General features: G+C 44.9%; 2 protein-coding genes across 3 annotated transcripts; one reads left to right on the top strand and one right to left on the bottom strand.

Moving 5' to 3' along the window:
• Positions 1-14,112: 14,112 nt before the first annotated feature.
• Positions 14,113-44,470, bottom strand: CEBPZ (CCAAT enhancer binding protein zeta). Its single transcript, XM_066605292.1, has 15 exons — positions 44,207-44,470; positions 40,064-41,562; positions 37,785-38,016; positions 35,559-35,691; positions 33,104-33,192; positions 31,285-31,338; positions 29,551-29,653; positions 26,138-26,200; positions 23,762-23,828; positions 23,026-23,120; positions 22,537-22,594; positions 19,623-19,816; positions 18,118-18,179; positions 16,030-16,111; positions 14,113-14,403 (listed from the first exon to the last, which is right to left on the bottom strand). Exons 1-15 carry the CDS (start codon positions 44,291-44,293, stop codon positions 14,276-14,278), a joined length of 2,946 nt encoding a protein of 981 aa, XP_066461389.1. The 5' UTR covers positions 44,294-44,470; the 3' UTR covers positions 14,113-14,275.
• Positions 44,471-44,518: 48 nt separating this feature from the next.
• On the top strand, positions 44,519-67,212 carry NDUFAF7 (NADH:ubiquinone oxidoreductase complex assembly factor 7). 2 transcript variants are annotated; one of them, XM_066605304.1, is made up of 10 exons: positions 44,519-44,637; positions 47,200-47,357; positions 48,522-48,602; positions 50,821-50,931; positions 51,997-52,210; positions 53,958-54,016; positions 57,371-57,481; positions 59,833-59,976; positions 61,496-61,669; positions 66,951-67,212. In XM_066605304.1, the coding sequence occupies exons 1-10, from the start codon at positions 44,580-44,582 to the stop codon at positions 67,134-67,136; spliced, it is 1,296 nt and encodes a 431-aa protein (XP_066461401.1). In that variant the 5' UTR covers positions 44,519-44,579; the 3' UTR covers positions 67,137-67,212. The 2 variants fall into 2 exon arrangements, with proteins under 2 accessions (XP_066461401.1, XP_066461409.1); XM_066605312.1 differs by lacking the exon at positions 44,519-44,637 and adding an exon at positions 46,875-47,018.
• Positions 67,213-71,705: the final 4,493 nt, after the last annotated feature.

The raw sequence follows: 71,705 nt of genomic DNA, 5'->3' as shown, positions 1-71,705 counted from the left end.
GGGTGAATTTAGTGGAGGCTGGGACAGAGTCAGAGCCTGGGACCGCTCACGTCCTACCCACCCCCAGAATTGCGGGCCCCAGCTCGGTGGTGGTATCTGCAGCGGTGTATGCTTCCTCCACTAAACCACCCTCCTCCTCCTCCTCCTCCTCCTCCTACGCAACCTCTGTCTCGCAATCAAGATGTGTCAGCAGCAGCACGTCGCCAGCAGTCGGTGTCACGCGGCACGGCAGCACAGCGGTGGGCAAGCGTCAGCAGGCCGTGCTGAAACTACTCAGCTTAGGAGAGAAGAGGCACACGGCCCACGAACTGCTGCAGGGTCTGACAGAACAGACCGACCGCTGGCTTGCGCCGCTGAGCCTCCAACCGGGCATGGTCGTGTGTGACAACGGCCGTAACCTGGTGGCGGCTCTGCAGCTCGGCAGCCACACGCACGTGCCATGCCAGGCCCACGTCTTTAATTTGGTGGTTCAGCGCTTTCTGAAAAGCTACCCACGCTTGTCAGACCTGCTCGGAAAGGTGCGCCGGCTCTGCGCACATTTCCGCAAGTCCCAAACGGACGCTGCCACCCTGCGCACCCTGCAACATCGGTTTCATCTGCCAGTGCACCGACTGCTGTGCGACGTGCCCACACGGTGGAACTCTACGCTCCACATGTTGGCCAGGCTCTATGAGCAGCGTAGAGCTATAGTGAAATACCAACTCCAACATGGGCGGCGCAGTGGGAGTCAGCCTCCTCAATTCTTTACAGAAGGGTGGGCCTGGTTGGCAGACATCTGCCAGGTCCTTGGAAACTTTGAGGAGTCTACCCAGATGGTGAGCGGCGATGCTGCAATCATTAGCGTCACCATTCCTCTGCTATGCCTCTTGAGAAGTTCCCTGCAAAGCATAAAGGCAGACGCTTTGCGCTCGGAAACAGAGGCGGGGGAAGACAGTATGTCGCTGGATAGTCAGAACACCCTCCTGTCTATATCTCAGCGCGTTGAGGAGGAGGAGGAGCATGAGGAGGAGGGGGAAGAGACAGCTTGGCCCACTGCTGAGGGTACCCATGCTGCTTGCCTGTCATCCTTTCAACGTGTATGGCCTGAGGAGGAGGAGGAGGATCCTGAAAGTGATCTTCCTAGTGAGGACAGCCATGTGTTGCGTACAGGTACCCTGGCACACATGGCTGACTTCATGTTAGGATGCCTTTCTCGTGACCCTCGCGTTACACGCATTCTGGCCACTACGGATTACTGGGTGTACACACTGCTCGACCCACGGTATAAGGAGAACCTTTCCACTCTCATACCCGAAGAGGAAAGGGGTTCGAGAGTGATGCTATACCACAGTACCCTGGCAGACAAACTGATGGTAAAATTCCCATCCGACAGCGCTAGTGGCCGAAGGCGCAGTTCTGAGGGCCAGGTAGCAGGGGAGGCGCAGAGATCAGGCAGCATGTACAGCACAGGCAGAGGAACACTCTCTAAGGCCTTTGACAGCTTTCTGGCTCCCCAGCAAGACTGTGTCACCGCTCCCCAGTCAAGGCTGAGTCGGCGGGAGCACTGTAAAAGGATGGTGAGGGAGTATGTAGCCGATCGCACGACCGTCCTCCGTGACGCCTCTGCCCCCTACAACTACTGGGTGTCGAAGCTGGACTCGTGGCCTGAACTCGCGCTGTATGCCCTGGAGGTGCTTGCTTGTCCTGCGGCTAGCCTCTTGTCAGAGAGGGTGTTTAGTGCGGCTGGGGGAATCATCACAGATAAGCGTACCCGCCTGTCAACCGACAGTGCCGACAGGCTTACACTCATCAAGATGAACAAAGCCTGGATTTCCCCAGACTTCTCTTCTCCACCAGCGGACAGCAGCGATACCTAAACAATACGTAGGCTGCACCCGCGGATGGAAGCATTGTTCTCTATCACCATCAAAAACGTGGACCTTTTAGCTTCATCAATCTGTGTATAATATTCATCCTCCTCCTCCTGCTCCTCCTCCTGAAACCTGACGTAATCATGCCGAACGGGCAATTTTTCTTAGGCCCACAAGGCTCAGTCATATAATTTTTGTAAACAATTTTTATACGTTTCAATGCTCATTGAAGCGTTGAAACTTTCACCTGAACCAATTTTTATTTTAACTGGGCTGCCTCCAGGCCTAGTTACAAATTAAGCCACATTAACCAAAGCGATTAATGGGTTTCGCCTGCCCTCTTGGTTGGGCATGGGCAATTTTTCTGACGTACATTAGTACTGTTGGTACACCAATTTTTTGGGGCCCTCGCCTACAGTGTAATCCAATTAATTTTTTGCCCACCTGCATTAAAGCTGACGTTACATCAGCTGTGCTGGGCACTGCAATGGGATATATTTATGTACCGCCGGTGGGTTCCAGGGAGCCACCCATGCTGTGGGTCCACAGGGAGTTGTAACTACATGTGTCCACTTCTAAAGAACCCCAGTCTGACTGGAGCATGCAGTGTGGGCCGAAGACCACCTGCTTTAAACATGACATTACCTCAGCTATCACAGCTATCACGGGCAATGCAATGGGATATATTTATGTACCGCCGGTGGCTTCCTGGCACCCACCCATGCTGTGGGTCCACACGGACTTCCCAATAGGGAGTTGTACCTGCCTGTGTCTATGAATTAAAAACTCCGGTCAGGTTGGGGCATGCAGTGTGGGCCGAAGCCCACCTGCATTTATTTGGACGTTAGCTCTGCTGTGATGGGCACTGCAATGGGATACATTAATGTACAGCTGGTGGGTTCCAGGGAGCCACCCATGCTGTGGGTGCACACGGAATTCCCATTGCGGAGTTGTACCTGCCTGTGACTATTTATAAAAAAACGCGGTCTGACTGGGGCATGCAGACACCTTGACAGAATGAATAGTGTGTGGCACATAGGTTCCCCATTGCTATGCCCACGTGTACAGCTCCTGATAGCAGTGGCACAGGATTATATTTCTCATTGCTTCTGTACAACATTGTGGGCTATCGCCCCGCCCCTTTTAAAGAGGGTCGCTGCCTAGCCGTGCCAACCCTCTGCAGTGTGTGCCTGCGGTTCCTCCTCATGGCAGACGCACTTATAAATAGACATGAGGGTGGTGTGGCATGAGTGCAGCTGAAGGCTGCGCAGGGACACTTTGGTGTGCGCTGGGGGGGGGGGCGGTTGGGCAGCATGTAACCCAGGAGAAGTGGCAGTGGAGTGTCATGCAGGCAGTGATTGTGCTTTGTTGGAGGTAGTGTGGTGCTCAGCTAAGGTATGCATTGCTAATGAGGGCTTTTCAGAAGTAAAAATTGTTGGGAGGGGGGGCACTCTTGCCGCTATTGTGGCTTAATAGTGGGACCTGTGAACTTGAGATGCAGCCCAACATGTAGCCCCTCGCCTGCCCTATCTGTTGCTGTGTCGTTCCCATCACTTTCTTGAATTGCCCAGATTTTCACAAATGGAAACCTTAGCGAGCATCGGCGATATACAAAAATGCTCGAGTCGCCCATTGACTTCAATGGGGTTCGTTACTCAAAACGAACCCTCGAGCATCGCGATAATTTTGTCCCGAGTAACGAGCACCCGAGCATTTTGGTGCTCGCTCATCTCTAGCCCTGACTTCATTTGTTCACTTCCAAAAAAATCAATAATTTTGGTGGTGTATTAAAAATTAATGATCCGTAGTATAAATACTCACACGTACACATTCTTACACACAGGCGTGCGTTTACATAAATCAGACTCACATATATAGTATCATGCATTCATACTTGTCTGCCCATACCGCTGGTGGAGTGTTCAGAGTTAAGGACCGCAAGAGAAGGAATCTGAAGGAAAAGAGGAGGACATTTCAAGCAGCTCAGTCACTAAATCTTTGTAATGGCTCACACCCACTGGTGTTTTTTTTCTTGCGCTGCGAGATGGAAAATACTGTAATAGTGAAACTACTCGCCTCGCATGAAAAACGCTGCAATATCGCCAGTGTTTTCAATGGGGCCAGCGGCAGCAACGCTAGCCCCATTGAAAACATGGAGTATATCGAGGACTTCTGCCACAGCTGTGGCAGGAGTCCAGGATGTTATCCCATTGTTTTCAATGGGGTCAGTGCTGCTGCCAGCCCCATTGAAAGCAGTGGTTTTGGGGCAACCCCTGCAGCATGATTTGCGGGGAAGGGCTTGAAATATGAGCCTTTCCTTGAAAATCATCCCTAGCTGGGAAAAAAAAAAAACTTTACTCACCTCTCTGCCGCTATGTATAGGCACAGCTGCCCTGTGACAGCAGTAGCAGAGGATTCCTTCATTCCCGCGGGGATGAAATAAACTCCTGCCACAGCTGTGGCAGAAGTCCACAATATTTTCCCTATGTCTACCATGGGGCTAGCGCTGCTGCCGCTGGCCCCATTGAGAACACTAAGTGATATCACAAATTTCTTCTCTGTGATGCGAAGGTCTGCTGAAACATCGCAAATGAGTATGAAACCATTGAAAATCATTGGTTTCATAATCAGCGCTGTCGCATCGTAGGGATTAAAAAAAAATCGCACATGGGTGTCCACCCTATGAGTGGAGGAGCCACTGCTGGGAATGGTATTTTCCTATCTGGTAGGTTTTGAATAGCCAGTTGCAACTGCAGCTACTGATAACAGAACAACTGTTAGTTTGGGAGGCCATGGGCCCCCAAGAGCCTTTAGAGCCCAAGGAAATGTGGCATTTTTCCTAGTGCATTTTTTGGGTCCATGGCATCTTTTCTAAACACATCATTTTTTATGAAGTGGTACTTTTTCAGACATAATATGCACATGTATATAAAACGCCACAAAAGTAAGCTTCTAAAAGAAGTTATTACAAGCTAGAAAAAATGCCGCAAAAACATCCTCCAGTATCAATTGCAAAATTGCATTAAATGCGCGTGTTTTTGTAACAGTTTTATGGAAACACTTGTGCGGATAATTACAGCTGCACAACACGACAAAACGAAACCATTGATTTTAATAAGATAAAGCCAATAGGCTGGGGAACATGGCTTCAGCATGGCAGTGTAAGATAGCACTCTACCTACAGCCCCACAAACCAGGATATACCTTGTTCAGACCTGGTTCCACCGACATGGCTAAAGGGACCATAAACAACAACAAACCGGTAGCATCTGCGGAAACACTGCTGATGTGTTTACTACATGCTTGGCCTGCACAAACCACTCGGCAACTCATTCCCAACATGGTGCCAACAGGCTTTAAAGACTATACAACTCAATTGTGTATGCCTTGGGAGAATCCATCTTTTTTGCAGGATGCGCTTTTGGCTCCTAGCAAGGCTCTTCAACTTCAGAGCACTGCCTGTTACCTCCAGTTACATCACAAGGTGGGCAGACTGCAGCACAGTCACTCAGCATCCTTCTCAGCATTTACAGAGGGGGCCTCTTTCCAAGCCATATACACTACAGTACCGAAATCTCACAACACAGAGTCCTCTACAGTGGGGCATCCTCCCCAATCCACATGGAAGAGGCATTCTCCTAGGCCCTAATCACTCCAACGAGCCCGACAGATTCTCCTACACCCTCACAGGCAGGGATGCACCTCCTTTCAACCTGTCATTTCTTTTAACATAAGTCACACCCTGACATAACTTTGGGAGAAGGTGCACACTCTCCCCACAAGCGGCTGGTCTTGAAAACGGGTGTTCCTTCGTATGGAAAAGGTAGGATTATACCTACCCGATAATCAGGTTTCCAGGAGTCTCCACGACAGCACCACCTGAGAGATCGCCTCCTCCTGATAGGACAGGAACACACCGAGAGGTTAAAGTTCCCCCCCCCGTCCTCCCCTCCTCAGTGTATTATAACGAAACTGCCGGGGTAGGAGCTAACTTAAATTTTTTCCTATCTGGTATATTTTTTATTTTATTATCTTTTATTTATTTAATTATTTTTATATACATATATACATTATTCTTTCTTTGGGAGGGAATGTACGGGTGCTGTCGTGGAGACTCCTGGAAACCTGATTATCGGGTAGGTATAATCCTACCTTTCCCAGGGAGTCTCCACGACAGCACCACCTGAGACGTATCAACTAAAGTAATTCTAGGGTGGGATTGCCGCTGAGAGGACCTTACGACCGAAGGACATGTCCTCATCTAGCTGCACCTTTACCCTGTAGTGTTTGACGAAAGTATGGGGCTTTTTCCATACTGCTGCCTTAGATATTTGCTCTACTGATGCCGAGCCATGCTCGGCCCATGAGGTCGCTACTGCCCTTGTGGAATGGGCTTTAAGAGCCGAGGGGGCCTCCTTCCCCAAGGCCTTATATGACTCGCTAATGGCCAGGCGAATCCACCTGGCTATAGAGCTTTTGGCTGCTTTCTTTCCCTTATTAGGGCCTGAATATTGGATGAACAGGTTGTCGTCCTGCCTCCATGGGCCTGTGGCCTCGATGTACGTCAAGACTGCTCTTCTGACGTCCAAACAGCTTAGGGTTCGCTCGCTCTCATCTTTTGGGTGATTATAGAACGAGGGTATTATTATGTCATGGGCCCTATGGAATGGGGATACCACCTTAGGCAAAAAAGTCGGGTCTGTTTTAAAGACTAACTTGGTATCTGTAATCTTGAGGAGCGGGTGGTGTATGGATAGGGCCTGTAGCTCGCTGACCCGCCTGGCTGAGGAAATTGCCACTAGGAAGATAGTTTTTACTGTGAGCATTTTTAATGAGAGCCCCTCCATTGGTTCGAAGGGTTCCCCTGTCATGGCCCTCAAGACTAAATTAAGGTTCCAGTCTGGGCATATATTGGTGGACCTGGGTCGTAGCCTATCTGCCGCTGCCAGGAATCTATTGATCCACCTGTCCCCGGATAACTTAGTGTCAAACAGGGCGCTAAGGGCTGCCGTTTGAACTCTTAGGGTGCTTGGGGCGAGGCCCATATCCAGGCCGTCCTGTAGAAAGTCCAGGATCAGAGGGACGTCCGCACTGCTGCCTGAGGAGCCTCTCTCTTGTCTCCAAGAGGTAAACCTCCTCCAGATTCTCTGGTATATGCGGTTGGTAGTCTCTTTCCTGCTTGCCATTAGCGTTCTGACTACCTTGCTTGAGAATCCCCTGCCCCTCAGTATGGATTCTTCAGTAACCAAGCTGTTAGATGAAGTCTGCTTACGTCGGGGTAGTTCAGGGGTCCCTGCGTTAGGAGATTCTCTTGAGCCGGAAGGGTAACTGGCTCCTGGATGCTCAAGTCTCTCAGGAGGCTGAACCAGCTCCTTCTTGGCCAAAAGGGAGCCACCAGGATCAGGGTGCACGGTTGTGACCTGAAGTGCTGTAGTACCCTTGGGATTAGTGGGATCGGGGGAAATGCGTACGCCAGTTCTCCTCCCCAGTCCTGGCTCAGGGCGTCCACCGCTGTCGGTTGGTCTTCCCGTCTGAGGGAGAAGAAGTTCGTCACCTTGGCGTTTTGTTTTGACGCGAATAGGTCTAGTTGCGGGAGACCCCATTTGTCCGTCACTATCCGGAATGCCTCCTGGGATAAGGACCATTCCCCTGGGTCTAAGCGCCCCCGGCTGAGGAAGTCTGCTCTTTGATTTAGAGATCCCTTTAAGTGTACCGCTGACAGTGAGATGATGCGGCCCTCCGCCCAGCGAAATATCCTTTGCGCGATACTCTGCAGAGCTGGTGACCTCGTGCCCCCCTGGTGTCGGATATGGGCCACTGCCGTGGTGTTGTCCGACAGTACTCGTATATGTTGGTTTCTTACCGTCTCCCCCAGGTGCTGCAGGGCCTTCCAGATTGCTTGTAGCTCCCTGTAGTTTGAGGATTGACGCTTCGTCTGCGGTGGCCATGGGCCTTGTAGGAGCTGGTCTCCGACGTGCGCCCCCCACCCCCAGGAGCTTGCATCTGTCGTGATCTGTACTGCCGGGTGCAATATCCAGTGGACTCCTTCCCTTAGATTTCTTGGGGACGTCCACCAGCGTAAGGATACCTTTACCGAGTTCCTGATCTGTATTCTGTTTTCTAACGAGGCCTGCCTGCCGTCCCATGCTGCGAGGACTGCTGCTTGCAGGGGTCTGGTATGTGCCTGTGCCCATGCTACCCCCAGGATGCATGATGTTAGACTTCCTAGGAGGGACATAGCCTCCCGGATTGTGCATGACCGTCTCTGCATAAAGGACTCTACCATGTGCCGAATTTTCTGCCCCTTTGCCTCGGGGAGGAAGGAGCATTGGGCCTCTGAGTCGAGTGTTATGCCCAAAAACACCTTCTCCGTGCTGGGGTTTAGGCTGGACTTCTCCCAATTTATGATCCAACCTAGGAACTGTAACAGGCTGAGCACTGTTGCCAAGTTCTCTACTAGGCGTTCCCTGGACTCGGCTATGATTAGTATGTCGTCCAGGTATGGGATTATTAGGATCGACCTCTGCCTTAGGTAGGCTGCGACCTCCGCCATGATCTTCGTGAAGATGCGGGGTGCTGAGGAGATTCCAAAGGGAAGGCATCTGAATTGAAGATGCCTTGTCTTCCTGCCCATTTCCAACGCGAACCTTAGGTACTTCCTTGAGTCCCTGTGGATCGGTACATGCAGATAGGCGTCTTTCAGGTCGATCGAGGCCATGTAGGCCCCCCTGGGGATCAACTTTACCGCTGATGTGATGGACTCCATCCTGAATTTTCGATATTTTATGAAAACGTTCAGGGGTTTTAGATTTATTATCAGGCGTGAACCTCCCCCGGGTTTTTTTACTAGAAAGAGTCTGGAGTAATGCCCCCAGGTCTCCTCTTCCTGTGGCACGAGGGACACTGCCTTTAGACGTCTTAGGTCCTGTACCGCCTGCTGAAGCGGGTACAGTTGTTGTACTGGACCTCGCGTGATAATATATTTTCTCCTGGGGGGGGATACTAACTCGATTCTGTATCCCTGCTGCAGGATCTCCGGGATCCACGGGCTCCTGCAAATCGAGGCCCACCGATCCGCAAAGCCCTGCAGCCTCGCCCCCACTGGGATGGCGTCAGGGCTTCTGCTTGGCTGGGTCCCCCTGGTGCGGGTTGAAGAGGAAGCTTCTCCCTCTGCCTCCCTTGGGGTAACTCCATCGGCCCATCTTGCCTTTGCCTTTATAGGGTTCTGATTGTTGTGCTGGGGTTCGGAAGAAGGTTCTCCCCTTACGTTGTTTTTCCTCCGGGAATCCCTTCTTCTTATCCGACACTTTCTCTAGTATTTTATCTAGATCCGGACCAAAGAGGAATTGGCCGTGAAAGGGTAGCGAGCACAGTTTATTCTTGGATGTTAGGTCGCCCGACCATGACTTCAGCCAGAGGACCCTCCTGGCCGAGTTGGTTAGGGCCGTTGCTTTTGCCGAAAGCTTCACTGACTCCGCTGCTGCGTCTGCCAGGAAGTTAGTGGCCATCTTTAACATAGGGAGGGAATCTATGATCTGCTCCCTTGGTGTTTTGCTCGAGATGTGCAGCTCCAGTTGTTCGAGCCACACACCCAGGGTTCTGGCGACGCACGTGGCTGCCACCCCTGGCCTGAGCGTACTGGCCGCTGCCTCCCAGGATCTTCTTAGTAGGCCCTCCGCCTTGCGATCCATTGGGTCTCTAAGCTGTGTGGCGTCTTCGAAGGGCAATGTTGTCCTCCTAGCCACCGGGACGTCTACCCTGGGTATTTCCTCCCAATTTGCACATACCCCCTCCTCAAACGGGTAGCGCCTCTTCACCCCCTTAGACGAGAAGGATCCCGTGTCGGGCTTCTCCCACTCCTTACGTATTAATCTTGTTACGTTGCTATGGACCGGGAAGGTATGTTTCTTCCTCTCTCCTAAACCCCCAAAGACCTCGTCCTGCATTGAACGGGGTTCCTTGGGTTCCTCCATTTTCAGTGTAGCTCTAACGGATTTAATCAGCTCCGTTAAATCTTCTCTATGGAAGAGGTACTTTTGGTATTCCTCTTCCTCTGAGGACTCCTCAAGCATCAGCTCTTCCGGTTCAGATCCCGAACTCTCTGAGTCTGAGAGTTCCTGCGGGGTATGCGCCTTTCTTCGGCGCTTTGTCCCCGATGCCCCTCTGGGTGGAGTTTTTGGGGTCGACAGCGCTGACCGCACTTCCTCTTGGACGAGTTTTCTGACGTCCTCGAGGAATCCCCCCGATTCCTCCTTGACCAACTTGGCTATGCATGCTTTGCATAATGGCCTGGCATGCGAAGCCGATAGTCTTGCGCCGCATTCTGCACACTTTTTAGCTTTGGCTCTGGGAGGGGCAATTCTTCTATCCCCCTGGCAGACAACAAAATTTACGTGTAAGGATGAAAAATTCATTAACAACATATATGAATATGCATGCCTTGTTTGCCCCACTGGCTACTTACGGTTGCCGCCGCGGTGGAGCATTCCGCGGCCTCTGGTGCTGGAGCACTCATTGCTTTATTACTGGTGCTGCAGACACTCTTGGGGCGTTTTAAGCCAATACTCACTGAGTGGCTTCCTTGCTCGGCGCCATCTTCTCTCAGGTTCCTTTTGAATCCTTTATTTTTTTTCTCTTTTTGAATTTTGGCGCCTTTAAATTTTAGCCCCGCCCTCTCCGAGCGCCGGCAGTGCTGCGCGATGACGTCATCACGCTCGCCGCGGCGCCCCGCCCCCTCTCCTGCTCGTTAAGGGGAAGCCGGAGGCGCCGCGCACGTTCCTAAGCCGGCGCGTGGGAGAGCTGGAGCCCCGCATTGCACCCCCCATGGGCCACCGCGGGAGGAACCTGGCCCGGGGGGACCACCCCATGTGGCGTCCCGGGAGTCGCTCTGCAAGAAGGGAGGACAGGCTGGACCACTGCCCTCCGATCTGCCGGTATGCTTCTTCCTTCCGGGCTGGCGTCTCCACCAGCCCCTCTCGGTGACCCTGCCTCCTGGCAGGACAGGAAAACACTGAGGAGGGGAGGACGGGGGGGGAACTTTAACCTCTCGGTGTGTTCCTGTCCTATCAGGAGGCGGCGATCTCTCAGGTGGTGCTGTCGTGGAGACTCCCTGGGAAAAACCATTAAAGCCATAGAAAAGGTAATACAAACAGTCTAGACACTGACTGAAAGAATGGTGATACTGGACCAACAGGCTATGACCAACTCTGCTGAATCAGTCCAGATGTCAAAAACACTAGATAATCAGAGTACTCAGATTAGACAATTCTTGTTACATCTCAACGATGTTGAGAACAGGGGGCTACATACTAATTTGAAACTGAGAGGCTTACCTGTGGACATTCCCTTTAAAGGATCTTTATGATACAGTTGTTTCTATCTTTAACAAAATACTGATTTGACCAAAAAAACATGGGCATTGCATTGGATAGGGTACATAAGACATCAGGCCCAAAAGTCAGATGCTAACCACCCCTGTGATGTCATCTGTAGAGTGCACTTCTACAAACTTAAAGAAGACATTTTACGAAAGACTTGGGAGCTGGGTGCCATTTCTCACATGGATGCATGTCAGCAGGTAGTGGTCTCTGGAAAGTTAGTGAAGAAATTCACTTGAGGCCCATAAGCGATGAGCCCATTTTCTAGCTACCAAAACATTTTAGTGGTTATAGTGATTCGTATATTGCCCACAGTTAGGAAAAAATACTTGAGGAAGTTTGTAGATGTAAAGTGTGTGACCTGTCTAAGGCCACAGAGTAGTGCTCCCCTGTGCAAACTATACAGACTAAAGAACCCCTAGAAATCCTAAAGATAAGTCATCGGTCAGTCACCAGTACAGTTTAGTAATGACAGATCATTCTTCAATATTAGAACCAAACAGTTGAGTTAGCTACATATGAGTATAAAGGTGCCCAAAGCGTATATACTCAGATCAGGGAGCTTGCTTCAAGGAAAAGGTCATGGAAGAGTTACCCAAGCTGTTTGAAATTGAGAGGTTCAGGACCACCCCATACCACCTCCAGGGTAATTGAGCTTATGAGCGTTTTAATAGAACCCTATTGCAGAGGCTCCATACGCGAAATAGTGAAAAGACACCGTGGTAGCCTGAATATTTACCCAAGTTAGACTGGGCCTATAACATTAGAGTCCATGCCACCATAGGTTACACCCCCTTTATGATGCTTTTTGGGTGGGCTGGTAGGGAAGTTATAGAGTTGAATCTAAATTAAGCTGAAGATGTAACTGAGCGATCTGTCACCTCCTGATTATTACAGTAGTAAGGGAAAAGAGACCAAGAGGAAAACTAAGTGAGTGGTGAGAAACAGAATCCTATAAAATTGAGAAGCAATTCCTTCCCTATGGGCCTGTGTATAAGGTGCAGTGAGAAAGTCTAGGTGCATGTCCCTGAATCATGTACCAGAATTTGTTGAGGCACTGTAAGTTTGAGAACCCAACTCTTTTCCAAGAGTCACCCCAGCCTAGCACCACACTGATGCTTGATATGATCTATGAAAAATGGTGGGTGGTGCTGGAGGCTTTGTAAGTTCCAGACATATGAACTCAGAAACCCTAGGTGCTAAACCAGCCCTACCTAAAACTCGGGTATCTGAACCCACAACTGCCCCGGCCCAAACAGGCGAAAGTAGTCAGACTCTCCGACAAACTACAAGGCCCAATTCAGGGGTTCTCTGGAGATTTCATTTGGTAAATTCATGTGAAATATAGATTGTATTTTAATTTTGCCTGTTAAATAATGAGTCTCCTGCTGGCCAAGCATAAGTGAGGCTGGCCTCCGCAGAGATCTTGGGTGTGCACACCATTAGGACTAGAAATATAGTTAGCCAACAAGCCTGCAGCATCGATACTGTGGGAGAAAGTCGAGTTATATGGGGATAAACTCTATTTACTCAAATAGAGACTGTATACTGCGTTCTAAAAGTCGTTTTTCTGTCGGACAGAATTGCTCAAAACCATGTTGTTGTTCAGCAAGATATTACTGAGTTATAGTTGATAGTACATTGTGTTTAGAGAGTCGAAGGAGAAAGAGCAATTGTTTTTTCATCAGTTTTTACTGTTATTTTTGTGCACTTAAAAAAATATTATACATTATTGTTATTCCATTCGCTGCAGCATAGCCTGACTCCTATGTCACCATCCTGCGACCCGGGACATTTCCATTTCTTCTGAGCAAAGATTGTTCTTAGCACTATTTGCAATGAGAGGAGGCGGAACGGGGGGTTGGGCTAAGTTCTGGGGAATTAGCTCCGCCCCATCCCACCTCTCCTCATTGAAAATAGTGCAGGGGGGTGGAGAGGAGGCAGAGAGGGGGCGAGAGCTCAGAGCACTGCTCCCAGCTCTTTCAGCCTCCTCCCCCTGCAGAGAGAGACACTGTATATTGGCTGGGCGTGAAAACCCAGCCGATATACGGTCGTCTGAATGCACCCTTACCTTCACTCTTTCTCCTTCACTTGTCTCTGGGAAGTCTAGGCTTCTACCCCCTTTATGGTTCTCAAAATGTTTTTTTTTTCCTGCCGTTTTGTGATTTATTACTATAATGCCAAGTGCTTGAGTACTTTAATCCATTTACATAGCACTTGGTATATTTGATTTGTATTCAGCCTGTGAAATGAGCCTTTCATAAGCAGATTTTTTTTATATTTGAAAATGAGAGAATTTATATAAAAAAAAAAAAAAAAAAAGTTTCACAGCTCTCAACCCATGACTCTTCTGATAATACTCCCCTCTGTTGGCAAGAAGAGGCTTTTCTTAGGTACGTCTCTTGACGCTGTCAATGTGTCAAATGGGTTGTCCCCAAATGTTCCCTTTTAATGGGTAACACTGACATAGTGACAGGAAAATACACTGGTAGTGTGGCACGAACCAATAGATTTTTGTCATGAACACGTGAAGACTTGTCAGTGGTACTTGAAGGAAAGGATACGTTTATTAAGAGCCAGCGTGTAACAGGTTTCAATGGATTGCCTTCTTCCTCAAACAGCTGGACAAACTAAATAAACGTGATTTTAAAGAACAATAGGATCAAAGATAAGAAAAAAAAACCAAAGGCACTTCACTTCATCTCCTCATAGTATATACTGCTTCTGACCTAAACAATTGATAAGAACATTTAAAAAATGTCTTACAAGACTGACAGTTGGAGGTGATGCATAGACATCGAGAACTGCCCTTGTGACACACTGACAGCGCTGGAAGTTGGACCTAAAAAGAGAATCCATCTGGACAAATGGAGTCAAGTACGGGGGAAGCTTAAGACGAGGACAGAGACAGTAGGGCTACAGTTGCAGAGCCATGCAGTCCTGCTCACTTTATTCCATCACAGGTTCTGTTAAATTGTTTTCATAAATGATTTAATGTACAAAATTGAGAGTATTTCAAATCTATAAGTTACACCAGAAACACAAAAATTATTTCTTATTTCTTCCTTTTTTATGAATTGCTTGCTTGAATTTTCTTTTTTTCTTGATGATCTGTTTGGCATCTCTATTGTGAACCCAGTTGTCCCGTCGTTCCTCCCACTTGAGCTGTTTGACACCTAGCGAGAATTAAAATGTTTGTCATTAACCTTTCAACAACAGCAGCAGTTCAGTTTCTTTAACTCATTAAAGGACCAAGCGCTGTAAGTTTACAGCGCTTGCTTTAATCCCAGCTTCTGCAATCAATCAATGAGAAGCAGGTCAGGTTGTCAGCTCTTAGTCACAGCTGAGAACCCGAGGGGTTTTTAACCCCTTCTGCCTTCTCCTTTTCTAAATACACAGCTACATGAGCACTATGTACTAAAAAGTGAAAGAGGAAGAGTTTCTTCCACTACACCAGCCGGTGATCATGTGACATCTGGGATCCCCTGGCACAACAGAGCTACAGGGTCTCAGCAGACCCCGATTATCTTCGCCAGTGACTATTGTCACTAAAGAGGATGTTTTCCCCTTAACTGGGGCTCCTATGGATGCCTCAGCTACAGTGGAAAGGTGTCAAATTTAAAAAACAAACCAAAAAATGCAACATGTGAATGTCCCCCAGAGGTCTTATATAATGTCATAGGGAACATGGATAGTAAAAAGAAATAAATCACATAAATAAGAAAAACAAAAATTACAGAATGAAATAAAAATATATACTAAAAAAGAAAATAACCCAAAGCTGACGCCAACCAAAACAGTCGCTGTATGCGCCCTGTAATCCAAAACTATACATATTATATATCAAGCATAAGAAACAAAATGAGGAACCCATTCACATAGTTTATGTTAGCGTAAACATACCAATTAAAAAAAAAAACCCAAAGAAAACTGTAAATGTTTCAAAAAAAATAAAAATAATAATTTTAAATCTTTTTTATTTTCCTCTTAACACCCTCCCCCCTTCCACCCACCCAATAAAACTAAAAAAAAAAAAAAAAAAAAGGAAAGGAAAAGTCAGTGAAGAACAATATTTTCTAAATTGTACTATATGTCATGGGGGAAAAAAACACAGCAAAACTAGTATTGGTAGCAGGAGGAAAAACCACCACATGGGTAAAATCCCTAAAAAGTTTCTGGTCCTTAAAGGGGTTGTCTCGCGAAATCAAGTGGGGTTATACACTTCTGTATGGCCATATTAATGCACTTTGTAATATACATCGTGCATTAAATATGAGCCATACAGAAGTTATTCACTTACCTGCTCCGTTGCTAGCTTCCTCGTCGCCATGGTTCCGTCTAATTTCGGGGTCTTCTTGCTTTTTTAGACGCGCTTGCGCTGTGCGGTCTTCTCCCTTCGGCTCTGCTCGGCAGCATCAGCGTTTTGGCTCCGCCCCCGTCACGTGCCGATTCCAGCCAATCAGGAGGCTGGAACCGGCACACGTCATGGGGCGGAGCCAAAACGCTGATGCTGCCGAGCAGAGCCGAAGGGAGAAGACCGCACAGCGCAAGCGCGGGGGGGGGGGGGGGGGGGGGGAGTCTTACGGCTATAGACAGGGAATGAAAATTATTCTAAAACAAACCCATTAAGTCTTTTCATATTCTACAGATTTCCACTAACACTTTTTAACATTAAAAATTGCATATATTCCCTTTCACACAATTGTCCAGCAGCAGACATACAGCCGCTTTGCACACAGTTAGTGAAGTATGAACATCTATCATCAAATTGCATGCTGGATATGAGGACACCATATACTTACTTGCATTTTCCTTATTTGACACAGCATTTATTCCAATGTTATCAAATTTAGAACCAGCGTTGTCATCCAGCATTTCACCAAACTGAAACAAATACACAACGTTAAGATGAAAACACTTCGCTTATAAAAGTATTACATTGATTGTTACTGAAAAATCTGGTTTGCTGAGATTAACTTAATTTAATTTGTAACCCTAATGTGGATTTATATACGGTAGTTTTTAAATTTGCACCATGATGAAATTCCCTACTTTTTCTGAGGGCCATCATGTGACCCACCTTCCTCCGCTTCCACGTGGCCTCTAGTCATGACCATACACTGATACAGATCATGCATGTGCTGCTGTGACATCCGATCCTGGCTGGCCTACCTCCCACAGCCGGATGTCACCAGCCCCACCGGGTTCTGCAGAGGTGCCAAAAATCGCATTATAGCAGGAGGAAGGGCAGTCATCTGATGAATCACCTTCATGTAACTAACGGTCCTTTTATACGGGACGATTGCAGGCACTTAAGCACCCAACAGTCATCCCTTAGAAGATTATCACTAAGTGAATACAGAATACAGGCGGAGTGGGCTGGAGATTACTGTGAATAGAGGTAAGCAAACAGGTAGTCTTCATAGATGAGCGACTACTCTTTACACCGGATGATTGTGGCAACCATATGTCTCAGTACCCCGAGTAATAAAAGCAATCATCATCAGTCTACGAATAGGGGGTTATTTATGGTCTGCGGTCTTATACAAAGGATTTTTCTATAACCTTGTGACCGGCAGCTATCGTAATCACTATACGGCTACAAAGTCATGTTTTGTTTTTAATCATTATAAGAATAAAGAAAAAAATATCAGAGGGCTTAGTAGGATTCTTAGAAAGACATTCTACAACTTATCTATCCATCTAAGCAAGATGACTAGAAAAAGACAATGCTTGAAACATACATACATGAGATGGAGTTACGCGTATTATGGTTTTTATACTCCAATGTCTATATTCATATTCAAACACCCACAGTAGCAAAACTCAATCCGTTATGGCACAGGCTTGAAAATGCTGTGATGAAAATATACACCTGACTCTGCCCATACAGAACCAGGGGGGCATTCGCACATATGGGGTACGTACAACTGAAAGGCTGGACCAAGCAATACAGCCACGGTCACTTCCCAAAAAAATAAATAAATAAAAAAATAAATAAAAAAAGAGAGATCCCCCAGCTATAACGGGATCAATAGATCACATTCATATGCTAGCTAGATAAACAAAAGCCAGTGAAAAAAGCTAGCAAAATAATGTGTTAAAGGGTTAATTAGGGTACTGATAGGGTTATGCTGGAATGCTTTTAATTATTTCCAGTCTAAAATCCCATACACAATACAACCCCATATCAAGTTAGCAGGCAAAAACTGGCTATATGATCCCATACGTGACCCAAAAGCCCAGCTGCCTGCCATGATCATTGCTGGAATAGGTTGTATTACTGATCAGATACACATCGGTCTACTTGCTGACTGTCCCTATATAAAAACCCAGTCTAAGGGCTCTTTCACAGTCGCGTTTTCACAGTCGCCCACCGGCAACATAAAAATGCATGAACGGGTGCACAAATCTAACGTTTGTTCACCCGTTCAGATTGCCCGAGCCCGGCGCATATAAGCAGAGCCCGCAATGCTCTGCTAAACTGTCTCCCCCTTGCTGTCTCTCTGCAAGCGGAGGAGGTGGGACGGGGCGGGAGCTACTGTTGCCAGCTCCAATCCCCTCTCTGCTCCTTGTTGGCAGCCAGTAATGGGAGGGGGCAGGAGCCAGTTCTTTAACCTCTAAGCTATAAAAATAATAAATAACAGCCTGCCATTATGGCTGACAGCCAGCTTAGATGATCATGCTGGGTGCTTCAGCTCTTGTTGAAAAACTGACGTAAGACCAAAATCAAAGCTCTATCTGCAATATAGTACAAGCTAGAGTCATTTGTAGCAAGGACATCTCATACGCCCTTGGCTAATGATAGGGGCCTCTCTGCAAGTACTTACGAGTTAATGGTTAAACGCAATTTAAAATATATATAAAGTAAACACAAAAAGGCGTCAAACCTCCTCTGCAGCAACCGACATGTCGTTTTCCTTTAAACGTCTTTTCTTTCCTTTTTTAACTTCTGTGTAATGAAGAAAAAAATATATTAAATAAGGGTGAACTTTTGTTATACTAAAAATTATGTTCCGTTCTACAGAAGAGGGCAGCTTTAAGGCTTGTTCACACCTGTGTTTGCCGTTTGTTTGAAGTCTCCTTTTCTGCTTCAAAAACTGAGCAGCCAGATAGAATTCAAACAGAAATAAGCTAGCTTTGTGCTTAAATCCATTCCATCGCGGTTCCATTTAGACTGCGCTATTTGTTCAGTTTAAGAAAAACAGAATGGAACCATAACTGAACGGATTTAAACGGAAAGCATTCAGTTTTTTTTTAAAACTAATTGAAATCAACGGGGAGAAAAAAGGAAAACATTTATTTCCACTTGAATTCCATTTTGCTGTTCCAAAAACTTAACAGGCACTTGAAATTCAAAATGGAAATAGCAAATGAAAGTGTGAATGAGCCAAATGAGAAAACTGAATTTCTCTGAAACATCGATTGTCTGACAGTTGCTAAATGTGTATGGGTAGCTTAAGTTACATGGATATTAGAAAAATGCAAATCTCAGCATACAGCCCACCAAAGAGTAAGCAGCATATTTTTTTCTTTCACTCTGGGCATCATCAAGAAGGTAAATTATATAACTCATACAAGGAAGAAAAAAGAAAAGCGGGGGAAAAAAAAAATAGTCAAGACATGCCTTCAAAAGCTATGGAACAGGAATTAATATTGTGTAGGCCTCCTCTAGCCCGGCAAAGTGAAGTGACTCGACATGAGATCGATTTCAGAAGTGGATGAAAGACATCTGTTGGAATGAAGAGCCATGCCATCTGGATAGGTATGCACTGCTCTGTGACAATTGTAGATGCAGGATCCTGGATGTGAATGGACTTTTCCACCGCATCCCATAAATGCTAGACTGGGCTTATGTCGGGCGAAAGTGTAGGTCACACCATTTGTAGGAACTCTCCAGAATGCTCATTGAACCAGTTCTAAATAACTTTGGCGCAATGACAGGGTGCAGTATCCTGCTGGAATATCCACAAGCCCATGAAGGACTGCAAATTGTCACTAGGCAGTAGTCAATCATGTGTTTAGGAGGACCAGTGGACCAAACCCATGCCATCAGAACACACCCCACAGAATGGAACCATCATCAGCCCTGCATAGTGTCTTGTTGACAGCTGAGGTCAATGGCTTCATGCGGTCAGTGGTGTGAGGAATCACAGGTAAAGAAATATCTGCAAGCTTTGCAAAGCAAGTTATAAAATTATGTTGCAAAATTACATGTTATGAAGCATATAACTTTCACTTTGGATTATCGGAATAGCCCTTTACCTCATCATTTTATACAGATCCTAACCATGAAATGTTTTTAAGTGGGGTTTTCTTGTAAGTACAATATGGCTGAAAAGGAGACAATGATGCAGTCACAAATAAGTGATTGTTAGTTCACAAACCAGGTTACCTTGTTCTGTTTCAGAGGTGTCTGAAGTGTCCATAAAAACTCCCCCAGTTTCATCACCTTCAAAGTCTTCTTCACACATACTACCCAATGAAATTTCTTCATCTTCATCACCTGCTTCCTCATCCCCCCAATCAGAATCAGAATCTTCAATATCGGATTTCTTCTTGGCAGATTTATCGTTTGGTCTTACGTTCCTAACATGTACAAGAAGAAAAGTCACTATAGCAGCAATCAAATAAAAAGAACACCAAAGTATGAGAGTTTTGTGTTGAAATCAATTTCAAGTAAATTCTAAGCCGAAATATGTTTATGTGTCACGGGTCTAAAGCAGACTTCACTGGCTGAAAGGGGATGGGAAAAAAATAAATAAATCAATCTTTTGTAATACCCTCTCTTTTCCTAAGGAGCCCATGTACCTCACAATTAGGTTCTAAAAGTTATCCTGCGCCAAAGGCAAAATTAGTAGAGAACAGTCACACCAATTTTTGAGCTGCAGAGCTAACCACACACCCTTTTTATTTGATAGACAGTTTGTCGAATCCCTGCTATGCTGGAAACCCTGCCCATTGAGTGAAAAGGGTGCAATTAGCTCAGCAGTACTAGAATCAGTGTGACTCTTCTCACCCAGTTGATCTTTTCTGACGATTTGCATGTGGAACAGAACAACTTTGGAACCTTATAAACTCATTACAATAGAAAGGGCATTAGCACTGGCTGAAGGCCAGTGAAGTAAAGGTGCATTTAGACACAAAGATGATCCTTTAAAAGATGGCTTTTGAGCGATCATTTTGCATAATCTACTAATTAGTACTAATGCCTATTAGTACCAATTAGCAGCGTGTGAGCCGCCGGGAGCTGAATTTATTCAGAGGACCACCCAATGTTCTCTAGATAAATGCTCCTTGTTCTGCCACAGGATTGACAGCTGAGAACAGCTCAGACAATGCAATCAGCTGTTGGCAGCGCTCCCCGGGCAGAGCACAGCGTGTGGTCCGTTTTATTAGCTGTTCTGCTGAACAACGGATTTCAAGCTGAACTGAAATCTATCGTTCGGCAGAAAACTGAAAGATGGGCACATTTAAACAACGATTATAGCTCAAAAGGTGGCTTTTGAGCAAATTTTAAGTGATAATTATTGTCTAAATGGGCCTTTGGTTTTAGGGGTGAAATAGAGGTGACAGGTTCCCTTTAAAGGGGTTGTCCCGCGGCAGCAAGTGGGTCTATACACTTCTGTATGGCCATAATAATGCACTTTGTAATGTACATTGTGCATTAATTATGAGCCATACAGAAGTTATAAAAAGTTTTATACTTACCTGCTCCGTTGCTAGCGTCCTCGTTCCCATGGAGCCGACTAATTTTCGCCCTCCGATGGCCAAATTAGCCGCGCTTGCGCAGTCCAGGTCTTCTCCTGTTCTCTATGGGGCTCCGTGTAGCTCCGCCCCGTCACGTGCCGATTCCAGCCAATCAGGAGGCTGGAATCGGCAATGGACCGCACAGAAGAGCTGCGGTCCACGGAGGAAGAGGTTCCCGGCGGCCATCTTCACCGGTAAGTATAGAAGTCACCGGAGCGCGGGGATTAAGGTAAGCGCTCCGGTAAGCTTTCTTTAGGTCCCTGCATCGGGGTTGTCTCGCGCCGAACGGGGGGGGGGGGTTGAAAAAAAAAAAAAAACCGTTTCGGCGCGGGACAACCCCTTTAAAGGCGTATTCTGGGACTGAAGTAAAATTTCTAAAACTGTCATAAATCAGCACATGTCCATCCAATACTATTCCTCTGGATTTTCTGCTCCTCATTTCAGGAAGAGGATTGGCCATCAGGGGCCAAAACTCAGGGTTTTCTAACAAGACGAAGCTAGATGATCAGCTGTAGCACTTAAAAGGACAGTGGGGGTAGAGGCTTGCAGACAGAAGGAAGGCGGCTGCTCTCAGGAGTGCTACAGAGAGCAGTGATGTGACAATGACAGCGTTCTTCAATCTATGCCCTTTGAGAGTTGTCTCAGAGCAGGCTGCAGCTGTCAAGGAGCTTAGATGCTACTGCGCATGCTCTGCACAGCTGCTCGATTCCTGCCCTGTCTGCTTATACATTACATCAATGGACAGGGACTGGAAGTAGGGGGCACAGCCAGCATCACAAGTCCTTGCCTTGGACATTACATCAATGGACAGGGACCGGAAATAGGGGGCACGGCCAGCATCGCAAGTCCTGGCCATGGACATTACATCAATAGACAGTGACTGGGAGTAGGGGGCACGGCCAGCATTGCAAGTCCTTGTCATGGGCATTACATCAATGGACAGGGACTGGAACTAGGGGGCACGGCCAGCATCACAAGTCCTTGCCATGGATATTACATCAAAAGAAGTACCTAAAATACTTAGAAAAGGAGAAATGACAGCTGTTATATAAATACATCTGTAGACACTTGCAGTGGGAAACAGGTACCCTATATATGTAACGCATCAGCCCTTTTGTTATTTTTGTAATTAAAAAAAAAACAAAAAAAACACTTCCAGAATATCTGTTTAAACATAAAAAGTCCTTGAAATCAATTTAAACTAAATTTTAACACAAAACTTCCATATTTTATAGCCCTTGGATTTGTAAATGTCCACATTTGAACACCAGTTTGATTCTACTCAACACCGGTCCAAAATTTGTACACCCCTGTACGAAAACAGCAGAACATCAGGTACAGTTGTCCTTGCTACTGCGTTTGTCCTAAGCCTTAGTGCATTTTTGCGATGGTCCTGTAATTTTCAAACAGGCTGCAGAACTAAAAACAGGCTTCTATTCTTAGTAGAAACAGCAGCTCTGGAGTGACAGGAATAAGCTGCAGGGGTATTGGAGACTGAATGAACATTCATTCCAAATTTGCTTCAGTACTCAGATTAAGAAATCATTCTCCAAACTTACCCAGCAAAATCAAGATTATCAGTTGTTCCGGTGTAGAAGCTGTCTCCTTCAAATGAATCTGTAACACAAGAATGAAATCATGTTATGCTAGATAACAATTGTAGGCAGCTTTCTTCCTCCTAAAAAGAATTAATGCTTCTGCGGTGTAAGGGTAAAGTCAGAGGTGGCAAATCTGTTGCATTAGTTTTACTAGTAAGCACATAGAAGTCTGCAGGCTCTACTCAGACGGACGCAAGAGTCGTAGAAGTCACCATAGAAGTAGATTACGGGAAAGCATTCTAGGTTTTCCATTTATATATTACCCTATATATATTAGCTAAAATCCTACAAAGAGGAGTCAGAAGCTACAAAATAGCAGGGAAGTTAAAAAGGCAACAAATGGATTGGTGACAAACTATATATTGAAATTCTAGAATATCAACATTTGTTGTTTGGTACCGAAGAGAACTAATCTTTTGGGTAAGTATTCTGCTCTATTTGTCCACTTACCAATAATTTTGTCAAACTCATCATCATCGACATCTTCTAAGCTCTCTTCATCATGCTTATACTTTGGTTTGTCTGTAGACAACTTCTTGAAGTATCTACGTTTTGGATGAAGAATGCATAATAAGAGTTAATGGAAACCCTAAAGAGTACATTGGGCAGGGTATGTACAAGGCACAGCAGGTATAGCAAACCAGAGTAGTATGTGTACTGTCAAGTGCAAATATCCAGAAGTTACAGTGTACAAGAATCTGATCCAATGCTGCAGGGTATTGCAGTATTTTCCCCAGCTGCATGTAGTCAGCCAGATGTTCCTTTGCACCTCTATTTAGACCTCATGCCCACGGTCGGGTCAGATTCCGACTGCGAGATTCATGCAGCCGGATGCGACCCGTGACCCGACATTGACCTCCTGCTTACCTGTCCGGCGTCTTCTCTCTGCGCTCTGCGATGTGCCGGCTGACGCACAGCCGCGCATGCGCAGAGCCGGAGCATCAGCGGTGACGTTTCTGTGCAAGCCTCTCCGAGGCCCACACAGAAATAGGGCATGCCGCAATTTTAATAACGTGCGAGTTTTCAAGTGGTCAAATCGGATCTATCAGCATAGGATTCCATAAACTAATGCAATCCTATGGCCGCGTGCAACGCCGGAAATTCCGTGCGGAATTTCGCTGCGGAATTTCCATCCGTGGGCATTGGGCCTAGGGCTATAAATGTTTTACAGTAAAGTAGATTTTACCTGTGGAAGAAAATTTCCTCTACTGGGATTTCGCTCTCTTCTTTTTGAAGGAAAGCAGCACTGTTCACTTAAAAGAAGAAAAAGTTTAAACAAAATTAGTTGCATCCATGCAGTAAAAGTCAGAATGTGTACAGACAGAGCAAAGTACATATGGAATTCAGACTACACTTGGGTCTAAAATATGGATATCATAGACTGAGACTTGCCGCACTGTATATTACATCGGCCTTCTGAGACGTGTTGATGGCCAATGTACAAGATCAATCTCAGAAAACCCCTTTAACTCTTTACTGTCAGGAACACATGAAAGACTGCGCTCAGATCTCACAATTGGCTTTGTCCAGTGGTCCCACCAGGGTTTCCGTTTAAAATCCTGATAACGACACTGCTGGACAGCAAAGTACCAATGGGTTCCCGTGGCAGTCCGAAAGCTTAACAAATGTCTCCATGTCTGCCATGTAACTCAGCCAATTGGACCCAGTCTCCAGCAGTCTAATTGACTACTTTCATAGGCTTAGTAGAATGCACTATATAGTAATGCAGTGTACTATCCTAGTGATCAAACAATTTAATCTTCAAAAAACAATTAAAAAAACGTAAAAAAAGCTCAGTTTTTTTTTTTTAATTAAAAAGGAAATTCCCACACTCTTTAAAATACATAAAATACCCCAAACTTTTTTTAAGGCAACACATAACAGGTAAAGCCAGAATTGTTTTTGTTTGCCTGCCAAAAAAAATAAAGAAAAAGCAATCCAAAAGTCCTATGTACCTCAAAACGTTAATAATAAAAACTACAATCCTTCCCACAAAAAAAACAAAAAAAAACAAAACCTCACATAATTCAGTCGCCAGAAAAATAAAAATGATCTTAGCATGCAGGGATGCAGATTCAATTTTTTTCTTAGAAAAAAAATTAATTCTGCAGGCTAGTACGTTTATGTCAATATCAAGTTTATACAACTTTTTTGTAAAAAAAAAAAAAAAATTTTTTTTTGTTTATCGATGCATTCAAGGACCCCTAACATTTTTCTTTTTTTTTTTTTTTTAACAACAGTGTTGTGCGAGTTTTTTTCTTCCGGCATGAGTCGTTTTTAAAAATGGTACCATTTGTTGATCCATGCGACATTTTGATCGCTTTCTATTTAGTTTTTTTTTCTGGGTCATTACGAACAAAGCGATACCATGTGTGACTTTTTTTTTTTTTTTTTTTACATCGTAAAAGGGAGAAAGATAGGGTTTTGACATTTTATTTTTTTAAAATCATTTCCTTTATACTTTACATTTCTATTTTTGTCCCACTAGGGGACTTGAACGTCGTCATATTTTATCATTCATCGAATACCCTGCTATACTTCAGTATATTAGAATGGCTATGAAGCTTAGCCAAAGGTTGCGCCTCATGAGGCCTTGTAGCTGGCAGACCTGGAGGCTATATTCAAGCCTCTGGGTGCCATAGCAATCCATCGAGAGATATGGGTAGTTGTTAAGGGGTATTTCAGGAAAGGGGATAACTAGCTAATTGGTGGAGGTCCAACCACTAGGATTCCCAATGTTCACGAGAACGGGGGCCTGGTTGGTGCCAGAATGAAGGGGGCAGGGGCACTGTGCTCCATTAGTTTATTGAGAGGGACCAACCGAGCCCATGTTCTCGTAATCAGTGGGGGTTTCACTGGCTAAACCCCCACAATCAGCTAGTTATCCCCCATCCAGTGGTTAGTGGATAACTTGTTGCAACCGGAATACCCTTCTAAGGGAAAAAAAAATAAAATAAAAATAGACAGGTCACTAAGGAGTTAGATGAAAACCTTGATGGGACCCCTTGAAGGAGCAATGAGGTCTTAACAGAACCTAAGGCTCCATTTACAGTTTGTGTGTTCCTCTCTAGCCTGTCTGGGGGTTTTGTTAAAAAATACCGAAAACAGCATTCAGATGGAACCTTGAATGGCTCCATAGGTGATCATTACTGAAACAAAAGCAGCGAGCTTTGGGCTTCAGTAGGTTTCCTCTCAGTACCAGTGATTTAGAACGGTGCAGCATAGTGCAGTCAACTACAATATTCTGCCCAGCTAATATGCCAGAAACAAATGGAAACCAAAACTTGCAGTCAACCTGTCAAAATGACGAAAACCGACGGCGCTTGATGGAACACATTGACTAATAATGGGTTCTGTCATTTCACTGGGATAAACAGAACACGCAATGCTGTTTTCTTCTAGCTTTTCTGACAGAACCATGATAGAAATACGAACAGAGCTTCAGCTTTGGTTTGTTTCAGATTTGAAACTGTACAGAAGAGATCTTGTGCAGTTTTATGAGGGCTAGACAGAGGCAACAAAAAGGAAACAATCAGACCATGCTACATATGCAAAAGTGTACCTGGTTGTCTTTCTTGGTTTGCGTAGAACTTCTTCCTTCGGTGCATTAAATAACCCCTGTTTTCTGTGCAGAAATAAAGGGTACATTTTACATGTCTTCTGACAACACGGAGATCACAGCCAAGGATACAGCTTAAAGAGTCATGAAAAATCTCCTAGGCCTCATGTCCACTTGAAAAATACAATCCGCACAGAATCTACCACGGTTTCCGCGCGGATTAGCTTTAAATTGTATTTTTTTTGCATGCAGTTATCTGCACACATTACTATCAATGTGATAGCAATGTTCCCGATCCACGCGGAATCCGCGGTAGAATGGAGCATGCCGCGTTTTTTCTCCCGCGCGTGAAAAATGCAATTCTTTTAAAATGCCATCCGCGGGTGCAAAAATCAATTTAATGGACTGTGGGTGGCCAATGATTCCCTATGGGCGAGATCCGCTGCGGAACCCGCAATTCCATTTAGCTAGTGGACATGAGACCTTACCGCTTCTTCTCACATGGGCAAAAGCAGCAGCAAAACAGAACTGAACTCTGCTTTCCTAACACATAAGCTTACACAACGGCACATGGCTCCTTAGACTGACATCTTATATACATGCCTGTATTTGAAAGTATCATTATTGGGGACACAGCAACCATGGGTACAGACTGCTGTCACTAGGAAGTTTGATACCAAGTACAAAAAAGCAGCTCCTCCTAAGAAGGCTAAACTGTAGGCCACAGGTATAGAGCTAAACAGTTTGTATCCAAACAGTAGGCAAAGCCAAGAAAAGAACTAAAGGTGTCAGAACACCAGCCAACAGTACATAAACTTAAACTCAATGCAGAGACCATCAAACTCAGAAGGGCAGGTGTGGTGTCCCACTCAATGAAGTCTACAAGAAAGATTTTATCGGTCACTTCTTTGGGGGACAAAGGAACCAGGGGACATCCTAAAGTAGTGCCTAGAGGTGAGAAACAAAAATGGACCTCAAGTGATAGGCTGCACCACTGCAGAGTGAAGCATCTTGCGGCTGAGACATGGATCTGCTGATGCAAAGGTGTGCATGGAAAAGGTGTGGATAGAAGAGAACGTATCTGCTTTGCAGAGCTGAAGCATAGTGACACACATCCCAGGAAGCACCCACCAAAAGGGTAGAGTGTGCTACAATGCCGAAAGGAGGACCCTGTCCCTTCATGCAGTACGCCTAGAGGATGGATGAGCGGTGTCTGTCTAATGTCTTGGGGGACAAAAAGAAAATTTGAGCACCTGGAAGAGGATGTGAGGGCCCCGAAAAAAGGCGACCCACACAATCTGGAAGGGGCCACAGAGTATCCACAAGTAAATTGACCACATCTACATATCACATTTTTGAACCAGTCAGGGGCTATAAGGATGACTGGAACGCCTCTTGCCTTGATTTTCCTGAGTATCCGCAGCAGGAGATAGAGCTATAGTAAGAGGTAGGGAACAGAGAATAGGGTCCACGGGATCACCAGAGCATCGGTTGCCACTGCAAGAGGATCGCAAGCTCTGGGTATGAATTGTGGAATTTTGTGCTTCAGATGAGAAGGCCAAAAGATCAATGTCCAGAAGTCCCCCAATGCAGGCAAATCATGGGGAAACTATTTTGTAGCCGATGGAGACCACTTTTCTGACCCAAGACTTTTCGACGACCGACAACAATACTGCCTGGTACATCAAGAGACGTCTTGTCACCCAAGCAGGAAACTCGGATGGGGGCATCCTTTCAGAACATTTACGATTCCCTGACTTGGAGGAGGAGTGGCTTGGTTGGGCTTGAGGTTGCCAGGAGTGGCGAGACTAGAAGGAAAGTCTCTTTTCTTCCTGGGGAGTGGAGGTCTTTCCTGTACAGGAGGAAAAGAGCTGGTGAAAGGAGACGACTGCCGACCTTTGGAAGAGCATTTGGGTCTGGATTGAGAGAGGAGGGAACTTTTGCTGCTTGTGGCTTCAGAGACGATTTTGTCAAGTCAGGGATCAAAAAGATGAGTCGACATAAAGGAAGACCCACTAAAGATCGCTTAGATGCTACGTTGGCATTCTGAGCTTTAAACCACAGGGTTCAGCGAATAGCTTACTGTATTGGCCAATGCCCGAAACGAGCACCTGGTCCAATCCAAGAAGGCTGTGCAGATTTTCCCATATGCATAATTAATTGGCAAGATCCAACAGCATCCCAGCACTTTAGCTGTTTTGGCCAGGTGGAAACGGTTTTATAGATCTATGTGGAGGGTAGGCCCAGCAGCTGGGACTTGTAGAATCGGAGGTTATGGGCCCAGCGTTGTAGGTATGCTGCAGAAGCCGGGAGCAAATTTGCGGCCCAGCACAGCATCAGTATAAGGCCATAAGCCCCAAAGAGTCAAAGTAGAGCAGGAAGGGCGACCCTATTGTTGGAAGCAGCTGCGGGGCCATGTGGTGGCCACAGAATGACCATTTTGGGTAGGCCTCAAAACCTAGTATGAGCTGCAGCCTGAATTGGCACCGGGGAAGGGCTGCAACCAGAGGAGGCTGGATGGGGCATAAGGCACTGGCGACAAAAGTAGCCCAGCGCTCATGGAGGTCATTGTCACCCAAGGAGGATGCAGAGCAGGCAGGAGGCTAGAATTGCACCCCCATCCCAGCAGAAGAAAGCTGCAGACACAGGGCTGTCTGTTCAGGGGATTGCCTAAGGTGGAGGAGGCTGTATAAACAGGCCAGAGGGTCACCCATAGGTGCTGGGGAACGAAGGGGTCCCAGAAAAAAAAAGGCGGAGGAGGGCTCATACCAGGAGCACCCCAAGGCGGCTACATTAAAAGATTATGGATGTGTGCGTGTGTAAGCCAGAAGATAGGAAACAAGAATGACAAAGCCAGGATATGCGACAGGGATATTACTTCCCTGACCCAAAGCCCAAAAATGTTTTCAATCGTCAAAGGAGCAATGGTGTGGCATCACTGCTTATTGCTAGCCCTGGTAGGCCAGCAGGAGCTGGTTGACACAGACCACTGAATGATCATTCAGTGGGGCTACAGAACCGTCTTTTTCCTTCAGTCTGTTTCCCCCTCGGTCCGGTTGTCGGCAAGCGACAGCCTCTCGCTTTTCTGTTGCCCAGCCTAAAGGGAAGAGAGGAAAGATACACAAGGTGGAACAGATCTAGAGAGCAAATTCTGTGTCTGCCTGCTACAGACACTAAGCTAAAATGGTTTAGCTCATAATGCCTGCAGGCGGGTATACCCTGCTTAGGAGGAGCTAATTTCTTGTTCTGTGTGTCCATGCCTCCTAGTGGCAGCAGCCTATATCCATAGTTCTTGTGTCCCTCAATAAAGCATCTGACAAAATAAACAAACAACCTTTTTAAAATCATTAGTTCTTCATAAAGGACAAATCTTAGATAACACATCTTTTCCAAAGCGCAGTTCACCAAAGCATTACCTTGCGTTTTTTGTTGTTTTGGATTACGATACACAAATCGGTCCAAGAACCTCATTAGTGTAAAATCTTGCAGAGGATCACCCGTGTACTGGACAGAATTGCCCTGAAGAGAAAGGGGAAGAAATGTAGATTAAAGCTATCCAGTGTTCTGGATGTTAGCCAATGTAACTGTCACATTATGCAGTGAACTAGCTTATGGTAATAACTGTTTCCTTGTATATTTAACCCAGTAACCACCCCTCTACTCAAAAAAAATAAAAACCAAGCTTGGCTAATAGGAGTGGTCCACATGCCCCTAGCCCATTAGTTTACATACGGGCTGCTTGGTATGTTTTGTGACAGGAGATATCAAAGCACAGCTACCCCTCTCTCACCTTATACTCTCATGCTGTAACCCCACTTTATATGTGGGTTTATCAGGAGAACAAAAAGACTACAATGATCCTACAACCTCCCAGATTATGAAATCACAGACCCATCGCTTGACAGAGGGAGCCCCCTCCCTCTGTCAGCCTTTTATATGCCGTGCTCGCAACGACTATGGCATGTAAAGGGTTAAACACCAAGTATCTAAAGTTTCTTCAGTCCCCGGTGATGGATGACAGCTGGGCACTAGCCCTGACAGCCAAACACCCACTCTACCTGGAGTGGGAGCCCCACGCCAGGCTTCTAATGCAGCGCTGTCAAAAGATAGTCCCCCAACAGCTGCAGTCAAGATGTATGGGCAGTCATTAAGGGGTTAAATAAGGAGGTTGATGATGCCTTGAGCACGACGATATAGAAATATACAATCACTGCTTCTTGAATGAAGTTGAGACAAATCCTGTGTTGGAAGTGAAGGGAGGGAGGAGGAAGAGGGACTACATAAGGAAACAAAAAGGGTAGCTTACTCCTGCCTATAGTGGTATCCAGGACAAGAGGCCGGAGAACTAGAGATTACAACTGTTTTGATTAAAAATCATACGAAGGAAACCTAGAAGTATAGAATCAATTGAGTAAATTACTCATACCAAAAAGGGAGCTTAACTCCAGCAGTTTTCTGCAATTTCATCATTGAAAGGATTCCCCAAAATTCTACCTCTGCAGAAACGAGAGGCCCGTTCGGCCTTTTTGGAAGTAGTGTCTGCAGCCCAGGATCTTAGCTAAATAGAGCAGAACAAACTGCCTTTCTGGCTGGTAAATATGGCTACTTCAGAGAAGCCTCCAAGTAGTACTTTGATGCGTGAAGAAGTTGGGATGAGAGAATTACAAAGTCTTCAGGCTGGGTGTCTGAAGACATGAGCTTTTCTAACAGTTTTACATAGACACTGCAGTCCCTACTGACCCCAGACAATCAGTTCCTGCAGCTCAGTCATACAGACTGTTCCCCACTAGGGACAAGAGAAGACTTATGGCCCCCCTAAGGCTCCTGGGCCCGGGTGCAACTGCATACCCTATAGTTATGCCAGTGCTCGCGCCCATTTGCCGGATCTTTCAACCAGTAACACGCCACAGCTTCGTATGGTCTATGGCATTATATGTGGAGTGTAGTTTAAAGTTTCAATGGCTCAAATATAGACCACGCTATATTAAATATATTGCAACCCGAGGCCATTGTAGCTTGAAGGATCAGTGTACAGTCAGTGGCTGACCAGAAGGCCTGCAAATTACATTTGATGCATCTGCCCAATGAGAGAACCCCAGGAAAGTGAAACACAAAATGTAAATTAAACCAGTAGTATACTTGTAACATACCTCCAGCATGGTCCTTGCAAATAATGCAACAGATGGATGAAAGTGTTCAGAGAGCTGTGTTAGGACACAAAGAGTTAAAAATAAACAAACGTCCAAATACATTGCGGGTGCTTCACCTGTCTATGAAGCCAAAGCTAGGAGCCGATGGCACTGAAGGCGGAAGTACTCTACATACAGAGATTTTACTTTTCCCTTCTCTTATTAATCCATTCCTAGCTTGGCTTCTCACACAGGACGTCCTGTGAAAGCAGCATTTATGGAAGCCTCAAGAGTTTTTTCGCCCAACACATTTTGCTACAAGTTTTTAAACAACTTGATGTTGACACACTTTTTTAGCAAGTAAAACTACCCAGACAACGAACATGTCTGCATGTCATTTCTCACTTCCTGCCTTGAAGTTACTGGTCCACATGAGTCAGACTTCTACCCCCCCACAGACTTCATCAAGTCTGCGGCGGTGCTGCAGCACAATCTGTATGCGCTATATGTGCTGGAGATCAACCTAGATTTCATCCCGAAAATTGATCCATGCAGGCCATCTTTTCTAAGGCCTGGGCCGTTATAACGGGTCAGCGGCTAACAATCGCACTGCAGATGGAACAAAGCAAACTGGTGACAAAGAGCTCGTCCCTCTGTCTAACTGCTTGGATGCTACAGCCAGTATTGATCTTTCATCTAAAGCGTTGAAAAGGGCCGTTGCAGGTGTGTCAGCTATATAATGTGATTGTTCTCAGCAAGAGAAACGACGTAACCTTATCCACAGCTATATAATGCAACAGAATCTGCAGGGGATGTCAGGAAAAGGTTAAAGCTATAAAGAGTTGTTTTTTTTTTAAATTTTTATTTCACATGATTATAGGGACAACCATCTGGCCTGGGCTGGACAGCACCAGATACTTGCTGTAAAGTAAGAAGCCTTTGTGAAGCCTTACTCACTCGGCAGTACTCTGGTCAGTACATACATGCTAAAACCAGGAGTGGAGCCTACAAAGATAGCCAAGTTTTCACATTGTGGATGATGTATGCTGTGGATTTGGCTTAGAAATCGCATGAAAATTAGCATTTGCTACAAGCTGATTTTGTCACAGATTTGGCCAAGAATTCACCACCGCCGTCACCATTCTGCATTGCAGCAGGTGAAATCTGCAGCTTTTCCCGCTTGAACGAGCATGCTGTAGATTTAAAGATCTCGACTTTTGAGCAGATCCTTCCCACTACATCAGGACTGAAAATCTCACCCACTTGTATAGTACAATAAAGTGCTGGCATATGAACGAGGCTTTAGGCAGACAGCAACTCGCTAACGTCTAAAGGCTGTTTTCACAAGTGTTGAACAGCAATATCTTGGTGCCACATGGCCACTTACTGTTGTTTTTGGCTGCACAGCTTACACAGCGGTTTTAACTTCTTTCACCTGCAGAAGCCGTGTGGCCAAAAGCCACATTGGAAACCATAGCAATTCATGGTAAAATGTGTGCCGTTTTGAGGCACGGTAATTGGACAGATGGTACAAGGAGGATGTCATACGGCACGCTGCTACCCCGTGATTATGTGAGGACTGGTAATAAGACATTTCTATAAACGCTGCTCAATGTGAAAACTGCAATGTCAGGATTTTGCTTTTCAGACAATTTTCACTAGAAAACAAAATTATGGATCATTTGATTAGGTATTCCAAAAAAATGTTACATTTATTCTCAGTGGAGAAAATCTGCATAAATCTCCAGCTGAAATCAAAATGTGTCAACTAACATAAAATAGCAAATAAAGCTCAACACTGCATTTTACTAAGTGAAAACTTAAATGTTATTTCCTTTACCTTTTTCAGCTCCCAAACACTTGTGTTATCAGCGCCACAAAATAAGGGATTTCTATTCACTGGATCATACTGGCCCGCATTTTTTAGACCTTTAAAATAAAAAAAATAAAAAAAGAAAGAATTCACAGTTAGAAACTTGGCTTCAACTTTGTTTTTATTATGGCAAACTTTATTTAAATTTGCATTTACAGACCTTAATTTGTGCTCTAGGGAAGCTGTCAGCGCTTTCAACCCTACTAAACTGACTACAGGAGCACTGAATTACAGCACTTTCCAAACAAGCATACGTGTATAAAGTGTCCTTTGCCATGCTAATGTTTGTGATGCAGACCAGTGGACAGGCCCGACCAGCTCTTCTGGCCATAGTTTTTAGCAAATCTTTGCCCAACTCTGCTGTTGTGTTGTACATTATGCATGGAGTGTTGTGAAGTCTAATACATGCGCAGGAAGCTTGCAGACCACCGCATGCGCAGATCACTTCGTGGTGCCATGTAGAGAATGCTGGAAGCAGCAGTGCAGTTCACTGCATGGAACCACCAGCAGCCTCTGGCACATCAAAATGCAGGGTCTTAGCAGACCCCCTGACCAGCTCTGACAGTGACCAATGTCAGAGCTGGCCACGGGATGCTCCAGTTATCGGCTGGATCGGTTTTCACGCCGAGCCGATATACATCATCCTCATCTGCATGGGTGGGGGTGGGGGGGGAATATGGAAGAGCCAGGAGCGCTCCCGCCCCCTCTCTGCCTCCTCTCCACTATTTGCAATGAAAGGAGGCGGGACGGGGGCAGGGCTAAGTTGTGATAATTAGCCCCGCCCCCGTCCTTCCTCTCCCCATTGCAAATAGTGCAGAGGGCCGGAGAGGAGGCAGAGAGGGGGCGGGAGCTCAGAGCACTGCTCCCGGCTCTTCCAGCCTCCCCCCTGCAGAGAGAGACTACGTATATCGGCTGGGCTTGATTCGTCCGAATCCAGCCAAAGGGTGTAGAAAAAGAAGAAAAAAAAGGAAATAAAATACTGTGAATCTCCCTCAACGGTCTATGACTTCATGGAGCACATAGATTTACTTTATTTTTAATTTTTTTAAACACAACACGTGTTACAAAAACAAGATAGATTAGATAGATATAAATTTTAGCTATCTATACACACACACACACAAAAGAAAAAGCAAATCACCCCTGACGCTAACATAAACCGTCACAATGTCAGCCCTGTAATCAGAGATAATACAAATCATATCTAAAAATGTCTGAAACAAAATGGTGATTACATTCCTGTTCTTTTATTTTTTTAAAATTATATTGACATTAAAGGGGTTGTCTCACGCCGAAACGGGTTTTTTTTTAAATTCAATAGGCCCCCCGTTCGGCGCGAGACAAACCCGATGCATGTGTTAAAAAAAAACAAAAACGGGTAGTACTTACCCGAATCCCCGCGCTGCGGCGACTTCTTCCTTCTTCTTACTTACCTTAGTAAGATGGCCGCCGGGATCTTCCCTGTGCAGTCCATTGCCGATTCCAGCCTCCTGATTGGCTGGAATCGGCACACGTGACGGGGCGGAGCTACGAGGAGCCGCCCTCCGGCACGAGCACCCCATTCAGAAGACAGAAGACCGCACAGCGCAAGCGCGTCTAAAATCGCCTCTTCTGGCGATTTTAGACGGATCCATGGAGACGGGGACGCCAGCAACAGAGCAGGTAAGTGAATAACTTCTGTATGGCTCATAATTAATGCACAATGTACATTACAAAGTGCATTAATATGGCCATACAGAAGTGTATACCCCACTTGCTGCCGCGGGACAACCCCTTTAAAATAAAGAACTACACATTATCACCAATTAAATTTTTAAAAAAAGCTGAAAAATTTTGGGGAAAAAAAAATAAAAATATAGACCCATATCTGACAAAATAAATAAATGAAAATATTGGGCCATAAAACCACCACACGAGATTAAAAAAAAAAGTTTGTCTGGTCCTTTTGGTCTGCAATAGAGATGAGCGAACCTACTCGGCCACGCCCCTTTTTCGCCTGAGCACCGCAATTTTCGAGTACTTCCGTACTCGGGCAACAAGATTCGGGGGGCGCCGTGGGTGAGTGGGGGGCTGCAGTGGGGACTGGGGGGGAAGAGAGGGAGAGAGAGAGAGTGCTCCCCCCTGTTCCCCGCTCCGCCACGCCTCCCCCCACCCCCCGAATCTTTTCACCCGAGTACTGAAGTACTCAAAAATCGCGGTGCTCGATCGAGTAATTACTCGAAACGAGTAGGTTCGCTCATCTCTAGTCTGCAACACTCTGGTCTTTAAGACGTTAAGAGAAAGTTAGAAAAATGTTTCCATTAATGTTCCCATTTAATAATAGTATTTGTCATAAAATAATACAGTTTCCATTATGTAAGAACCCATGTTTTCTATTGGTTTTCACCACTAAATAGAGAAATACAAGACACTGCTAATTTACCCTGCTGATGTATCCATGACCCAGATGACAGGTTCTTAGAGGTGTCCATATCAGCATTAGCCTTGTGGTTGTCAGTGGGGTCATCATCGTCCTCATCAGGCAGGTCATGAAAATGCTCCTCTTCACTAATTTCCTAAAATGAACAAATAAAAATCCAAAACTTAAGTAACAATGTTGGATAAGTCAACTAAAATGAGTATGACAAATATGGACAGATCTACTGGCATACGCACACCATGTTTTTCGGACTATAAGATCACATCCTGCTGACAAAGCACCTGCACCTTATTGTCCAGGTACAGGGGGTTCGGGGAGGGTCTCTGATGTCATGACCATGTGACCAGCAGGCAGCTAGAGGGGGTCATGTATTACTACACTTGTATGCGGGGATTTAGTGTAAAGAAAACAGGTATATAACATGCCATATGCCAATGCGCTCTCCATTTGGCTAGTGCTGATCATGAGCAGCTGTGCAGATAGAATGCATTGGTAGTCTAACACTAGCAACACACTGTGCAGATTAGGTAGTCTGAAAATTGCGCTGGTCATCTTGAATGACATGCCTGCGCATGTACTGTGTTTTTTTTTTTAACTCTGTCTCTGGCTTTTTTTTTCAATTTCCTTCTTATGTCTCCTAGCAACATGTTTAAAAAAACGCCACACGTAGACAATGTAATTGCATATGCACTACGTTTTAAACGCACCCAAAAAGAATAGGGCATGCAACATGCGGTAAAATAGAACATGCCGCGTTCTTTCTTATACACGCAACATACACAATAAATATTCACAAGTGTGAGTGGAACAATGAAAATCAATGTACTTTCTTATACGGGATTTACCGCGTATTGTGTGCACATACATTGTGTGCGTAATACGTAATGCAAATACATCTGTGTGAGCCAGACCTTAAGGTAGCAGGTCCCAGAGGACAGGAGAAATCCTGAAGAGGATTATGTAAGGAACAAACTTGGGGAGAGCGGAGAAGAAGGTCTTGTGAGGAAGGGAGATTATGTTTGGGGAGGTACTGCAGATGGTTGAGTAGCGAGTCAGTAGCTGGACAAAGAGGAAGAATCAGGAGATGACTTTTTGAAAATGGGTGTGATGGATACATTTTTAAAGGGACAAAGGGAAGAAAACAGTAGTTGGCGAAAGGTTGAAAAGCTGAGTTAGGGTTGAGAGGAACATGATGGTAGGGTTGGGGATGAGGCAGAATGGTACTGGGTCAAGTACACAGGTGGCGAGGTGCAAATTTGGAGAGTAGGGGGGTAAGCTTGCCCTCAATTATAGTGGGGAAACAAGTTACGGAGAAGAGTGGATGCAATAGCATTGCCAAGGCGTTGTAGAGACTGTCGGGTAATGCTTTCCTGAGGTTTTCGATCTTGTGCTTTAAGTGTGTAGCAAAGTCCTCAAAAGAGAGGAGAGATGGAGGCATTGGAAGCGAATAAGGGAGTTGATCACATTAAATAGTTGTCTGCGGTTGTGAGGATATGACAGTAGTGAAGAGTCAAGAAGGCAAATAGATAAAAAATTTACATAAGTGGGTCAATGATAGGTGGTGTTTTTATGGAGCAGTGGTCAAGTATGTGTGCTGCCGCTAAAAAGGGATGTCCAACGAAATATATTGTTCCATAAACATTTTTGTATTTACTTATGAAAAGAATGCTTCTATCCCCAGATAGATATTCCATGAATAATACAATAGCGCCACCTATTGAATAGCCTGTGTCCAGCTAAGCAAATGTTCCGAGATGGTCACACGCTCAGTCTGTCTTCTCTCTGCTCTAGTGGGTATGTGGAGGGATCCCTGGTGTGATGAGCAGCTGCTTTTGAAGCTGCAGCGTCTTCTCTCCTTGTCAGAAGAGATGCTGAACACTTGCAGTAACGCCGTCTTCCTCGCTCAGCATCATTTCTGACAAGCAGAAAAGCACCAGGGAACCTTCTGCACACCCAGTGGAGCAGAGAAAGACTCAACACGTGTGACCAACTCTAAACGTTTACACGTCAAACGTCAACTTCAAGAGTCGGTTCTCCACTTGCTGTCTAACATGCCCCACCCCCTTGACAGGTACAATTATGACAAGGTAATCATTACTACTTGACCCGTCAGTGGTTTAATGTTACACCTGATAGGTGTATAGATTTAAATTTTACTTTTTCGTTTTTCTAAATGTAGACAACTCAAAGGTGTGAAAAGCAAAAGGTTCTCATGCCTAAAATACATACCCCATTTTCATGCAACAAAACCTTTAATCCTGGCTTTAATCTAAAGATCTCCGATATTAGGTATAAGGCTCCACAGATAAACGATGGCTTCTGGCAACACGTGACTTGCAGCAACCTCTTCACAAACGCTTTCACCCGTCTCAGAACAACATCAGCCTTCATGGATTTGAAGAGAAGATTGAGGAACATGGTCTGCTTGGAGCCCTGTGATAATCCAGGATCCAGAAGCTTCCTGTTAAGGCAAGAACATAGGATGTTTGTTACCGTAAAATCCATTTCTCATCACGTTCACTTGGGAAAACAGAAGACCTTAGGTATAGCTGCTACCATTAGGAGGTAACAAACAAAAAACGTTAAGGCCCTTTGACACGCAACAATTATCGCCCAAAATTCAAATGGCCGAAAGTGAGCGATAATTGTTATATGTAAACACGGGCACCTTCACGTAAACACGCCCAGCTGAGCAAACAACTCGTGGAGGAAATACGGATGATTAATAGCCATTATCTGTATGTCTAATTTTATTCTAAAAGGTTATCAGATTGTTCGGTCGTGTGTTTGTTTTAGCGATAATCGATGCGAGTAAAAGGGCCTTTAGTTCTTTCCACCAGCTATGCCCCTTCTGCAGGCACTGAGCTAAATCAGTTTGTAAATAAGCAGGAGAAAAACACAAAAGACAGCAGGCATAAAAATCAGATGACGATACACCCATGTAAACAGGCAGGTCATCTATGGATGTCAGCCCATTTACTGTGAATGGAGGCGGGCGGCGAAAACGAGTCTCCATTCACTGAGCGATCCCTATTCCGGTATGAAAGCACAGGAGCGATTATTGCTGGGACAGCCGTCAGGCACTAAATTGCCAGACAGTCGTCCCGTTTAAAAGGGCAACATAGCTTGCAAAGACAAGAAACTTTGGTGGGTGCTGCGTTTCCCCAATGAATGTGACGAATAATGGATTTCAAAGTAACAAAAATCCTGTTTTCTGGTTAATGTCATTGGGAGACACAGCAAGACCATTAGACGTTCCAGAGCAGTCTCCAAAGGGGGCAAAGAAGAGAAAGAGAAAAAAAAAGTGAGCACACGCCAGGGAAGCAACCAGAAAGCTCGCTGAACTCTGGCCTCCCGACCTCAGCCTGAGAAACTGGAACCTAAACTTGGAGGAGGGGGAACAGCGACACTGGACCAAACCGTTGAATCAGAATTGCATCTGACATTAAAAGGGCGAAGGGAGAGGAAGGGGTATGGAGAGCAGAAATAGGTAAGGCTCAACCCCCCCCCAAAGCAGGCTGCACCAGAGCCTAGGTCTTGACCCCCACTAGCGACAGACACCAAATAAACCCATAACGCTGGGGAACTGGAAAAGTTCTGGGGAACGCCGAAGGCAGCTAGCGTTGGCGCCAACAGGGGAGACCAGAGACATCTGGAGGCGAGGAGAGCAAAGGCAGTGACAGAGGGTGGAAGGAAAAACACAGACCAGAAACTCCCAGGGGTCAGACCTCCCAAAGGGAAAGAAAAAGATGACTGAAGTTGGGCCAACAGAATCACCCCTTTAGCAACTGTCATTCAATGGTGAGAGGATGCTGGGTGGCTGGGGGAGCAGCATGATCCCATAGGTGGCACAGCAATTAGTGCCGCCCTATTCCACCGTTTTATCTTGGAGGCGGGAATAACAGTGCGTTTTATACAGCACAGTTTGCATTTTGGGACAATCAGGGAAGTTATATCTGGCCAGATTCCCACCAAGAGGGAAAATAACAGCAGAAAATACTTGGGTGGTAGGTCTGTTTCCTACAGAGCCCAAGCTAAAATGGATTGAGCTCAGTGCCAGCAGAAGGGGCGTAGCTGGTGGGAAGAAGAACTAACACTTCTGTACTTGGGTGATGACTTAGTGGCAGCACCTACACCCAGGGTTCAGCTGTGTCCCCCAATGACAAACTATAGTTAAAACCATTGTGTCCCACCTGCACATTTTTGAATGCTATATTTCATTCTATCATTTTCCACATGTGAGTGAATAAACTTAGTACTAGGAGAGTATACATTTTTCTTTATTTTAAGCCCATAGAATTTTTCTTTTTTACTGGCCCAGAAAACTTCTCTTTTGACATTTTTTTTGCTTAGTTTATTTTTTGCAAAAGAATTGGACTCTTTCCCAAAAAGTAAGCAGAGAGAATAGTTTATGTTCCCCCATACTGGGATCCAATGCATAGAATGCCCAACAACATAAAAGAATACAAGCCAAATATGAAGTTGCCACGTGGAGCAATGACGCTTACCTATACAATGCGGCAAAATAGCGGTTAGACACAGTCTGCTGAGAATCCATGACCTGGAACAGCAGCATTAGGATCTGCACCCCTGTATTGAAGTTTACAACATGCAGTATTTTGAATAGGGTGTCCAGCTGCTCCTTCACCTTTTCGCTGCCTATTTCAGCATAGGGATAAGCTCTGTTCACCCCAGTCAACAAAGCCCTTAAAATTTTGGTGTCAACTTCTTTTTTCTTTATGCAAGCCCGAAAGAAGCAAAAATAAGTTGTGATGAGTTGGTTTGCTAAATCCGATTCCTCGTGGGAGAAAATGATCTGATTCAAAAAGCAAATGGCATAGTACTGAGCTTTCTCGCTGATATTAGGCCGATGCAAAAGTCTTTCCACTTCTAGACACACGACTACCTGCATGTTCGGATGCTTGTTCAGTAACATCTCCAGTAAGTAGGAGGCTTTGGTGGCTACTCTATACTGAGGGTCCCCAATTTTATTGACCAACAAGACCAAAAGGGCCTTCTCCTCCTCAGGTTTATTACAGAGAAGGTCATAAATCACATTCAGAGATTTCATCTTCGTTGCGATCAGAGTGTCATGAGTTAAGGTTTCCAACACCTTAACAAACTCGGAAACATGCAGCTTCAGCTGATCTTCAAAATACCAGAGTATGAGGCGGCGGTCCCGGGCATCTCGGTTACCACTGGAGACCTCTTCAAGTTTATTAAAGGGGTGTTGGACAAATGTGTGAAGTTTACGGTTGTCAGGTAAAAGGTCAGACTGAAGTAAATCCTTAAAGGTATCCAATGCCATAATGTTTTGCCGTTTGCTACCCTTTTTCCTAACCAAATTGACCAGGTTTTCTACGAACTGTAAAGTATGAACAGGGGCATCCTGGATAAGAACTATCATGGCAGCCATTCTATCGGCCAATATGCCCGTTGACACAACAGTTTTCATCCATGTGGTGTTAGCCCCTTTTTGGAGCTCCTTCTTATTTTTATACAGGTTTATCTCGTGTTCATATAGTTGCTCGGCCAAAGCTTTGTATTTTTTAACTTCCTCTTCGTTTTGAGGTTGCGTTGTATACTCTCTAGTATATTCATGGTCATACCACTTTCCGCCAGGCTTAAGCAGCACCGCCGGTCGCCCAATGAATTCAAAGACAGGCTTCCCCTTGTGTTTTGATGCTGTGCTTTTTGTACTGGTATCTTTTTCTGGGACTTTAGATTTTTTCTTTTCCCCTTTGGCTTTCTCAGTTTTGGGTTCATTTTTCGTCTTTTTCACTTTATTGGTTTCGCTCTCATCCTTAGCGGTGATTTTGGCTTCCTTTTTCTCTTGTTTGGAGGAAACCTCTTCCTGTTTGGTGATTTCTTTGCTAATTTTTGAGATGCCCAGCTTTTCTATGAATGTCTTTAATTCACCTTCTTCTAAATCATCAATTTCGCCTTTCTTATCACCATCCAATACTTCATCTGTGTCTTTCAAGCCAGCAAGCATTACATAATCTTGCTAAATGGGGGATAACAAAAAAAGATTAATAATTGTAAGTATCAACGCAATTCACGTAAAAAAAACAAAACAACAAAAACGCAATATCGCGATCGCAAGTGTAAAGGCACCCTAAGAGTATCCTTACATAAAATAACCTCTCTCAAGTAGGAACAGGAGTAATGTGCATGCACGAGGAGGAGCACGGCATCTGGAGAGCAGCTGAAGCAACTATGGTGCTTCAGCTGTAGTGAAACCAAGTTTTGCCGCTTTCACATAACAGAGAAAAATCACACAAGACTTGTGTGTTGTGAGGCACACAACTACGAACCTCATTCTTTTGAATGGGGTCATATACATGAGCAGTTTTTCCTGCATCGCGGTGCAAAAAAAAAAAAATAAATAAATTGTGACATGTCCTATCTTTGGGCGTTCTATCGGAAGACCTCACCCACTGTTTTCAGTGGTGCCGGAAAACACATTGCATGGTGTACGATGTATACGTGAGTGCGATGTTTCCCAAATGTACTGAAGTGATGGGAGGCGTTTTGACACAAACGCCTTGCACCCCCACAGGTACGTCCCCGAGTGCGATATTGGGCCAAATTTCGAGGCCTGATATTGCACTTGGCTGTTTGAAACTAGCCTTAGAAAAATACGGAGAAGGCGAACAAAAAAATGGTCCTGTCCTACAAGACAATTATGAAGGGTTATCACTTGTGATGAGCGAGAACGCTCGGTAAGGTCAGTTACTAAAGCGAGCCTCGCTCATCTCGAGTAACTGCCTTCTCCTCCGAGCGTGCTCGCTAGGGGGAGGGGACACACACACACACACAAAGAGATCTCTCTTACTTTCCACCCTGCTCCCAAAACCCCCCGCCTGAGCACGCTCGGAGGAAAAGGCAGTTACTCGAGATGAGCGAGGCTCGCTCCAGTAACTGGCCTTACCGAGCATGCTCGGTCATCTCTAGTGATCACCCTTTGAGACGACTTGTGTTAGGGCTCATGTCCTCGGGCGTCTTTTCACCACATATTACAGACCATACAGCAGGGATGTCTATTACACATTTAAACCAATAAAAACAAAGAGTTTTATAAAATGGTTAGTTTTTATTGATTTCGACTTAATAAACCTGAAAACCAAACAGTGCACTCCTGCTTCCTGGACCCCACTTGGTCATCTGCATTCCTGGATTACCGGGAGTTGGCGGAGGTCTGACCGAGACTACGTACCTCCCTGGTAAAGTCCGATCCACTTCTTATTCCTCACCCCGCTGTGTGGTCTGTCACAGAGGATAGCCCCTGAGCGCTGTCTGCCTTTTTTTTTGTTCTCCACATCTGCTGACCCCGGATTGCAGGATCAGGCGGTTACAACTGGCGCTCTGTGGACAGCCGTGCTCAACGGGGACCCTCCTCCCCTCACTGAGGTGCATATACAAGGCCTGCCAGGCTGCTGGGTGTTGCGGTGCACCCACCATGCGAGTCTGTTCCTGTATACCCAATTGGGTTTCTTTTGCTGCAGATTGGGTGACCCACTCCGCGGGGTCTGCACCCAGCTGAACGGGGCACTCACTGAGCAGGTTGCTGTGATGGGAACACTTCCATGGCGTGTACACTTTCTCTGTAACGCCCCCTGTAATAGTCATACTGTCCCCCATACTAGAATAAGGTAACTTGCCTCTTATGTCAGGCACATCCTGCAGAACAATGCCGGTGACCCCAGTTCATTGCTGCGCCCCATACTAAGTGCCTATGCAGGGAGCGCAGCGTGACTCTTACTAGCATCTTAAAGACGTGGATACAATTAAAGGGGTTTTCCATAGAGAAGACTTCCGCTGCTTCCGTTCCGACCTCTGTGTATTTGCAGTGCTAACAGCAAGCGCCGTTCAGCTGATCAATCAGGGTCCCAAGTGTTGGCCCGCAGCCGATCAACTATTGATGGCCTATCATCAGGATGGGTCATCAGTAGTATTCTCCCTGGAAAACACCTTTAACTTTACATTCTGGCATAGCGCATCAGCGGGCGGCCTGCAGGGCACAGCCAACGGCATGCCAGCCCCCTGCCACAGGGAAGGGGCACCACCTGAGGCAGACTACTCGCCTCCAAGACATGGCGCCCCTGCAAACGATACAGGTAGACCCCTCTGCGCTGGCACTGAGACTCAACAGGCGCTCTCACATAGGACGGTTTACCGCAACTAACACTGCGTTTTGAGTACAACGCTCCTATTGATTTCAATGGGACCTCGAAGACTTGCATTAAAAATGCTGCCATTCTCTAGCGCTGTCTGCTCTCTTTTCGTGGGTTTTCAGGCTTTTTAACGCGCCCCATCACCCATCACAATGATGAGGTGCGTAAACTCAGCGTTTTACCGACGGTGTGTGTGAGCCCGACCTTACAGCGTACAATGGATCCAGCACCACCATTACTTCCATTATTCCGCACCTGCGACAAAGCAGGGCGACGGTCATGGCCAACGAAGCTCCTATTGGGGGGGGGGGGGGATCAAAGGACTATGAATGGGACTAAACTTCCAGCCAGCTAGCCGAGAGCAGGACGTCTGCAGACACGTGATCACACAGGTACCAGAGCTCGCGGTCACACACACCGTAGTCCCAGCAGACACGTGATCACACAGGTACCAGAGCTCGCGGCCATACACACCTTAGTGCCACCTAAATACAACACGTCCTCCAAGGTGAAGCCGTCCCCGGCCGTTTCTTCAGCCTGACGGTCGTCGTCGTCCTCCATGTCTGCTTGTGAGAAGCGTGGAGCTCTCAGCGCCGGAAGCCGCAGGTCCTGCCTGAGCGGTACAATATACCGGAGATATAAATGCTCGCTGTGCCAGCCTTATCCTGTAGGTCGTCGGACACCTACCAGCTTGTAGGTCTGTGAAGCACAGCACCACGATACCCGCGGATACGGTGCCAAGTGGCCGCTGGCAGGACGCGTTAGCCCTGTACCTGCCAGGACCTGCCGGAGAGGGAACCACGTGGTCTCCGCTACTTCCGGGCTGGGAGAGCCTTGCGCTATCGGCATGAGTGCTCTCGCCAGGCTGCGGCAGTGCGGAGGAAGAGCGCTCAGAGCGCGTGCTGGTAATGGTCACTCTGCATGCTGGGACTTGTAGTTCACAGAGGCTTGGACATTTTGGGGGGGGCGCCCATATGTTTGCTCGTTGGAGAACTCAGTTCTCTGTGGCTGCTGGTCACATTGTATGAAACCAAGATGTTACATGGAGTTGTGTCTTCAGATCACCGCAGCCCACTGCTCACACTAGCAGTCACATAGGAGCCAGAAAAGGGACATCTCCAGAGACGGCTAAACATGCAGCATTTGGGGGAGCATTGGAATGACATAGCATGTCTCATTCAGCCCCATCAAGCAAAAAGCCTCCAATATCACCTAAATCCTCCCTCACAGGCGTTTGCAGAAACACAGCGTTTTTCAACGCTGAGTCTGCATTTTCAGCACAGCTGAAAAAGCAGCTAAGAATGCTGAAGAAAAAAAATCAAGACCTAGCTGGCGCTGTCCAGGCTCCAGGCATTTGTCATCATCGACAGAGGATCTTTTGCTAGTGAGGGTGTTTGAAGACCCCGCCTCCAGCACGAGATTGAATGTCAGCAGGCTCAGCCAATCGCAGCCAGCACTGGATGCACCAATCACAGGCATTCAATGAATGCCTGTGATTGGTGCATCGAGTGCTGGCTCTGATTGGCGGAGCTGGCGCTCCTGAACCAATCAGAGTAATCTCTCGCTGGGAGGCAGTGATTTCAACCCCTGTCACTATCAACAGATGCTTTGTCAGATTGTGCCCAGCAGCTATGCCTGGAGCTCCGGAGAACAGCGCACTCCGGCGGCGCAAGCTAGGTGAGTATTCCTTTTTTTTTTTTTTAGGTAGTGCAGCTAGCGCTGGCGTTCAGCGCTGCCAAAAACGTGGTACCAAGTTGTGCCACATTTTCAGCAGCGCATAAACCGCTGCCCATTCATTTCAATGGGTGATGCAGGGCTGAAAGTGACCAAAGATAGAACATGCATTGCTGTCAAAGCGCAGCATTGAAGACGCTGCGTTTTGATGCTTATGTGAACAGCCCGATTGAAATGAATGGGAGCGTTGTACAGCATTTAGCGCAGCGCTAAGCGCTGTACAAAAATGTCTTTGTGAGGAAGGCCTGAGAGGCACTGTCAGTATTAGTGTATCTTGACACCACCAGAAATTCCTGGTGGATTCAAGATTCACAGGGGGTGACACCCCCTGTCCCTGGTTGGCTGGACAACTTCCTCAGCTGCAGGTCCTGGAACGCTAGTAAAGAATGTGTAGAAAAGGCATACAGTGGGGGCCGCGCTGCAGCCACGCACCTCCAGCAGCGAGTGGGTTGCCCTCCACCGTGATTGCAGAAGCACAGCACGCCCTAGGCAGCAGGGAAGCGCAAGGCAAGTTACTTTGGTGGGAGGGGCTGTGAGCGAGCACTGATGCGGCCGTCGGAAGGGAGTGGAGAGCCAGCGGCCGACCCTACTCACTGTGCTTTGCCAGGAGCGGGCGTGAGGGAGCAGTGATGCAGGCAGCGAAACGGAGTGGAGAGCCGGCGGCCGGGCACGGAAGGGGTGAGCCGGTGCCCGCCTATGGCCCTATGGCTGAAATGGCGGCCAGGACCAAGCACACACGCTACAGCATGTGGGTTTATTACTGGCAGCGCTGCAGGCTTACGCAGAGTGTTACTATTCTGCTTAGCCTTACATTATGACATGTAAATGCTTGCATGTTACCTCTGTAACATGGCAGCATTTACATGTCATCATGTAAGGCTAAGCAGAATAGTAACCTTCAGCGTAAGCCTGCAGCGCTGCCACTAATAAACCCACACTGTGCGACCAGGACCTTTGTGTCTTTACCCTATCAGAAGCTAGGGGTGTGAGATGGGTGTTCCTCCTGTCAAACCCCTAGCTTCCAGTGGCATCAAGGTAGACTAATACCGGAGCTGTCATCTCCGGAGAGCGTCTCCTCTTCACCTCCAGCACTTGTCTTTAGCCTTCTGCCAGCTCTTCCTGGATTGGAGGATCAAAATCGTCGCCTCCAGGAAGGGCTGGCTATGATTGGCTGAGTCACAACACTTGGGAAGCAATCAGTCGGCGCTTGATGAACCAATCACAGCCATTCATTAAATGGCTGTGATTGGTTCACGAGTGCCGTGGCTCAGCCAATCAAGAATATCTGTGCAGTGTCACTTCATTTAGTTAAAACAACATTTTTATCCTGAAAAATCACTCTAAAATTCTGGCCACTAGGGGTCTCGCTTCCTTTTAATTTTCTTCCAACTGCATTTTGTCAAGCGATACCCGTCTCTAGTAACTCGGATAATAAGATGGAGAACAGGAAGTGAAAGAGCGTGATGACTCCTGCTGCCTATAGAAGTCTATGGGGAGGGCGAGCAGGAAGACAAGAACAGAGACTCATACAGAGGTGCTCCTACAGATAACAGTGAGTGTGTGATTTCCTGACTTACAACTTCAGAAATCACAGCTGCACGACTCAGTACTTTTCTAGTGTCCTTCATTATGATCTTATTTCCCTATGCCAGAAAGCGCAGCAGCTTATTCTGAAAACTTAGGTATGCTTTTCAAGAATGTTTTTAATATTTATTTCTTCTTAAATATTTTAGCATTTGCTGCTAGTCACATTGTCAGACACCAAAGCAACAGAAATGGGGACTCCGAGGATTGCAACCAACTACTCAAACACCTTGTTATGAAAATTAAGGCAACAGGTCCTCTTACGGTTGCTGAGTATATGAAGGAGGTTTTAACAAATCCCATAAAGGTGCGTGTTCTTATTTGTCACCTTGCTTATATGTTGCAGAAGTTTAGTTGAACATCAAAGTTTTTCCCCTGTTAACACTTGGTGGTTGATTTAGAGAATGTGAGCTTCTCAGCAGTCACACAAGTGTCTAGATTGCTTGTTTTTTGTGTAGCTAATAGTATTTTATGAAGCTTTAACCCTTTCCAATCCAATTTGTATTGCGGTTTTCCTAGGCGGCTTACTCTTTTTCTTCCATTATACAACGGTGCTATCTGCTGGCTAAAGCCAGTACTGCATGGGGTGACACATTGGATAGGCTCCGACAGCAGAGAGGCTGGCAATATACAGTAAGAGAACCCTGACGGACGTCTTCCAACATCAGAGCTGTACAGCCTTAAATCATAATGTCTTTAGACGTCAGACAGTGGATTGGAAAGGGTTAAATGTTGATTATGTGAATGTATAGATTGACCTTTATATACTTGCCATACAGGTACCTCCATTAGAAACACAAGCCAACAGATAAAAAGGCCGTCAATTCATAAATCCCGCCTCCACGCAGCAATAGCTGTGATATCTCTCTGAGCGCCGTGGCTCAGCCAATCAATGCAGCACTTGAAGAACCAATCACAGCCACTGCTTCGCGGCGCAGCCAATTAATAAATCCCGCCTCCACGAAGCAATGGCTGTGATTGGTTCTTCAAGTTTTGCATTGATTGGTTGAACCACGGCACAAAAACCCACAAAATCTGCGAGCACAAAAACAGGTGTATGCGATTTTTGGTTGTGTTAATACGCAGTGTATTTACACAACCGAAATGTGCTTATGCCCATGTAAACAAGCCCTAAGAATCCAAAATCCAATTCTGGTAGGTCTATCAGAGAATGGTGTTATAGCTACTTCTAGTGGTAGCTCAGTAGACAAGTAGTAAATACAGCCCATTGTACTGAGGATAGGTCATCGATAGTTGATTGGCAGAGGTCCATTGTTCGACACAGCTCCTTACACATTGCCCAGGTTGGTAATGTAGGCACTGCTGCCATTTAATTCAGTGTGTTCACACCAGTGCCAATCGGCCTATATCTAGGCTTCTGCTGATGCTTTAGAAATTCTTGTATGTCATCTACCAATATAAAAACGCAATATGTGATTTTAATCTACATTTTTTTCTTAATGTTATTCAGGGCTACTATATGCATCATGACATGCTGGGGGAACATGGAGATTTTATTACATCGCCTGAAATAAGCCAAGTGTTTGGAGAGGTATTTGTGTTTAGCACTGGAACTTGAGCCAGAACTCTTGTGTATGAAGCTTAATGTTATGTGTGCTCTCCTGCGGTCTATAGGGATGGAATGTTCCCCAGTACACTACAGAATATTCCACCGTGCAGAAAAAAAAAACAAAACGCATGTCTATGTGGATTTCCAATTGAAAATGGCAGAATTCTGCCGGCAATGCCACATTTAAAACCTGAGGATTTTGATAGCAGAATATTCTGCAGCCTCTTGTGTAAAATCACCCTAACGCAAACAGCCAAGAGCAAACTACAGTGTCAGCTTGTGACATTAGTGGTGTAATTACTAGAGATGAGCGAGTATACTCGCTAAGGCACATTACTCGAGCGAGTAGTGCCTTAGCCGAGTATCTCCCCGCTCGTCTCTAAAGATTCGGGGGGTGGGGAGCAGAGGGGAGATCTCACTCCCCCCTGCTCCCCGCCGCAACTCACCTGTCACCTGCACCGGCCCCCGAATCTTTAGAGACGAGCGGGGAGATACTCAACCAAGGCACTACTCGCTCGAGTAATGTGCCTTAGCGAGTACGTTCACCCCTGGGTTCTGCAACAGATATTGTCCATAGCATGCTAGGGAAAAGTGCTTTTTAGAGATGAGCGAACGTACTCGGTAAGGCCGATTTCGCAATCGAGCATCGCTATTTTCGAGTACCTGACTACTCGGGTGAAAAGATTCGGGGGGCGCCGGGGGTGAGCGGGGGGTTGCAGAGGGGAGTGGGGGAGAGAGAGAGAGCTTCCCCCTGTTCCCCACTGCTACCCCCGCTCCACCACCCCGCCCCCCGGCGCCACCCAAATCTTTTCACCCGAGTAGCCAGGTACTCAAAAATAGCGATGCTCGATTGCGAAATCGCCCTTAACGAGTACGTTCACTCATCTCTAGTGCTTTTTCCTGCACACAAGTGGAAATTAGTTGCAATTTGGAGGAAAGATCGCAGCGTGCTCTATTTTAAGTGTCATCCGCATGGATTGCTTCCATTGAAGTCAACGGAAGCCGTATGACCCAAGGGCCTTTCGCAATTAACATTGTGTAAAGGTCACTGAAGTTGGGGAAGATCCTGTAGGCCCCAGTGCGGCAGAATCTTTCAACCTGTCCTACAGTATTTGGAGCCGTGTTTATGCTGCAGTAAGTGCACTGCAAGGTAAAAAGTTTGATGTGATTCTGCTTGGGCTATTGCTTAGTTTCCTAAGTGTGTGTGTGTGTGTGTGTGTGTGTGTGTGTGTGTGTGTGTGTGTGTGTGTGTGTGTGTGTGTGTGTGTGTGTGTGTGTGTGTATATATATATATAATATATATATTAGTGTACAGTAATGTTGTTCTGAAAAACTTGCATACACATTCTATGTCTAAAGAGCAGCATGAACAGCTGAGGTCTATGTTCATATCTACTCACTAGTAGACAGGGCATCCTGGGGTTTGCAAAGAAGTTTAATCATTCTACTATAGAAGAGGTTTTTAGTGGCTTACTTACAAAGTGAACCACTAGAAACCTATCTGCAGCCCCAAGAGGTTTGGCAATTTTAATTTTGGCCCCTTAAAGCTAATATTTATATCTAAAACATTCAAGCGCACACGTCCGAAAACAATATAAAAATATATTAAGATTTGCAAAGTTTATATACACCACAACCATCTACATCAACAAGAGCGCGTACCATACTGTGCATAATTTATACACACAGTCCTCTTCACACAGCTGCGCATCAAACAGTGATTATGGGCAAAAATTACATGAAAATTTAAATTTGCAAGTAAATTTCATACTCAAGCAGAGCGCTTATGCAGACTGAATAAAACTGTATGATGTGAGGAGTTCATGTGTACCCCAGAGACGTTCACAGGTGTGTGTTAAATGCTAAAACCCCAGGGATGCATCAAATAATTTTTTTTTGCTAATTACATTGGAAATATGCGCTAGGTATATAATTTGTTATCCCCTTATACATACTGTTAGCTTTGAAGTCGGAAAACCTAATGCAATACATTAACTTGGTATGCTTTTGTTGCTTCCATATTATGGGCACAACAGCCACATCTCCTGCTTATCGTCAGCAGAGTGCTTGTGAATGTTTCTGCCTAATAGCTTCCATGAGACTTTGGCCTGTGACAGTTCATATCTGAATACCCTTTAATATATGGTAATGACACTTATTTCTGTGTTCTTAATTTCTTTTGTTTATGCGCTTTACATAGCTAATTGGAGTTTGGTGCATTAGCGAATGGATGTCTGGTGGAAAATCAAAATCTCTCAAGTTAGTGGAACTCGGTCCTGGAAAAGGGAGTCTAATGGATGACATATTGAGGGTAAGAATAGTTAAGAGTCATATGCCTTGTGGAGTCTATTAAAGGAGTTTTCCAGCTCTTAATGACTGATGACCTGTCCTTCGCATAGATCATCAATAGCTGATTGGGGGTTGCCTGCCTACCAGAATTCCTGCTGATCTCTTATATGTCGAAAACACACAGCTTGGTAACACTGTGAAGTAGACCAAACTGTTATACACAGTTCCAATTCACTTTAATACCATGCCTGCAATACCATCCCAAGCCTCGCAGAGGGGTCAGAGCTTTTTGCTTCCATCACACATCAGCTCCATGCACGAGCGCAGCAGCAACCAGATGATTGATGGATCTTCCAGGTGAACCCTTGCCAGTCAGCTATTAACGTATTTAGAGCTGGAATATCTGTTTAAGGTGAACCTGAGTTTTCAACACCTTTTCTAAAATACACTAGGCTCTCTTTATCCACTCATTTGTTTCATGTTTGTAAGTTCTGATTTTCAGGTGGTCTTCCCTATATTTCTGCTGTTTGAAATCCACTTTCAGGGGGGGCGTATACCAAGCATAGCATTCTGCCAGTAGTTCACTGTCCTGCACCTCCTTGTGAAAAAACATCAATGTGCATCTCCTCATAGGCTTATAATGGGACTGCGTGGATTACCATGGACAGCACAAGGCTCAAAATGCGCTAGAGTATGGGAGGCCAAATATTTGTATTAATGGCACTTGTAAAAAAGATAAAAATCTTAATTATCAAAGTAGCGCAGACCCTGAAAGTTGCAGTTTAATTGCTTTACCGTTTGTTTTGTGGTTCATTGACACAGAGAATTGTGTGATTCAACTATTACAATGTTCTTTATATTTAAAGTGACCGTCCTGTCCTGGAGAAACAAAGCTAGTCGCACCGCTTCTCTGACTACCTGACGCACACTGCTTGCTGTTCTGATTGGCCAGAGAAGCTGGTGCGGCCATCTTTTATTCTCTAGGACTGGAGGGTCGCTTTAATGTGAAATGGATGAAGATCTCAATCCTTGTGTGTAACATTTTCTACACAGTTGCTGAAATGTAGTTTATTGTTTCATTATTCAGGTTTTCAGCCAATTTCAGCATCTACTGAATTCTTGTGATATCTCGGTACACTTAGTAGAAGTGAGCCCTAAACTAAGCGAAATCCAAGCAACTAAGCTAACAGGAAGCATTATTGAAACAAAGTATGATGACGATTCTTCAGCCTATAAGAATGGTGTGACAAAATGTGGACTTCCGATTTCCTGGTACCATGACGTACAAGATGTGCCGGAAGGTGGTTATTACGGTTTTTATTTATAAAGTCCATTTGTTAAATAATAGGCATTTAGGCCTTTCTAACCCCTCAGTGATGAGCCCATTTTGTACCTTAAGTTAACTCACACAGGCGAGGGTGATATCGGGCTGTGAATCACGACTCGATACCGCCCTCGCCATCCATGTAAAAGCCGCAGGAATGCGAGGTGTTTTCATGTGAAAACCGCCTCGCATCACTTCAGGGATTCAGGGATCCTGCCACAGCCGCGCAGAGGATAGTAGAGTTTCTCCTATTGTTTTCAATGGGGGGTAGTGCTGCTGACGCCAGGCCCTGGTGATAACAATGGGGTTGCGATGCAAAATCACGCAGCCAGATAGAACATGCCACGATTTGTGTCTCGAATAGCATTGCGGTGCTAGGCAGGGGGAAAAAAAAAACCTCATGTGTATGAACCCATTTAAGAGAGTAGAGTTCATATTTATGCGTCTTGCAACGCACACCGCTCAGGGGTTGTAGAGGTTGGATCCCGATCAATTAACCCCTTCGTGATGTGACCCTTTTTTTCCCCCTATTTTTGTTTTTTCCTCCCCCCTTTTAAAAAAATTGTAACTTCTTTATTTATACATCAACGTCGCTGTAGGAGGGCTTGTTTTTTGCAGGACGAGTATATTGTTCAATGGTACAATTTAATGTACTATATAATGTACTAAAAAAACTTGAAGAAATGAAGAAAAACGACATTCCGCCATCTTTTAGTGTGTCTTGTTTCTACGGCGCATAAACTGCAACAAAAATAACAGTACAACTTTATTCTATGTGTCAGTACGATTACTACAATTCCAAACTTGCATAGTATTTCTTTTTTTCTTGCTGTACTGCTTTTATTTTTTTTCAAAGACATTTAATTTTTTTAAATTATTTTCTGCGCGCCATAACTGTTATTTTTCCATATATTTTTTCTAACATAGTTCTGCGAGGCTCATTTTTTGCGGGATGACCTGTAGTTTGTGTTTGTACCATTTTGGAATATGTACGACTTTTTGATCGCTTTTTATTGCATTCTTTATTTATTTCGGACGACGTTCACCGTGTGGGGTAAATAATGCATACTTTGATAGATCAGACTTTTACGGATGCAGCGATACCAAATATGTATTTTGTTATATGATTTAAATTCTTTTCTGAAAGGTTTTCCTTTTAACATTTTTTTTTATATTTAGTAAAACGTTATTGTTCTGATTTGTACTTTTTACAGTGCACAACAACTTGCGATGCTTTGATCGCTCCTGCACTATGATGTTATGCTATAGCATTACATCATACTGCAATCTGACAGGCAATTTATCAAGCCACCCCACGGGATTTAGAAGGCCCCCGACTGCCATGACAGCCGCATGGCTTCCTGCAATCTCATCGCGGGGGAGCCGTATGGGAACCCTGAACATCGTTTGGGGATCTAAATGCCACCGTCAGAATTGACAGCGGCATTTAAAGGGTTCATATCGCCGGTCTGCCGCGCGGCTAATTGCAGTTATTGCCGGTGGGTGTCAGCTGTAGTAAACAGCCAACGCCTGCGCTGTATGAAGAGAGGTCGCCCCGCGATCTCTCTTCATTCATACCCTGACCTCGCAGGATGTAACTCTAATGTCCTGGAGCGGGAAGGGGTTAAACAATTGCATGATAACATTAAAGCAATAATTTTACTACTGCAGTGTTAAATGACCTTAATGTTTCATGATTGGTAACTATTTGTTTTTCCTTTTAGGTTATACATTCTTCATAGCACATGAGTTTTTTGATGCGTTACCAATACATAAATTACAGGTGAGACGTTTTTATTTAACCAGTCCAGGACCAGACGACTTTAGGTTCCAAATTAAAACATTATTTGTTGAGGTGCTAAAGGTGCCAACTCTTGACGGGCACTGGCTCTGGTCCGGCATGCTGTCAGTGCTTCAGAACTAGACCATGTGATGCAGTTGTCGGCGCAGTCGTGGTGTCATTAGGCTGCTGACACCATGGGAGAAACCTTTCCCCTTTTGCAATATTACTGATATGCTGGCTGGGCTGTCTATCATCTCACCCAGCCTATCAGATTCTCTTTGGGGGTTCTTATTCCGGTTCTTTTTGGCAGAGGATGCTGGTTATACATTTGTGTTCTTCGTCCAACTTAGAGCTCTCAGGTTTGTGCCCTTTCCTCTGGGTGTTCTTGTTGCAGTGTCAGCTGTATCTTTAAAACCATTTTTCTATGTCTGTTTGCTCATTCATCCATTTCCATCTTTGCCTTCCCTGTTTCTTTAACATGGTCCATTTGTTTTTCTTAAGTATTTGTTGGTCCAGTCCATTTTCACCTTCCCCTGGAGCTGCCCCTCTCCCTAATTGCCACAACAGTGAGCTTCTATAGCCAGTGATTGGCTGCAGCAGTCACATGTCCCGGTCAGCTTCTACCAGAAAGGACAGAGTGCTTGTTCAGCAATTTTAAGACATGGGAAAACCCGTTTAGGGTACGTGCACACATACTGGAAATGGGGTGGACTTTGAAAGGGTGAAATTAGCTAAAAATCTGCACCGAAATTTGTGTTAATGGTGCAGATTTTGTCGCAGAAATAATCAGAATTTTGTTATGGATTTTCCACTGCAGGAAATCGTCACCAATTCTGTTACGTGTGAATATACCCTCAATGTTCTAAAGTGCATGAAAGTAATCCAACAAGACAATAAATCCCACATATAATTACGTAACTGATAAAAGACAAAGCCATAGTATAACAGACGTGGTAAAAGCACACCCATGACCAGCTCCTGCAGGAGTGACACCCCAGAAGTATTCAGCATAGATCAAATAAGTGGCACAGAGATGCTGGGTCATCAGTTTCCAAACTCAATCATTTGCTATGATTTAGAGCTCGAAGAGTCCTCCTAGTAAAAAAAAGACTGATCCTTTAAAAAAGGATCTTAATTGATAAGCAGCCAATGTAAATGAAACCTAACTATTCTTTTTTTGATGGTTCTGTTTGAGAAATCCGTCAAAATATCTGGTACGCTTCAGTTTAAATTAATTAGACATTCAATTTTTACATTTTGAAAAGAGAAAGAAAGGATCCATGAAAGCCAGATAAAAGAATGCAGATGTGAACACAGATTTAGATGACAACATTACTATATGTGGCATATGATAAATAGTTGTCTACAAATATCTGAAGGGCTGTCGCAGTGCAGAGGGATCAGCCCTATTCTCATTTGCACAAGGAAAGACTTTAAGTAACTGGATGAAACTGAAAGGGAGGAGACACAGATTAGATATTAGAAAAAACTTTCTGATAGTGAGGGTGATCAATAAATAACCGGTTACCACAGGAGGTGGTGAGTTCTGCTTCAATGGAAGTGTTCAAACAGAGGCTGGACAAATATCTGTCTGGGATGATTTAGTGATCCTGCACTGAGCAGGGGGTTGGACCAGATGACCCTGGGGGTGCCTCACAACTTTACCATTCTATGATTCAAATTCCAAATTTTGCAGCATGGCCCAGGAAATTAGGGTATTTTTACATGGAGCAATTATCATAAAAAAAAATCTCTGGGTCATTTGAATTTGAACAATATTGTTAATTGCAAACAGTTTAACAATGAACGATAATTTGTCCACTTATCGTTCCTTTACTGCAATTGGTTTAAATACCAATTGTTCAGTCGTTCTCAATCACTGGTACAGTGAACTGAATGATCTTGTAAAAAAAATGAACTATTTATCTGTGTTTAAACTGAATGCCCAAATGAACAAGCAAACTGTGACATTGTTCGCTTGGAGGAACGATTTTTCGCTCCGTCTAAAGTCACATTAAGGCCTCATGTCCACGGGCAAAAGAAGAATTAAAATCCGCAGTGGATTTTAACTCTTCTCCCGCACGCGGATCTGCACCCCATAGGGATGCATTAACCACCCGCGGGTAGATAAATACCCGCGGATGGTCAATAAAAGGGATTTTAAAAAAAATGGAGCATGAAAAAATCTGGACCATGCTCCATTTTCGTGTGGGTCTCCTGCGGGGACGGCTCCCGCGGGCTTCTATTGAAGCCTATGGAAGCCGTCCGGATCCGCGGGAGACCTAAAATAGGAATTTAAAAGAATTAACTCACCCGCAGCGGACCGGGAAGGTCTTCTCTTCCTCACGGCCGGATCTTTCTTGCTTCGGCTCGGCGGATGTGCCCGGCGCATGCGCGCGGCACATCGGCGACGTGCCGCCGGCGTGACAAGTTCATCCGCCGGCCGAAAAAGAAGATCCGGCCGTGAGGAAGAGAAGACCTTCCCAGCCCGCTGCGGGTGAGTTAATTCTTTTAAATTCCTATTTTAAGCGCTCATGTCCGCGGGGCAGGAGGGACCCGCTGCAGATTCTCCCTGGAGAATCCGTAGCGGGCCTGATTTTCCCCGTGGACATGAGGCCTAAGGCCTCATGTCCACGGGCAAAAGAAGAATTAAAATCTGCAGCGGATTTTAACTCTTCTCCCGCGCGCAGATCCGCACCCCATAGGGATGCATTGACCACCCGCGGGTAGATAAATACCAGCGGATGGTCAATAAAAGTGATTTTAAAAAAAATGGAGCATGAAAAAATCTGGACCATGCTCCATTTTCGTGCGGGTCTCCCGCGGGGATGGCTCCCGCGGGCTTCTATTGAAGCCTATGGAAGCCGTCCGGATCCGCGGGAGACAAAAATCGGGATTTACTCACCCGCTCCGGTTCTTCTCTTCACCGCGGCGCCATCTTCTCTACGTCGTGGCCGTATCTTTTTTCTTCGGGCCGGCGCATGCGCAGGGCACGTCACCGACGTCATCCTGTGCATCCGCCGGGCCGAAGAAAGAAGATCCGGACGCGACGCAGAGAAGATGACGCCGCGGCGAAAAGGAGATCCGGAGCGGGCGGGAGGTAAGTTTATTCTTATTTATTCTTATTTTCAGCCCTCATGTCCGCGGGGCAGGAGGGACCCGCTACGGATTCTCCATGGAGAATCCGGAGCGGGCCTGATTTTCCCCGTGGACATGAGGCCTAGGAGTTATATCTCAATGTAAATGTAATGATGTTAATGGTCATCATAGATCGTTTTGACTACATGCCTAATGCATCTAGTAAATTGCACCAGTGTTTCAGCCTAATTTTGTTTGTTCTTGTGTTTTTAATAGAAAACTTCAGATGGATGGCGAGAGATGTTAATTGACATTGATCCAGAGATCCCACACAAATTAAGATTTGTTCTTGGTTCTAGCAATTCTATACTTGCAACACTTATTCAGGTTTGTTTTTCTGCCATAGTGCGAAAGTTAAAGTGGACCTGTCAGACTATCTGACATGACTGGTTTAGTAAATGCTTGTATTCTTCACAAAATAACAATTCTGGAGCATCTTTTCTTACAGCTTTGCATTTTGACATTACTCTGTTATTCCTTCTAGAAATGCATAGATAAATTTGATAAGTGGATGTCACTGTTAACCTTGTCAAAGGGGTGTGTGTCAAACATAGTCTGACACTAGCAGCCCTGCAAGCATAACATGAGAATTTGAGAGTGAATACTACAGATGTACACTTAATGCAACATGAGATCACAGTGCGCTGCATCATTAGGGCTCAGTCAGACGGGCGTTTTTTTGCGCGATTTGCGCATGCGCATGCATCCGGCGATTTTATAAAACCATTGCTTTGCAATGGTATCAGACACATGAGCGCTTTTTATGCGCTCGTCCGATAAATTATAGAACAGAAATCGCAGATCGCACCGATCTGCGATTCCTGTTCTCTTCTCTATATGCGCTCAATGGGGCCGGCGGCAGCAGCGCTGACCCCATTGAGAACATATAGTAGACAAATCATTCTCCTCTGCCACAGCTGTAACAGCTGTGGCAGAGAAGAATGATGTTTGCCCATTGAATTCAATGGAGCCGGCAATACAGCCAACTCCATTGAAAGCAATGGGCTGCCGGCGATCTCACGATGAATTTTCGGGAAGGGCTTAAAAATATAAGCCCTTCCGGGAAATTCATCCAGAAATGTGTAAAAACAAAAAAATATATATATACTCTCCTGGTCCCGGCAGACGGAGTTCAGCCGCGGCCGGCGGCAGTTCTCCTGAACTGCTCTGAGTAGTATTCAGCAGCCGGGGATTTAAAATCCCCGGCTGCTGAATGAGCTGCCTCTGATTGGTCACAGCCTCACCAATCAGAGGCAGCTCTCACTTACCCATTCATGAATGGGTGAGTGAGTGCTGCCTCTGATTGGCTCAGTGCAGGGACCAATCAGGAGCAGCTCTCAGCTGTCATTCAGAGCAGTTCAGGAGAACTGCCACCGGCCGCGGCTGAACTCCGTCTGCCGGGACCAGGAGAGTATATATTTTTTTTTTTTTTGCTTTTACACATTTCTGGATGAATTTCCGGGAAGGGCTTATATTTTTAAGCCTTTCCCGAAAATTCATCGTGAGATCGGCCGCAGCCAATTGCTTTCAGTGGAGTCGGCTGTATTGCCGGCTCCATTGAATTCAATGCGCTGGACAGCTCCGGCCCGTTTCTATTGAAACGCGGCTAGGAGCAGTTTTTTCGGGCGATTTTTCGGCCCGGTCACGCGATTTGCGGATGCGCATCCGTCATGCGATCCGCAAATCGCGGGAAAAAACGCCCGTGTGACTAAGGCCTTATAGGGACACAATCCTAATTGGTAACACCCAGATGTTAATTTATGCATCATTTTCTAGGAGGAATAACAGAGGAACAGCATAGAGTTTTAAGAAAAAAAGATCCAAATGCTACATGATTGGAATACAAGGCTTGAAGGCTACAATTTATTTAGAAGAAATAAACCTAATAAGAGGGGAGGAGATGTTGCATTATATGTTAGAAAACACTCCATAGAGAATCAAGTTTCAGAGAACTGTTTGGATAAGAATGCAAGGAGAGAACAACAGAAAGGACATTATTGTAGGCATTTACTATAGGCCGCTTGGACAAGCAGAAAATATTGATGAACTCTTTCTACATCAGATGGCCAAGCTCTCAAAAAAGTGCAACATAGTGATCATGGGAGATTTTAACTATCCAGACATTTGTTGGGAATCTCTCCCAGGCAAAAGTAGTGGGTCCAACAAATTTGTATCTGCTTTTGCAGTGTTTCCCAAAAATACCCCAATAAGCCCTAGCTACACTACATAAAAAAAAGCAATACCCACCTAGCAGGTGCCGTTCAGGTCCCTCCTGCTGGTCTCCAGCGCTCCTGCAGGCTTCCATGCAGTCTTTAACGCCGATGAAGCATCTCTTGCTAGTATCGGGGTTCGAGTACCCCGCCTCCAGGAAACGATTGCTCTGATTGGTTCACGAGCCTCGGCCAGTCAGAGTCAGCGCTCGATAAACCAATCACAGACATTCATTGAATTACTGTGATTGGTTCATCGAGCACAGACTTTGGCCCAAATTCTTACCAACAGGGAGGGAATGGTTGTGGAAGTAAGGGTTGCCGGGCCCTTAGGAGGCAGTGATCATACTACTCTTGAATTTTAGATAACAAAGGTGAAGAAGACCTGACAAGACTCAGTAAATAAGTATCTGTGCTCTAAACTCTTTAGTTATATACTTTTCAGAATGAATATTTTTTTTATCTTAGGCAGATGAACAGCGGGATCACGTAGAGTTATCTCCTAATGCTGCAGTAATTATTCAAAAGCTTGCCAGTCAAATAAATACTTTTGGAGGAGCTGCACTGATAGCAGATTATGGACATTCAGGAGACAAGACAGACACTTTCAGGGTAAGTTATTAATGTTTTAGAACATGGCAGGAAACCCCACCACAACGACGCTTGCATTTGCAGTGATCATGCCACGCATCCTTTACGTCCAAGTGTTAACCATCATGACTTGATTTTCCTTGATTTCTTCCCTATTGTTTGTACTGCTTTTGTAACCATTAATTGCATGCTGCATTATTTTCTGCATGTGTGTACAATGTACGGCTCCACTAAAGAAGGCATTATACTGAGCAATTATTGTTATTGAACAGCATAAAATAGTAATCTTTATTTATAAAGCGCAAAGAAATTCCGAAGCACTTTTACCAATCTGTGGGAACACGAACAGACAAAATCAGTCATTGCATTAAATATTAATGAGCTATTTAAACAATAGAAATGAGGGCCCTGCTTGCAAGAGCTTACAATCTATGAGGAAATAGGAGGGACATAAGGTAAGGGTATGTTGACATCACATTTGCGTTTATGTCCAGGGGTTCAATCTTGAGTTAAGGCACATTTAGACCAAACGATTCTTACTCAAAATTCGCTCAAAGCAGTCTTTTGAGCGGCAATTGTTGGGTCTAAACGCATTGGGCAGTTTTCGTTAACGATTCACTCATCATTGTCTTTCAGCAAGCTGAAAGACAACGATGAGTCTTATCAGGACCGCGCACTGAGTTCTCCGCGAGATACTGCTGATACTATTATTTTAGTTGGTATCCCGCTCCGAGAACACAGCAGAAGTATGCAAAAGACAAGCTGTCTTCTATATACCCTGTTCGGAGTGGTCAGCTATGTGCTCCGCGAACACAGCTGAAGTATGCAGAAGACAGCGCTCCAGCTGTGTTCTGCATACCCCCTCTGATTGCTCAGCTGTATATCAGCTGAGCGCTCTGTGAACACAGCAGAAGTATGAAGGAGACAGTGCTCCAGCTGTGTTCTGCATACCCCTCTTGGAACGCTCTGAGAAGACAACAGCTGTATGCAAAAGATAGCTTGTCTTCTGCATACAGCGCCAGCCTTCATTTACGCACTTATGCATTATCCAAGAAAACATATTTTTGGAAAGGTGCTCAGTGGGGGAAAAAAACATAAGACACATTCACTGAAACCAATCCTGCATCACTCCGATTTGCTTGTTGTCCAGTCCCCTGCTGGCCTCCCCTTCCTTCTGCAGCAATGATGACAGCCCAAGAATGAGACCTGTGACTACTGTAGTTAACTCACCAGCTAAATTAACCAATGATTCACTGCAGCAGTCACGTGTCTCAGGTATCTGTGACATTATCACTGCTGCAGGAGGTAGAGAGGAGCAAGGAATTGTGGGGGAATGGAGTAAGGGGAGTCCTCATTTGTGTTTTTCCACTTGAGTGAGCAGCTTTCCAAAAAAATGTTTGTGCCCTTGAATACTGAAAGAGTTTATTTTCCTAGCACACTTTGATATTAATTAGTAGGTCTGGTAAAAAGCAATGATGACATAAAACTAAGCTACATTGATTTTCTTATGAAGCCTAAATTGTGTTACTTTGTGTTTTAGGGATTTCGTGCTCATCGGCTACATAATGTGCTAGTAGACCCTGGAACAGCGGATCTTACGGCGGATGTTGATTTCAGCTTCTTGAAGAGCATGATTGGAAATACTGTTGCCTCATTGGGCCCTATTACGCAACAAGATTTTTTAAAGAATATGGGGATTGATTTAAGAATGAAGGTATTCCTAATTTAATGCTCGATTCACTAACCCGCATTCAGATTTGGCTCTGTGGCTCCGTTCAAAATATGTCTACTATTTAATACAGTATATACAGTACATTTGCATGAGAAGTTGAGTAACATTACATTACTGTCTTGTACATTGTACTAATCACCTTTGCACAGGTTTTGGAGGAGTCAGAAACACATTTTGTCAGATACTAAGTTTACTTAAAAGTTGCTTACATTATCAATAACAATTCTATTAGAAACAGAATTGGCAAAGTTAAAGGGTTTTACAATATGTCTCTGACAATGAATTAGGAACACAAGGAGCTTAAACAGCACTTCCAAGCACCTCCGAGTCAGATCATGCTAGCAGTAAATTTTATTAGGTAAAGGACCTTCCCTGAATAACAGTCATGAAATCTTACAAAAGTGGGAGCGGGTGAAGGGGCATGAAAAGACTACATTTGTTCGAGCTTAGAGATACCCTTAATCTTATTGGCTAGGACAATGTCCTCAAAAATAAAGAGTATAGACCATAAATGTAAAAACATCTTAAATACTCACTGTAAGTGGTTTATACCTTAAAGGAATGAAAGGGCTAGGAATAGAGGAAACCAAAGTGGCTAAATAAAGATGTAAAGGGGGCCTTAAATTTAAAAAAAAGCATTTAAACTACTAACAAAAAGGAAGTGAAGCACTAAAAAGCTATAAGTAAAAAATAATTATGTAAAAAGCAGAGTCTCATTGCCAAGGAGAGTAAAACTAACCCTAAACTGTTCTTCAATTATATAAATAGTAAAAGATTAAAATGGAAAGTGCTGGCCCTTAATCCCTTGAGTGTTGGGTTTCTTACCACCCTGTCAGACCCACCAAAGCAGGTTTTTTTAAATGGTCTAATCATTTAATTTCAACTCATTTTGCAGTCGCGTTCCAAGAGCCATGACTTTATTTTTCCATTGACACAGCCACATGAGGGCTTGTTTTTTGTGGGACAAGTTGTACTTTTTGATGGCACCATTTTTGGGTATATATAATGTATTGCATAACTTTTGTGAAAAAAAAATTTGTAGGGAGATTGGGGGAAAAAAAGAAATTCTGCCATTTGTTTTTTGGATTTCATTTTTACGCCGCTCAGCGTGCGGAATAAATAATGTGATGATATTATTCTCTGAGTCACGCGATTCCGGCAATACCAAGTTTATACAGTTTTTTTATGTTTTGCTATTTTTGTACATTTAAAACATTTTTTTTTCTTAAAGGTTTGCTTTTGTGTCCAAGAGCCGTATTAATGTTATTTTCCCATTACCAGAGCTCCAGAAAACCTTGTTTTTTGCAGGATGAACTCCAGTCTTCATTTATCTAATTTTTTGGAACATGTAAAATTTTGATCGCTTTTTATTCCATTTTTTCTAGTGGCAAGATTAACAAAATCTGTAATTCTGGCATGTTTTTTATTTTTATTTTTCACTGCATTCTCTGAGCCGTATAAATAATATATTAAAGTAATTCTACAGGCCAGTACGATTATGCCAATACCAAATTGTAATGGATTTTTTCTTTTTCACGACTTTTTCACACTTTAAAAAAAAAAAAAAAGTTATAAAAGTTTAAATCACCCTTTTGCCATATCTATAATAAAAAAAAAACTAAATAATAAAACAAAAATACATATTTGGTTTCGCCGTGTCCGTAAATGTCCGATCTATCAAAATAGTGCATTATTTATCCCGCACGGTGAACTCAGTCCGAAAAAAAACAAAAAAACGCCACAAATGCACTTTCAGTCACCCTGTCTCCCAGAAAAAATGCAATAAAAAGCGATCAAAAAGTCATATGTATTCTAAATTAGTACGAACATAAACTACAGGACTTCCCGCAAAAAATGAGCCCTTGATCAAGTATGTCGACGGAAAAATAGAGTTATTGCGCGCAGAAAATACAGCAGAAAATAATTTTTAAAAAATTAAGTCTTTGAAAAAAAATACAAGTACTACAGCAAAAAATAAAAATTATGCAAGTTTTGGTATCATAGTAATCGTACCGACCCGTAGAATAAAGTTATCGTGTCATTTTTGTTGCATTTTGCGTGCCGTAAAAACAAAACGCACTGAAAGATGGTGGAATGTCATTTTTTTTTTTCATTTTACTCCACTTAGAATTTTGTTTAAAGTTTTTCAGTACATTATATGGTACTTTAAATAGCACCATTGAAAAATACAATTCGTTCCGCAAAAAACAAGCCCTCATACAGCAACGGCGATGGATAAATAAAGGAGTTATGATTTTTAAAACAGGGGGAGGAAAAAAAGAAATGGGGAAAACAGAAAAAAAAGGCCAGTATCATTAAGGGGTTAAATAATGTACTAACTTTCTTCTCTGGGTCATTACGATGCAGTGATACCACGTGTGTAATTTTATTTTTAATTTTTTACAAAGTAAAGGGAGACAAGTGTTTTTGTTTTTTAATACTTTTTTTCCTTTTTTATTTTTACTTTTTTTTTGTCCCTTTAGGGAACTTCCACAGGGACCCATCAGGACCCCCTGATCACATTCCGGGGGGGCCGATGGTGACAGCCCTTTACATGCTGCAGTCACATAGACTGCAACATTTAAAGGGTTAACACAGCAGAGATCAGAGGTTTTCTCTGATCTCTGCTGTAAGAGCTGGTGCCTGGCTGTCCTCTGACAGCCAAGCACCAGCTCTCCCTGCCACAGAGACCATCCGCTTGCTTCTGACAAGCCGATGGTCTCTATGGCAACCTGTATACAAACTAGTGCAGGAGTTTGAAATGAAAAGCGGGAGATTGCCAGCTGATCGGCAGTATCTCCCAGCTTCTTATTTCAAAATCCTGAACCGCTTTGTATGGGTCTGTGCAGGCAGAGCACACTGCCACAGGTTGTGGCAGTGTGCTCTGCAGCTCCCATAGTAATACATAGCCCAGAAATCTTCCGGGCTATATCGCTATGGGCAGTGAAGCTCGTCACGGAAAATCTCCGGGCGTGCCACTCAAGGGGTTAAAAGTAATGATGCAAGAACTGCAGGTGATGGAGAGAAAGCAAATATATCGTTTTGATTGGCCATGCAGGTCACGACAACAGTAAACTTCTTCCCACGTTTCCTAGGCCTTATGCCTTGTTAAATTTTTCTTGTTAAAGATAGTGTACATATTACCCTTACCCCCCACCATGCATGATCTGCAGCATCACAGAAGCCATTGTATCAGTCAATCATGATACGCTACAACGTGTATGACAGAAACTCAACTACAGTCTCTCAATGTTTGTCAGGTCTCCTCAATCACCTTCTAGGTGCTCTCCTTAAGGAGTGATAATACCCCCTCCTGACTTACGTTATAGGCCTCTCGTTAGCCAAGCCAGGAGCCTACTGCAAACTGATGAGGGGCCTTTACTGTAATTGATCTGCCCAGAGCCCTAAGTATTTTCAGGGTCTCTTTTGCTAGGTAGCAGGAAAGAGTGGGAAGGATGTATTCGGTGGCATGAATGATTGTGGTTTTTGGCTGGCCTTTGTTACTCCAGATTGTATAGCATTCTGATGCCCTAGATATTACTGTATTTGAGTATTTCTTTGTGATATTAACCAACAAATAATATTTAGAAGCTTTCCAGTGAATGTTTGTAGCAAACATTGCATCCCAATTTCTTTTTTTTGTTTAACTTTTTTTTAATAAACAAAGTACATTTAAAAAAATCAAGTTGGGTTGGTAGGAACCACATTCTTCAGGCTTTTAATAAGACAGATATAGTGGAGTTAAGAGAATCTATCACAATATTTTATATATTCTTCCACTGGTATGCCGCCAGGGCTCGATGATTTGCCTTTAGCCACAAAGGAGTATATCGAGTGAGGTTGGTCTCCAACAAGAATCTATGGTCTTCGTGAATGAAGTGAGAAGGCCAAGATCTCTTTCTGGGTGACTTCAAACCTCTGTCATTCCCACCTCCACCCCTCTGTACACAGAAATGTTTGGCTGCTCACATGTAGTGCATGAAGAACACCGTAAAAAAATGACAGATGTGATGTGTTCTTTTAGCCTGCGATTCAAAAAAAAAATTAGGAAAAGTACACAATATGTTATGTGTGTCCTAAACTGGTACCAATAAAGACTGTATACAGCTCAGCACGCAAAAAACAAGATGGCTATGGTCATTGAAAAAATAAGTTAGGACTTTTCAAAAGTGAAAATGAAAAAACAAAATAAATCGTAGTACAAAATAAGCCCGTCACTAAGGGGTTAAAATGCTCTTTGTATACATTTTTAAAAAAAACCACACGCTACAGTTTTTATTTGCCAAAATAAATATTTAGCAGCATTCTGTCCTTTGTAGTTATTTCAACACACGGGGGATTGATTGGTGGTGGGATGAGCATTTTAACCACTCTTTAGGCAGCCTGTCCACGGGCAGGTTTTCATTGCGTTCCCCGTGGCGATAATCCGGGCCCGGGGAACGCAGTGAAAGCTCTCCATAGCCTTGCTAAGGAGAGCGCTTCCCCCCTGTGCACGAGCGGAGAATCATTGCGATTCTCCGCTCGCGGGCGGTAAATCTGAGCATGCTGAGATTTGCCACGATTCTCCGCTGTCAGCCTGCCAGCTGTTGCTCCTGGGCGGCGGTATCCCGCGGCGGAGATCCGATGCAGGATACCGCTACGCCTGTGGACAGGCAGCCTTATTTTTGGTATTCCCGAGGTCAAAGGGCATTCTTCAGTGGTGATGTGTTGGTCTCTTTTCGAGTTAGCACCAATTCCAAGATTTCCGGGCTAGATCACTATCGGCAGTGGAGCTTGTCCCTGAAAATTTCCGGGCGTGGCACTCAAGGGGTTAAAGGGGTTGTGTAGTTACAAATTAAACATTTTTACCATCTGGAAAAGAATAAAGCATACTCACCTGCCTCCTCTCACATGGTACCACTAATCTGCTCCTCTTTCCCCCATCCTGCCACCAGAAGTCAGGTGACTGCTGCGCCCACTCAGAGGCAGCAGCATCACTTTCCTAAACTCCTGGCAACATGCCGCTAAGGATGCGAAACCACACAACCCCTTCAACGCAGCTGAGAATTATCACCTTTGGGACAAAAAAGAGATTTATTCTGTGGCTAACGAGCTCACAGAGGATTGCCTGTACCGATATTGTGTAGTTGAACTTATATTTGAACCCTGTCCCGTGTTTCATGCACCGATGCTTTAATTGTATGGTAGATACTACAGTGTGCACAGTCATACATTGCAATATTAATGATGTACGAATTTACAATATACATTTCTATTATTTCAGGTACTTCTGGAAAACAATAAGGATGTGAAAACTCAACACCATCTGATAGAAAGCTATGACGTTCTCATGAATCCATGTAAAATGGGACAGAGATTCAAATTCTTTTCTATGTTTCCACATAGTAGAATGGAAAGCATCAGAGGAAGTTCAATAGTAGCCGGATTTAGCGAGTTACAATTCAGTTGACTTGGTGTCTTCAGTCCAGTAAACTGTTATGTGAACTGTGTGAATACTGTTTGTTTTTATAAAATCTTTATCCGAATATATTTTTAAATGTTTTCTTTTTATTATATTTTTAAGGTCGAATGCAGATGGCCGGATTGTGACTGCGAGATTTTCGCAGCGGGAAGAGACTTGTGCCCTTGCAGTGACCCGCAGCTTACCTGTCCGGTGTCTTTGTTCTGGGGATGTCCCGGCTGGCGCACAGCCGGCGCCTCAGCGATGACGTGGCAGTGTGAGCCTCAGAGGCTCGCACTGAAATAGGAAATGCCACGATTTTGTTATCACGCAGGTTTTCCGCGATCAGAATCGCGGCTGTCTGCATAGGATTGCATAAACCAATGCAATCCTATGGTAGTGTGAAACTGCGGAAATTCTGCATGGAATCGCATAGGAATCGCCTAAGGCTTCCTAAAATGATCACTAATGAGCGACATGACTTCTGACAAGTGTTGATGGAACCCCTTGATTTATATATTTATGTCTGTTAGTTTCCTGTATTTTGATGGCACTGCAGGCTGCACTAATCTTGCTACTAAAATACCAGAACTTCTAGTGGACTGGCAAAAACGCTGGTGTCAGCAAAAACATACCACTGACTAGTATCAGTCCTTTATCCATACTACACTTCCTTGAAGTTGTCACCTTGTGGTTTAAAGGAGCAATGGGTTTCAAAATGCACATATAAAGTTTTTAAACAGGAATGGAATGAATAAAACTGCAGAACACATAAAAAGTAATTTACCGTTTCAGTGCCAGGACATATAAAAATAAAACCTGAATAATGATTAAAAAAATCATAATCTTCTCTTATCCATATTTCTTTTCTGAGATAGACCTTTTGTTCATTGTGGGTGCCTTCATTTAATTTTGTATCAAAAAGTTCAATTACAAAATCATATTTATGGCTGACATTTCCTATTCTGGTACGTGCTTCTCAGCAGTCATCCCATCATCACAGGCAGGATTACAATGAAAGGTAACTAGAGATGAGCGAGTATACTCGCTAAGGCACATTACTCGAGCGAGTAGTGCCTTAGCCGAGTATCTCCCCGCTCGTCTCTAAAGATTCGGGGGCCGGCGCTGGTGACAGGTGAGTTGCGGCGGCGGGGGGGGGGGGGGGGGGGGGGGGGAGAGAGATCTCCCCTCCATTCCTCTCTGCTCTCCGGCCCCCGAATCTTTAGAGACGAGCGGGGAGATACTCGGCTAAGGCACTACTCGCTTGAGTAATGTGCCTTAGCAAGTATACTCACTCATCTCTAAAGGTAACACTTCTATTGTAATGCTGTAGGCAGATAACACAGAATCAGACCATGAAATGATCAAGGAGCCCGCATGAAAATGGAACATGCTGTAATTTTTCCTCCGCTAGTGGAAATCACAATGGATTTCTGCTCGTGTGTAGGAAGCAGCAGATCTCCATAGGAAATAACGGCTGGTATTTGCTGCTGATTCAAGGTATAAACTATTAGCAGAAATGTTTATTCGTATTAGTGCTTAGCAGTTTTGTTGGGGCTTTGCAGCCAGATCTTTTATTGTGCAACTTCGTTGTAATGTAGGGTTTGTGGATCCGCCCAGCAGAATAGACAGCTGACACCGAGGTGAGGAGTGCACAAAATGCACTCAGTACAAGGGGTGAGAATTGGACTTGCCATGAGCTCAGATGGACTAGGTGTCCCTTTCCTGGAGATACTCCTGAAGGTGGAGAGATCTGGGCCACCTTATCTAACTCTGACTCCTAGACCTCCCTCCCTACCTGCACAGGGCCGCACAGATATGGAGGAGTGGACGTAAGGTGGGAACCGGAGACAGTCCTGAGCAGAGATCCCAAAAACAGGGAATAGACATAAAAACAAAACCCAGCAGCAAAATATACTGGGAAGACACAGCATAAACAGAGAAGTGAATACAGACAAGAAGCCTGCACCAGCAGCTTACATGCAGACATACAGGAAATGACAACACCAGAGCACCCTGGAAAGATGATTGCGAATTAGCTGGATGGAGAAACCAGACACAGTAACCCTGCAGATGCTGAAGCAAAGTGAAGCAGACTCAGGAGGCAGGACAACGCCCACGTCTGCCAGACCTGACATTAAGGGCTTATTCAGACGACCGTATATCGGCTGGGTATTCACGCCGGCTGATATACGGCGCCTCTCTCTGCAGGGGGAGGGGGCTGGAGCTCTGAGTTCTCGCACCTTCTCTGCCCCTCTGCACTATTTGCAATGAGAGGAGGCGAGACAGAGGTGTGGCTAAGTTCCGGGAATTAGCTTTGTCCCCGTCCCGCCTTCCCTCATTGCAAATAGTGCAGAAGGGGCGGGAGCTCAGAGCACTGCTCCCGACTCTTCCAGCCTCCTTCCCCGGCAGAGAGGGATGTCGTATATTGGCTGGCGTGAATACGAGGCCGATATACAGTCGTCTGAATAAGCCCTTAAGCTGCCTGTCCACAGGCGTTATTGAATTGTGTCTCCCGCGGCGATAATCCGGCCGCAGGGAACGCAATGCACGCTTTCCACAGTGTTGCTATGGAAAGCGCAGCCCCCCATCCACGAGCAGAGAATAATAGCGATTCTCCACTCGCGGGTGGCAAATCGCATGCTGCGAATAGCAGTGATTCTCCACAGTCAGCCTATTTGTCAGATAGGCTGACAGCGGAGCTCTGTCTGCCAGATCCTGCTCCCAGGTGGCGGAGATCCGCCACGGGATACCGCAATGCCCGTGGACAGGCACTCTTATGCAGTTAAAAAAAACTCAAGATTAGTTACAAACCCTCTGTGCCTCAGGGCTCCTTCACACAAGCGGATGTCTTTTTACGTTTGCTTAGGCGCGATATTATTTCGCATGAATGGACGATCGAGTCCTGAGCTTAATTAGCATCTTCTTGTCCATTCACACAGCTGGGTTTGACATTTTAGCGAAAAAATACGTTGTAGTACGGATATCCTTCACTCGGTATAAATCCTTGAAATGACTTCTAATGCCTACATAGAGGCACCTGTAAGCTTTTCCCAGAGTTGGATGCTGCTAAACTGCCTCTCCCTATTTTTTTTCCAGCTCCCATAGGAGTCTATGGGAGCCACCGATGTATATAGGTCGAAAGACAGAAGCAGAACTATCTTTTCTGGTCGTGCATAAAAACGCACGCCGATTTCGGTCGCTTATGTTTTATTTTTTATGGTGCAATGTTTTGTATGCGCCACAAATTCGCCCATGTGAACGAATACATTAGAATCCGATGCCTAAGATGGTTGTGTATATTGGCCAGGTGTGAAAACACGGCTACATAGCCACGTAAAAATGCTCGTGTAAATAAAGCCTCAGCATGTCACTTTTGTACTACTCCTTGACATTAACCATATGGATCCCTGCTGAGAGGAGTGCTGCCATATATCTTCATACAGCAAAAAGTAACAATTTCAAAAAATACACTAATTCCATGAGAAACCAAGAGAAAAGCACTCGCTTGTGTAAAATTGGACATACACAGAGGTACTGTATATGCAACTATCAGTGCCTAATGTAAGAGTAAATACAGTATAGCAGTAACACATTTCATTTTCCAGTAGTCTGTATGATTTGTTTTGGGTACCTTTTCCATTACATATAATGACTTGGGTACTCTGTTGTCACGGTGTGCCCCTAAATAGGTATCCCACCCTGTCGGTAGAATAAACAAGTCCTTCTACAACAGCTACTAGTAGTAGTAATTGCTGCTAGAGGGGAGTTTGCTGCATTTGTATTCATTTTGTTCCCATTCAGTGGAAACAGCATAAATCCAGTACATGTGCAGTGAGCCCACACTATGGCAGACGGACAGAATGTTATCAGTTGATTCTAGATCTGTGTGAAGGCCAGCACTGAAGGACAGCAGACCAAGGACTAGAACACAGAATGATGGTGAAAACACGATTTCTAGTTTTTATTTATTTATTTATTTTATAACAGTCAGTATTCGGCCCCCTGCACACAGGCGGAAATTCCGTGGTGGGATTTTCTGCAGAATTTCCGCCGCTGCCGTAGGATTGCATTAGATAATGCAATCCTATGCAGACAGCCGCGATCCGATCGCGTGAAATCTCACGCGGTAAACCAATCGCGACATGTCCTATTTCTGTGCGAGCCTCGCAGAGGACCGCACAGAAACATCACTGGTGACGTGTCGGATCCGCTCTGCATGTGTCGGCACATAGAGTGGAGAGACGTCAGGTGGAGGTGAGCCGCAGTAGTCACTGCAGGGGCACAGCTCGCATCCGACCCGGCCGTCTGCAGGAGGCCTTCATCTATCAGTGTGAACAGCAAAGTAGGTAGAAAACGTTTAGAACTGCGAGTTATACAGTTATATTCTGTGATTATAAATATATCACACGTTGATCATACCAAATATCCAACTATTTTCCAACACAGCTAATGCTAACACAATTATCTGGAAATCCCATTCTCGGGAACAGTGGGGGTCTCAGTAGTGATACGCCAACTGAACAATGAGTTCTCATAATCTATGGACAGGGGGCACCTTGTTATTCTGGTACAGCC

The sequence above is a fragment of the Eleutherodactylus coqui genome, chromosome 1 (genome assembly GCF_035609145.1).
Source record: "Eleutherodactylus coqui strain aEleCoq1 chromosome 1, aEleCoq1.hap1, whole genome shotgun sequence".
NCBI lineage: Eukaryota > Metazoa > Chordata > Amphibia > Anura > Eleutherodactylidae > Eleutherodactylus > Eleutherodactylus coqui.
Note: the sequence above shows the minus strand (reverse complement) of the source record. Positions and strands in the feature narration are given on the sequence as shown.

Coding starts and splice junctions, on each gene's coding strand:
- CEBPZ (XM_066605292.1), bottom strand. CDS start 44,293: ATGGAGGACGACGACGACCGTCAGGCTGAAGAAACGGCCGGGGACGGC. Junction 23,829..26,137: donor AAACCAAGAAAGACAACCAG/GTACACTTTTGC, acceptor TCTTCTTTTAAG/TGAACAGTGCTGCTTTCCTT. Junction 18,180..19,622: donor CACCTCTGAAACAGAACAAG/GTAACCTGGTTT, acceptor TTCATTACACAG/AAGTTAAAAAAGGAAAGAAA.
- NDUFAF7 (XM_066605304.1), top strand. CDS start 44,580: ATGAGTGCTCTCGCCAGGCTGCGGCAGTGCGGAGGAAGAGCGCTCAGA. Junction 54,017..57,370: donor TACCAATACATAAATTACAG/GTGAGACGTTTT, acceptor TGTTTTTAATAG/AAAACTTCAGATGGATGGCG. Junction 59,977..61,495: donor ACAAGACAGACACTTTCAGG/GTAAGTTATTAA, acceptor TTTGTGTTTTAG/GGATTTCGTGCTCATCGGCT.